We start from the raw sequence: 72,089 nt of genomic DNA on the forward strand, positions 1-72,089 counted from the left end.
TGTTCTCACAGCAACCACTGCATCCTTCACTGTGGATCCCCTGCTAATTAGTGTGCCTCTCTGCTGGCTTCCCTAGATGGAAGGCTGCTCTGACCCCGCATCTCTTTCTGAGGGATATTAGCCACAGCAACCGTCTCTGTCTACACTTACATCCAGCTGAACCTACAGTTTAACACACAGTAGACTTCTCCCATTATTCGTTAGGTTAACACTAGCAAACAGGAAAAGATGAGTGTTGTGGAACTCATAATTGATTTGCCATTGTGCTGTCGAAATGTTACAATATGCATTATGTTACAATATCCATGTTTTACGGAAACAACTGTTCTCACAGTTCCAACAAACACACTCCAGTAATTTGCATAAAACAATCTATGTCAGATGTTTACAGTTATAATGAGGCTACCAGTATCTGAAGAACAGCAGAGTTCAATACAAGCCTGTTTCCTAATGATCCAAGGATCCCTCATAATAATCCTTTAGTTGGGTTTGAGGTGACGGAGGGTGGGAGAATGTCTGTTGTGGCACAAGGCTCATAGAGGTATCGTTAGTACAGTAGTCTATAGTGTATCTCGTTAGTGTCTCTTTAAGGGCTGAGTGGAGGACCCAGGGCAGATGGCGGCTGGCTGCAGGTTCAGAACTATGCCCCGGGTTAACCGGGTGGCATGTCAGCACTGTGTGCCTGCCTGCAGTACAGTACAACACACACAGCAGTGAGGTGGTGGTCGTGGGCCAATCATGTTTCTTTGTTATGTCTACAGTATAGAGAGAGCCATCTCTTATGATGGAGGGTGACAGTATGGGCCATGATGACTTCTGTGAATGATATGTGTGGCAAAACAACGTTTGTAGTCATGGATGATATGGTTAATGTGAATACAGTGCATTCGGAAAGTATTCAGACCCCTTCCCTTTTTCCACATTTTGCTACGTTACAGCCTTAATGTAAAATTGATTAAACAAAAAATGTTCCTCATCAATCTACACACAATACCCCATAATGACAAAGTGAAAACAGGTTTTTAGAAATGTTTGCTAATAATTAAAAAAATTAAGACGGAAATACCTTATTTATATAAATATTCAGACTCTTTGCTATGAGAATGTAAAATTGAGCTCAGGTGCATCCTGTTTCCAATGATCATCCTTGAGATGTTTCCACAACTTGATTGGAGTCAAGTTAAATTGAATGGACATGATTTGGAAAAGGGACACACCTGTTTATATACAGTGCCTTGCGAAAGTATTCGGCCCCCTTGAACTTTGCGACCTTTTACCACATTTCAGGCTTCAAACATAAAGATATAAAACTGTATTTTTTTGTGAAGAATCAACAACAAGTGGGACACAATCATGAAGTGGAACGACATTTATTGGATATTTCAAACTTTTTTAACAAATCAAAAACTGAAAAATTGGGCGTGCAAAATTATTCAGCCCCCTTAAGTTAATACTTTGTAGCGCCACCTTTTGCTGCGATTACAGCTGTAAGTCGCTTGGGGTATGTCTCTATCAGTTTTGCACATCGAGAGACTGACATTTTTTCCCATTCCTCCTTGCAAAACAGCTCGAGCTCAGTGAGGTTGGATGGAGAGCATTTGTGAACAGCAGTTTTCAGTTCTTTCCACAGATTCTCGATTGGATTCAGGTCTGGACTTTGACTTGGCCATTCTAACACCTGGATATGTTTATTTTTGAACCATTCCATTGTAGATTTTGCTTTATGTTTTGGATCATTGTCTTGTTGGAAGACAAATCTCCGTCCCAGTCTCAGGTCTTTTGCAGACTCCAGGCCCAAACCATGATGCAGCCACCACCATGTTTGACAGTGGGGATGGTGTGTTCAGCTGTGTTGCTTTTACGGCAAACATAACGTTTTGCATTGTTGCCAAAAAGTTCAATTTTGGTTTCATCTGACCAGAGCACCTTCTTCCACATGTTTGGTGTGTCTCCCAGGTGGCTTGTGGCAAACTTTAAACAACACTTTTTATGGATATCTTCAAGAAATGGCTTTCTTCTTGCCACTCTTCCATAAAGGCCAGATTTGTGCAATATACGACTGATTGTTGTCCTATGGACAGAGTCTCCCACCTCAGCTGTAGATCTCTGCAGTTCATCCAGAGTGATCATGGGCCTCTTGGCTGCATCTCTGATCAGTCTTCTCCTTGTATGAGCTGAAAGTTTAGAGGGACGGCCAGGTCTTGGTAGATTTGCAGTGGTCTGATACTCCTTCCATTTCAATATTATCGCTTGCACAGTGCTCCTTGGGATGTTTAAAGCTTGGGAAATCTTTTTGTATCCAAATCCGGCTTTAAACTTCTTCACAACAGTATCTCGGACCTGCCTGGTGTGTTCCTTGTTCTTCATGATGCTCTCTGCGCTTTTAACGAACCTCTGAGACTATCACAGTGCAGGTGCATTTATACGGAGACTTGATTACACACATGTGGATTGTATTTATCATCATTAGTCATTTAGGTCAACATTGGATCATTCAGAGATCCTCACTGAACTTCTGGAGAGAGTTTGCTGCACTGAAAGTAAAGGGCTGAATAATTTTGCACGCCCAATTTTTCAGTTTTTGATTTGTTAAAGAAGTTTGAAATATCCAATAAATGTCGTTCCACTTCATGATTGTGTCCCACTTGTTGTTGATTCTTCACAAAAAAATACAGTTTTATATCTTTATCTTTGAAGCCTGAAATGTGGCAAAAGGTCGCAAAGTTCAAGGGGGCCGAATACTTTCGCAAGGCACTGTAAGATCCCACAGTTGACAGTGTATGTCAGAGCAAAAACCAAGTCATGAGGTCGAAGGAATTCTCCGGAATTGTGTCGAGGCACAGATCTGGGGGAAGGGTACCAAAAAATGTCTGCAGCATTGAGAGTCTCCAAGAACACAATGACCTCCATTATCCTTAAATGGAATACGTTTGGAACCACCAAGACTCTTCCTAGAGCTGCTCTGGTCACCCAGAGCAAACAGGGGAGAAGGGCCTTGGTCTGGGAGGTGACCAAGAACCCGATGACAGAGCTCCAGAGTTCCTTTGTGGAGATGGGAGAACCTTCCAGAAGGACAACCATCTCTGCAGCACTCCACCAATCAGGCCTTTATGATAAAGTGGCCAGATGGAAGCCACGCCTCAGTAAAAGGCACATGACAGCCTGATTGGAGTTTAGCAAAAGGCACCTAAAGGACTCAGACAATGAGAAATAAGATTCTCTGGTCTGATGAAACTCTTTGACCTGAATGCCAAGTCTGGTGGAAACCTGGCACTATCCGTACGGTGAAGCATGGTGGAGGCAGCAATATACTGTGAGATGTTTTTCAGCGGCAGGGACTGGGAGACTTGGGGAGTCAGGACTGGGAGAGTCAGGATAGAGGAAAATATGAACGGAGCAAAGTACAGAGAGATCCTTGATGAAAACCTGCTCCAGAGCGCTAAGGACCTCAGACTGGGGCGAAGTTTCACCTTCCAACAGGACAACAACCCTAAGCACATAGCCAAGACAACGCAGGAGTGGCTTTGGGACAAGTCTCTGAATGTCCTTGAGTGGCCCAGCCAGATCCCGGACACTTCTGGAGAGACCTAAAAATAGCTGTGCAGCGACGCTCCTCATCCAACCTGACAGAACTTGAGAAGATCTGCAGAGAAAAATGGGAGAAACTCCCCACATACAGGTGTGCCAGGCTTGTAGCGTCATACCCAAGAAAACTCTAGGCTGTAATCGCTGCCAAAGGTGCTTCAACAAAGTACTGAGTAAATGGTCTGAATACTTATGTAAATGTGATATTTCAGTTATTTATTTTAAATAGATTTACAAACATTTCTAAAAACATGTTTTTGCTTTGTCATTATGCGGAATTCTGTGTAGATTGATGAGGGAACAAAAACGATTTAATCAATTTTAGAATAAGGCAGTAATGCAACAAAATGTGGAAAAAGTCAAGGGGTCTGAATACTTTCCGAATGCACTGTATGTTTAACAAAGAATTACAGCAAATGAGTGACTGTCTCAACATTTTTTTTAAATAGTTAAAGCTATTGAAAATGGAAGCTGGTTAGGTCATTGTAAATTCCCAGGCCATTTGCAGTTAAACATTTTATTTGTCACCAATGCTCATTATATAAACAATAGATTGATTTCAGGGAGATCTATATTTGAATTAATGTAGGAAGTGAAACTTGGAATGTTGTTTAGCCAGGAGTGTCCTCACCCTCCCACACTGCAGGATGCTAGCCTGTTCCCCGTGGAGACAGAGGCAGCAGTGTCTATAGATAAACCCACTCCAGGCAGTAGAGAGGATGAGTGAGTGGTGGAGCACAACAAAAGCTAAAGGGGGCTGTGTAGGCAGGTGCTCCTGAGGGGGTTGGAAAGGATCAACACCTTTTTGGATCCCAAAATTTGAAAGTGGGTTTTATTTAAACTTTTGCTGTGTGCTGTAAGCTATTTTTCTATTAAGGAGCTGAAGAGAGGTTGGTTGGTTGGGATATGCCATAGATGGATATAGAGACATACTGTATGAGGTTGGTTCTTGCAAAGATGTCTTAAAAGGATGAATGATGAGTCAAAGCTGAACTAATTTCTCAAAAAATGTGGTAGGGTTGAAGCAATTATTCACTGAGAAAGAGGTTTCCAGCCTTAGCCTAGGTGTGCTATAACATTTTTAGCCTATAAAACTGAGTGTTGTAAACAAGTTCCTCTATCATATATTATTATTATCACTTTATGAAAACAGTACAAGCTGACCTAGATATTATAGAAAAGGGAAGTGCATCTCAGTTGCTAACAGTGGTGAGAAAATAAACTGCCTTGTCCCTATGGAAACTGGAAGGACTCAACATAACCACACTCTGCTGGCACCTAATTGTCATCCAAACACATTTACTGTCCAGGAGAAGCTTCAAATAAATAATCTCAATTAAGGTTGCTGCAGTAGTTTGAATGAGACATGACAGCCTGTTGATTGATGTTGATAAGGTGTAGACAGACAGGAAAGTGGCATATTTCCAGAAAGGGAACCGGCTCTTATCTGAACTGTTAATGAGGAAAATAAAAGGTTATCAGAAAGCTGAAAGGAACAGGGAAATGATTTCCTAATTTGCAGACCTATTTGTAGCAGCACCTTCCATGTTAATCCTGTCAGCGTGGCTGTGAATATATCATCTCCAGAGTAGATGTACCATCTAATGGAGACAGTATCAGACCAACTGTACGTTCTGAGCAGACGTAGCAGACATCTTTCATCTACTCAAACATGAAATTATTTTAGGATCTGGCTGATTGTGATCGGTGTAAATGAGAAAAAAAGAGTCTGCCTTTTTCCACCTGAGTTAAGATATAAAAACCATACTACAATAGGTATATGCATGCTGAACACTAGAGAGGGAGTTTGCCAACTTATTAAGAGGACAGAAATAAAAAATATCAGATGATGGGTTGCCATTGGCAACAAGTCTCCGGCCACATCTCCATATTTTCTGCATTGCATTGATGCTATAACGTGCTCACATCCGAAGGTTATGCTACATGTGAACAAGAAAGGGAAGGTAACCTCCCTAAATGACTACCACCCCATAGCACTCATGTCGGTAGCCATGAAGTGCTTTGAAAGGCTGGTCATGGCTCACATCAACACCATCATGCCGTAAACCCTAGACCCACTCCAATTCGCATATCGCCCCAACAGATCCACAAATGGCACATGCTCAATCGCACTCCACGCTGCCCTTTCCCACCTGGACAAAAGGAACACCTATGTGAGAATGCTGTTCATTGATTACAGCTCAGCGTTCAACACCATAGTGCCCACAAAGCTCATCACTAAGCTAAGGACCCTGGGACTGAACATCTCCCTCTGCAACTGGATCCTGGACTTCCTAACGGGCTGCCGCCATGTTGTAAGGGTAGGCACAACACATCTGCCACGCTGATCCTCAACACCGGGGCCCCTAAGGGGTGCGTGCTTAGTCCCCTCCTGTACTTCCTGTTCACCATCATGAAGTTTGTTGACGACACAACAATGGTTAGCTTGGTCACCGACAACGATGAAACAGCCTATAGGGAGGAGGTCAAAGATCTGGCAGTCTGGTTTCAGGACAACAACCTCTCCCTCAACTTGAGCAAGACATAGGAGCTGATCGTGGACTACAGGAAAAGGATGGCCGAACAGGCCCCCATTCACATCGATGGGGCTGTAGTAGAGTGGGTTGAGAGTTAAGTTCCTTGATGTCCACATTCCCATCAAACTATCATGGTCAAAACACACCAAGACAGTCATGAAGAGGGCACAACAACACATTTTCCCCCTCAAGAGACTGAAAATATTTGGCATGGGTCCCCAGATCCTCTAAAAGTTCTACAGCTGCACAATCGAGAGTATCCTGACAAGTTGCATCACCGCCTGGTATGGCAACTGCTCGGCGCTACAGATGGTAGTACATACGGCCCAGTACATCACTGGGGCCAAGCTTCCTGACAGGACCTATATACTAGGCTGTGTCAGAGGAAGGACCTAAAACATTGTCAAAGTCTCCAGTCACCCAAGTCATAGACTGTTCTCTCTGCTACCGCACGGCAGTCAGTACCGGAGCTCCAAGTCTAGGTCCAAAAGGCTCCTTAACAGCTTCTACCCCCAAGCCATAAGACTGCTGAACAATTAATCAAATGGCCACCCATACTATTTACATTGACCCCCCCCCCCCCCCCACTCGCTGTTTATTATCTATGCATAGTCACTTTACCCCTGTACAAATGATCTCGACTAACCTGTACCCCTGCACATTAACTTGGTACCGGTACCCCTTTCGTTCCAGTTCTCTGCTGCCTGTGACTGGAACGAATTGCAAAAATTGCTGAAGTTGGAGAATTTTATCTCCCTCACCAACTTCAAACATCTGCTATCTGAGCAGCTAACCGATCGCTGCAGCTGTACATAGTCTATTGGTAAATAGCCCACCCATTTTCACCTACCTCATCCCCATACTGTTTTTATTTATTTATTTTTCTGCTCTTTTGCACACCAATATCTCTACCTGTACATAACCATCTGATCATTTATCACTCCAGTGTTAATCTGCATAATTGTAATTATTCACCTACCTCCTCATGCCTTTTGCACACAATGTATATAGACTCCCCTTTTTTCTACTGTGTTATTGACTTGTTAATTGTTTACTCCATTTGTAACTCTGTGTTGTCTGTTCACACTGCTATGCCTTATCTTGGCCAGGTTGCAGTTGCAAATGAGAACTTGTTCTCAACTAGCCTACCTGGTTAAATAAAGGTGAAATAAAAAATAAAATAAAAACCCCTGTATATAGCCTCGTCATTATTATTTTATTGTGCTGCTTTTTATTCTGTTTCTTAAAACTGCATTGTTGGTTAAGGGCTTGTAAGTAAGAATTGTACGTATTGTATTCGGCGCATGTGACAAATAAAATTGTATTTGATATAACACAATGTTGAAGAGTGTATGAAAAATATGGCTTGGTTGTAGAGTCGAAGGACCATTAAAATAGAGGATAAGTTAGGTGCTGGTATCAGGCCGGTAGTAACCACTACATGTCTGTCCACAGCAATGAGGAGTCACAATGTCCAGCAATGACAGCAATGATCCACACAAACACACATACAGACACAAACACACATACAGACACACGGCTGACATCAATGAATAACTTTAGACAGTGGTTCTACGAGGATAGAAGAGAAAGGGCATATTATACAGTAGTACACAATAATATGTAAAAGAGGTAAGGCTATACACAGACACACCTTGACTTGTCTTAACTGAATGATAATGCAGCATATAAGAATATGATTGACAATAGCAGGATAAAGCTGCAGTATTTACTGCTACATAATACAGATACAACATGCTCACATAGACTGTAAATACAATGTGGCCCGAGAGTACACGTGACCCTCGCATGGTGAGAAAAGTCTGTCCACTTGTCTTCACCGCAACTCACTGGCTGGAGGTGGGACTGTGAAAAACACAAGAGTGATTGACTGAGGAGCTGTCGGGATTCTAACTAATGGGACAAACCAGGGGTGCGTAGAGACATACCATAACTGACAGTGTGCCGTTTTGTTTTATAGTGTGAATGTTACAGAGAGATGAAGACACTGGTTGTAAAGACATCCAGATGTGTGAAAGCTCCCACAGAGACCCTGTGATGCTGTGGTCTCTCTCTGAATGGCTGGGGAATGGATTCTTAAGGATGTCTCTGAATCGCTAACTGGTTATTGTATATCTTCCTGTTTTATTATGCACAAAGACTGGCCAACAAATCAATTGTATCACTTGCTGACCAACTACAAAGGGAAATTCTTGTGTCGTTTTCCAATCGATAGTGATCAGTCAACATCAATAGTAGCTACCTACTGGGGTCTGTTTAGGGAGACATGTTTAAATGGGAAAAATACACTGGTCGTGACAATGGTAGTTGATCTGATCACAAGCGAAGCGAAGGCCCACAATGACTCATGTTCAACCATAAACAGCCAGACCACAGACAGATGCTGATGGAGCAGCCAGTGCAGTAACTGTTTCTGGTGGAGCCATGCCAAACAGCCTGTCACGATAAGCCCTAACCAGAGTTCATCTGGGGACCTTAAAGTTGTATAATACCTTTCCAATCCAGGATGACAGCAGGGCCAATTGCCACTGCAATGTAAACGCACGCGCACACGCACACACACACGCAAACACGCACGCACGCACACATGCACGCACACACACACACACACACACACGCACGCACGCACGCACGCACGCACACACGCACGCACGCACGCACGCACGCACGCATGCACGCACACACACAGTTGTACCTGGGGTTCATCTTCCTGTTTGAATATCCCAAAAGTACACACCCATGGTTTTATTGATGTTCAGCATCCAATGCAGCGATGAACTTGATGTGACACCTATCCTTTTCTTTGTACTACAACATGTGTGGTTGACTGTGAAACAGTTCCCTTTTCATATCCTCCTTTCCTGTGAACACACCAAGATGACCTGATCCCTGCTAAGCCGCTGTGACCATTCCGTTCCCCACCTCAGCAAAGAATAGGACATACAGTGGGGCAAAAAAGTATTTAGTCAGCCACCAATTGTGCAAGTTCTCCCACTTGTAATTTTCATCATAGGTACACTTCAACTATGACAGACAAAATGAGGAAAAAAAATCCAGAAAGGATTTTTAATGAATTTATTTGCAAATTATGGTGGAAAATAAGTATTTGGTCAATAACAAAAGTTTATCTCAATACTTTCTGTAAGTCTTCACAAGGTTTTCACACACTGTTGCTGGTATTTTGGCCCATTCCTCCATGCAGATCTCCTCTAGAGCAGTGATGTTTTGGGGCTGTTGCTGGGCACCACGGACTTTCAACTCCCTCCAAAGATTTTCTATGGGGTTGAGATCTGGAGACTGGCTAGGCCACTCCAGGACCTAGAAATGCTTCTTACGAAGCCACTCCTTCGTTGCCCGGGCGGTGTGTTTGGGATCATTGTCATGCTGAAAGACCCAGCCACGTTTCATCTTCAATGCCCTTGCTGATGGAGGGAGGTTTTCACTCAAAATCTCACGATACATGGCCCCATTCATTCTTTCCTTTACATGGATCAGTCGTCCTGGTCTCTTTGCAGAAAAACAGCCCCAAAGCATGATGTTTCCACCCCCATGCTTCACAGTAGGTATGGTGTTCTTTGGATGCAACTCAGCATTCTTTGTCCTCCAAACACGACGAGTTGAGTTTTTACCAAAAAGTTATATTTTGGTTTCATCTGACCATATGACATTCTCCCAATCTTCTTCTGGATCATCCAAATGCTCTCTAGCAAACTTCAGATGGGCTTAAGCAGGGGGACATGTCTGGCACTGCAGTATTTGAGTCCCTGGCGGCGTAGGGTGTTACTGATGGTAGGCTTTGTTACTTTGGTCCCAACTCTCTGCAGGTCATTCACTAGGTCCCCCCATGTGGTTCTGGGATTTTTGCTCACCGTTCTTGTGGTCATTTTGACCCCACGGGGTGAGATCTTGCATGGAGCCCCAGATCGAGGGAGATTATCAGTGGTCTTGCATGTCTTCCATTTCCTAATAATTGCTCCCACAGTTGATTTCTTCAAACCAAGCTGCTTACCTATTGCAGATTCAGTCTTCCCAGCCTGGTGCAGGTAAACAATTTTGTTTGTAGGTGACCAAATACTTATTTTCCACCATCATTTGCAAATAAATAAATTAAAAATCCTAGAATGTGATTTTCTGGATTTTTTTTCTCATTTTGTCTGTCATAGTTGAAGTGTACCTATGATGAAAATTACAGGCCTCTTTCATCTTTTTAAGTGGGAGAACTTGCGCAATTGGTGGCTGACTAAATACTTTTTTTGCCCCACTGTAGCTCCCAATTATCTACCATAACTTCATTTCTTCTCATTTAGGGAGTATTTAATTTTGATCTTCTGACACAAACATGTTTAAAAAATGCAGTAGCCCAAAGTGAATGTTACTTCCTTTCTGTTCTGTGTACATAGCCCATTCCCACAATAATAACATCTCTGTTGAGCTTCCTCAGCCTCTCTTCCTGTTTTCTGTTTCCTTCACATCAACAGAGGACTGTATTATACATAATGGGAGGAGAGGAACATAGGGCAATTACACATTAGTGGGGAGGGCCTGGCAGGCTGAAGGGCAGGAGGGCACATCAGGATACAGCCAAGTTGTTTGTAGCAGGGACACAGAGTGAGGCCGCTCAAACAGCAAATGTCAAACACTATATTAGCTCCCCGATAAGCTGTCAGATGCCCTAACGAGCCACGATATTGCTGGTCTCCTTCTCGCAGCCCTGCACACACACCACAACCTGGCCACATCGCACCTCACCCAGATCACAGGCAGGAGCAAGGAGGCTTGCTGCTCAATCATTCCAGTTGCTGAATAATACAAAGCAAACAGTGACCTACTTTTTCAAGCAGGGAACATGAGAGAGAGAAAACACGAAGTGGACTCTGGGGAAAGGAGCTGGATTGAGGAAGTGGAGAGAGGACCTAGAGTGCATTGACAAGGGAGAGGGCGGGTTTGCTGTGTTGGCGCTGACAGGCTGGTACAGTAGAGGGTGTGAAAGGCTTAGTATACACCCTCTGTCTAAATGGAGCTCACCAGGCGGGGTCTACACCAGGAGCTCCCATGAGAAGTGGGACTCCAGTCCAGAAGGCTGTTGTCTACCAGCCACAGCTTGTTGGCTTCTGTAATGTGATTAAACACACAGGCACAAGAATACCACAACTAGCCCCTATCCTGAAGGCCTCCAGGCACAAGGAATGCATTTCATAGAAAGAGGGCCTCACACATGTGTCACATCATCAATCTGGGCAATGTAGGCCAACGCCTTCTGATCCTACTCTTTCGCAGAATGTTCTATCCATTTTCTCTTTTGTTTTTGTTTAATTTGACCCTTGTTTTGTGGTCTCAGTTGTCTCCTATTGTCTACTTGTTGCCAGGGTGTACCCTGTGAAGTGAAATGACAAGCAGATGTATGTCAAAATGTTCCAACAAAGATATATGGTAACTATAACCACACAGACACACACAGACACACACACACACACACACACACACCTCAAAACCAAATATGGCATGGTTATGGTTAAAATACAAACAGATTTGAGGAAGGACATAACAAGCAAATCAAGAGCTCATGACTGGAGCTATTTACAAATCTTTAGTATTTATTGCCAAGTGGTTAGGTATGAAGTTTTACTTATACATCACTGTAAAGATGTATTTTACCGCAGTCGATCTTCGTTTTATGCACTCTCCCACTCAGTTTGACTTAGGAGGCTTGTGCAAACTAGACAGAGCAGAAGGGAAAATGAAAAATGCACATCCGTAAGCAGAACTAAATGTAGGGCAGGCCATGTCACTGCTGTTGTGATCCCTGTTCTGAGGTCTCACTCTGTATAAAGAGAGTGAATGTACAGACTGAATGTGGAGTGGGTGAACTGTGATAGGCCACTGTGTCATCGGTCTGTCACTGTCAAAGCCCCCTGCTACTGTCCTCATAGTAAAGGGAAACCCTAGCGGGCCTATCCCTAACCTCCTCAAATGTAATACTATATCAGGGCCAGGAGTTTTTCCTGCTCAAGACTCATGTCATATTTGAGAGACACTGTACCTGCTAGAGATACTGTACCTGATAGAGATACTGTACCTGCTAGAGACACTGTACCTGGTAGAGATACTGTACCTGCTAGAGATACTGTAACTGGTAGAGATACTGTACCTGCTAGAGATACTGTACCTGCTAGAGATACTGTACCTGGTAGAGATACTGTACCTGCTAGAGATACTGTACCTGGTAGAGATACTGTACCTGCTAGAGATACTGTACCTGCTAGAGATACTGTACCTGCTAGAGATACTGTACCTGGTAGAGATACTGTACCTGCTAGAGATACTGTACCTGCTAGAGATACTGTACCTGCTAGAGATACTGTACCTGCTAGAGATACTGTACCTGGTAGAGATACTGTACCTGCTAGAGATACTGTACCTGCTAGAGATACTGTACCTGGTAGAGATACTGTACCTGGTAGAGATACTGTACCTGCTAGAGATACTGTACCTGGTAGAGATACTGTACCTGCTAGAGATACTGTACCTGCTAGAGATACTGTACCTGGTAGAGATACTGTACCTGGTAGAGATACTGTACCTGCTAGATATACTCTACCTGGTAGAGATACTGTACCTGCTAGATATACTGTACCTGCTAGAGATACTGTACCTGCTAGAGATACTGTAACTGGTAGAGATACTGTACCTGCTAGAGATACTGTACCTGCTAGAGATACTGTACCTGGTAGAGATACTGTACCTGCTAGAGATACTGTACCTGGTAGAGATACTGTACCTGCTAGAGATACTGTACCTGCTAGAGATACTGTACCTGGTAGATATACTGTACCTGCTAGAGATACTGTACCTGCTAGAGATACTGTACCTGCTAGAGATACTGTAACTGGTAGGGTAAGTAGGCTATTCTTCACAAATCATTTGATCACAAAATGGTACATCCTGTTCTGACCTGACGAAGAACAATCCTCAGACATCTTCCCAGGTGGTATTATAAATGTTATAGTGTGCCAGCTTTGTTGTCTTCTTCAAATCCTTTTCTCTATTCACAAAGATGTAAGACACCTCAGACTATAGACTGGAGATGATCGTCTGAACTCACTAACCAAGGGACCAGCTGCTGAATAAGATGACCACCAGACTAGGTCTGAACCATGGAGGAATAGGGCCTAGTGTGTCACTGAGGAAAATACAAGTCAAGGACAAGTTTCATTAGTCACATACACCGAATACAACAGGTGTAGCCCTTACCGTGAAATGCTTACTTACAAACCCTAAACCAACAATGCAGTTCAAGAAATAGAGTTAAACAAATATTTACTATATAAACTAAAGTTAAAAAATCCAATCAATCAAAAGGTAACACAAATAATGTACATACTGTACATACTGTAACAATAACGAGGCTATATACGGGAGGTACCGGTACCGAGTCAATGTTCGGGGGTACAGGTTAGTCAAGGTCATTTGTGACTACGCATAGATAAATAAACTGCGAGTAGAAGCAGTGGAAAAACAAAGGGTCAATGTAAATAGTCCGGGTGGCCATTTAAAAACTGATTCAGAACACTGCCCTGTGTGTGGTGGGAGCTCAAGGGCTCTCTAGGGCAGACTGTGAATATCATTAAAATACACTGCTACCCAATGACGAAAGGGGGGCATGAGTGAAAAGGTTTGGGAACCACTGACCTAATGCACTGTAACGTTAATGAACATAATTGCAAAGATGGAAGCAAAGTGCATGGTACAAAGCACAGGTTCTAAGAAGTCCACTCAACACTGTTCACACCAGCTGTTCAGTGCTGTTCATTCACATCCCAGGTTGCAAACATATTGATCCTGATACTTTGCCACATTTTATAATCTACCCACCGTGACTATTGCAAGGTTTTCTGATAAGGCAGAGGGTAACATTATAGAATGGCACCTAGTTGTTTACAGTCAGGCACAGCCAGGTGTGGTCTAAACTCTCCTGCTATAAAAGGTACAGTGATATGATATGGCTTTACTGAGATAAGGACGGGTAGCCCTGGAGACATGATGGCACAAACTCAGGTCCATGCGGCCATGTAACCCTGTGGTAAACACGTCAACTGAGGAATAATAGGACGTTTTCTGTGTGGGAAAAGCCTCTACCTTCTCCATGCAGTGTTCTGAATCATTTCATGGAGGGCATTGATTCTACACTGAATAACATTATAAATTCAACATGCAAGTTACAGATCATGTTAGGAAATCAGTCAACTGAAATACATTCATTAGGCGCTAATCTATGGATTTCACATGACTGGGAATACAGATATGCATCTATTGGTCACAGATTCCTTTAAAAAAAAGGCAGGGGTGTGAATCAGAAAACCAGTCAGTTATCTGGTGTGACCACCATTTGCCTTATGCAGTCCGACACATCTCCTTCACATTAAGTGGATCAGGCTGTTGATTGTGGCCTGTGAAATGTTGTCCCACTCCTCGCCAATGGCTGTGCGAAGTTGCTGGGGGGATTGGAACATGCTGTCATACGAGTCAATCCAGAGCATCCCAAACATGCTCAATGGGTGACATGTCTGGTAAGTATGCAGGCTATGGAAGAACTGGGATACTTTCAGCTTCCAGTAATTGTGTACAGACCATTGCAACATGGGGCCATGCATTATCACGCTGAAACATGAGGTGATGGCGGCGGATGAATGGCACAACAATGGGCCTCAAGATCTCATCACGGTATCTCTGTGCTTTTAAATTGCTATTGATAAAATGCAATTGTGTTCGTTGTCCGTAGCTTATGCCTGCCCATACCATAACCCCACCACCACCATGGGGCACTCTCTTCACAATGTTGACATCAGCAAACCACTCGCCCACACGACACCATATACACTGTCTGCCATCTGCCCCGTGTAGTTGAAACTGGGATTCATCCATGAAGAGCACACTTATTCAGCGTGTCAGTGGACATCGAAGGTGAGCATTTGCCCACTGAAGTCGGTTACGACGCCAAACTGCAAGACCCTGGTGAAGACGGCGAGCATGCAGATGAGCCTCCCTGAGACGGTTTCTGACAGTTTATGCAGACATTGTGTAAACCAATAGTTACATCAGCTGTTCGGGTGGCTGGTCTCAGACGAAGTCAGATGTGGAGGTCCTGGGCTGGCGTGGTTACACGTGGTCTGCATTTGTGAGGCCGGTTGGACAAACGACCACATTTTCTAAAATGACATTGGAGGCGGTTTATGGTAGAGAAATTAGCATTCAATTATCTGGCAACAGGTCTGGTGGACAATCTTGCAGTCCGCATGCCAATTGCCCGCTCCCTCAAAACTTGAGATATCTGTGGACAAAACTGCACATTTTATAGTGACATTTTATTGTCCCCAGCACAAGGTGCATGCTGTTTAATCAGCTTCTTGATATGCCACACCTGTCAGGTGGATGGATTATCTTGGCAAAGGAGAAATGCTCACTAACAGGGATGTAAACAAATTTGTGCACAAAATTTGAGAGAAATAAGCTTTTTGTGCACATGGAACATTTCTGGCATCTTTTATTTCAGCTCATGAAACAGGGGATCAGCACTTTACATGTTGCATTTATATTTTTCTTCAGTATATCTATCTGGCAGATTGTTATCAAGATCATTCACCAACCATTGTTTTTCAAATTCCACCTCATCTACAGTGTGAAACATGGGAGACTAAGAGTGCTACCTTGGCGTTAGCTCCAAGAGGCTGTTGCAGTGTAAAATAGGTCTTACTGTTTCCTTGGGAACAGTAGACAGGCTTTCCATCTGTAAGGCCTGTCAGAAGCAGAGTGGTGGGGGAATAAAACTGATGACCAATTACAACACTGAAGGACGGGTGGCTTTGTGCCTCTCAGACGCCCTGCACAAATGACCCAGCATATAGCCTTTTCAATCACTTTTCAATCACTACTGAAGAATGCAATTCAAACGCATGCAGAGAATTAGACACAAAATATTAACCATTGGAGCTTTTGATGGCTTTTATCATGCACAAGCATATCCAAATATTTCAGTACCACTTTTTCTGAACCACCTGTGCATAATGAATGCTCTATTTTATTCTATCACCTCATGCACACTTGCCATAATAATTCACTGCAACTTATGGCTCCTTGAACCAGCCCATATGAAGGGGATGCAACAACTGCAGTACATTTACCCACAGGTTGAGTTGAACATTACAAAATTCGCTATGAGCGTACGCAACAGTTTATAATGGCATCACACAAAGGTCGCTCATAAAATAGCTACCAATATTTCTCTAGTCTACAGAGGCACAATTTGTCCAGGTAAAACAATAATAAAAAGTACAATGATGACATATTTTGAAAATATTCTAATGAGAGTAGCTACTATACTTGAAAGGTAGCCCAACTAACAACACAAAGACAGTTGTGAAAGCATCCTCCAGTAATTAACCCAGCAGGAAACAGCTCTCACAACAGGAGAGGAGGCAAAATCAGCAATATCTCCCACTGCTCTTTTTAGGTTGTGTGGCTTTATGTAATTCGAACCAGAAGAAATTACAGCTAATGAGATCTGTCATCCCCTACCACCAAACAGTCTTTCATTGTCATTAGAAAAAGCATCCACAAATATCCAACTAAACAGGTATTTTGGTCAGGTTCTTGATTTGAAGTGAAGTACATTCGATCGATCAGGATGCAGGGGCAAGATCTGCAACACTGCTGCCAATCCAAAAAATGACTAGCGGGAACCTCTTGTTAACTTTCTCATAATGTGTCTCTACCTGCATGGTGAGACATTGCTGTCCTCAGTACACCAACACAAGCTTTCACCCACAGCACCTTGCACCTGCAGCACCTGTCAGGAGTCATTTACTCTCAGTCAAAACACCACTTCCTAACCTTGGTATGCACTGTAATGTTCTTATGGTACAGATTCCAGCCTGTTCTTGTGCATGGGCAAACACACTGAGTGTACAAAACATGAAGGACACCTGCTCTTTCCATGACATAGACTGACCAGGTGAATCCAGGTGAAAGCTATGATCTCTTGTTGATGTCACTTGTTAAATCTACTTCAATCAGTGTAGATGAAGTTTAAAGAAGGATTTTTAAGCCTTGAGACAATTGAGACATGCATTGTGTATATGTGCCATTCAGAGGGTGAATGGGCCAGACAAACATTTTAAGTGCCTTTTGAACAGGGTATGGTAGTAGGTGCCAGGCGTACTGGTTTGTGTCAATAACTGCAACTCTGCAACTCAATATTAGGAAAGTGTTCATGTTTTGTACTCAGTGTATTTGTGAATGGGCCAAGACATGGGGTGCTGCTGGTTAGTGGTCAGTGTTGATGTTATGAAAGGGATGTTTCTGGCCACAGGGGACTATGTGTCCCCTCCCTCCGACAGTCCTCTCTGGCTGTTGCCTGTAGTTCTCATGCCGTGGCTAGAGGAGTGGACACAGCCCCTATACTTCTGCCCGACCCAGAGATGAAAGCTCCAGGCCTTTCTGCTGCACACACTCACTGAGGGCTAGGTGTGTGTGTGTGTTGGGGGGGGGGGGGGGGGGGGGGGGGAGTAGTGAGAAAATAAATGGTGGGGAATAGCCATGATTTGGGCATTCTAAACCACTTCTTCACCCATGACACGGTCCTCTTTCTCTCTAAAAGATAACTCATATCTTACAAGGGTTTTGTGTGACATTGGAGTTATTTGAATTATTGCCCTAACAAACGGAGTAGTGATACTTTGAATTGACATGGTTATGGTTCACAAAAGTAAATAAAAACAGGATGTTTTATTGTCACATGTTGTTTTACAGGGTCAAGTATAGTAGTACGGCACCCCTGGAGCAAAGTAGGGGACACTGGGAAACCTTCCACAAAGTAATTATACTGAACAAAAATATAAACGCAGTGTTGGTACCATGTTTCATGAGCTGAAATAAAATATCCCAGAAATGTTCCATATGCACAAAAAGCTTATTTCTCTCAAATGTTATGCACAAATTAGTTTACATCCCTGTTAGTGAGTATTTCTCCTTTGCCAAGGTAATCCATCCCCCTGAGAGATGCGGGATTTCAAGAAGCTGATTAGACAGCACAATTCCTGGAAGGCATCACCTCATGTCACCTCATGTTTCAGCATGTAAATGCACAGCCCATGTCACAATGATCTTTACACAATTCCTGGAAGCTGAAAATGTCCCAGTTCTTCCATGGCCTGAATACTCACCAGACATGTCACCCATTGAGCATGTTTGGGATGCTCTGGATCAATGTGTATGACAGTGTGTTCCAGTTCCTGCCCAAATCCAGATACTGACTGGTTTTCTGATCCACACCCCTACCTTTTTTTAAATGCTATCTGTGACCAACATATGTAAATCTGTATTCCCAGTCATGTGAAATCTATAGGTTAGGGCCTAATGAATTTATTTCAATTGACTGATTTCCTTATATGAACTGTAACTTAGTAACATATTCCAAAAATATTGCAAGAGGTTGTTCTGTGTTTTACACAGTGGTACCTTTACATTTTCAGAGTATTCGTGGTTCCTCACTGTTGTTACTCTGATAGTCACGGACCCAATGCATTCTGGAGCATTACAAAAGCGCTATGACGCATCACAATCAAAACGTTATAAGAGCCTGACTAACGCGGTCTAACATGAAGGCCCATGTGATGCTCATGTGATGTTTTCAGACCGTGATGACCCAGAAGCACTGCTTGACCAACAGCCTTCTAGTAGAGTGCAGGATGCTGCAGAGCGCATGTCAGAACCCAGTCAACCATGCTCTCCATTACCGAGAGAGGACCAGAATGACTCAGCCAGTAAAGCACTACAATGTGGACTCAAGTCAAAACATGGTAACAAACCTCCTCATACTTCACATTTCTAGTTTAAAGGGCTCCACTATAACATGGCTGGTCTAATACTAAGTATACACTCAATACATTACTCAAGGCCCTTAGGCTCATTGAGGGATGGTCATTGAGTTCTCTTAGTGTCCATCTCTGGGTGTTGTGAGGGCGTATTTAAGCTCAGAGATGTACGCAATCCTGCATCTAGGGCTTTAGGATTCTGTCCAGGTCAGTTGGAGAGCCGCCTTTTTACCCAGGGCCCGTAAGACAAGATCAGCGAGAGCCATCTACTCTAATCTCCAAACCGGTTTCTGGCAGGGTGCTTCAGAGGGCTTGATGACCAAGCACACCCACACAAACTCCCCATCTCTCCACAGCATCTCTACCCACTCACCGATCTCTCTCTCTTTCTCATGGGTGAAAAACATGTATCGAGGATCTAAATACAATTTTGAGATTAGGCTGAGATACATGTTCTTGGCACTTTCACTGTGGGTGATGTGTTCTAAGCACGGTCTATATGCTGTCATTCGGGTGTATGTGAGTGTGTGTGCACGGGTTTGAGAAAGACAGAGTGCACACAGCATAATAGATATTGTGAATCTCTGCACATGGATGTAGGTCAGATAGGCGTTTGTGTACCTTGCTCTGCACTGCCACCATGTGGTACAAGGAGGAACTGCAGGCCGATAGACCCTGTGCTGTGAGGTTGCCCTCAAATCAGAGAAAGTTGACTTTCTCTAATGACAAGACCAAACAAAAAAATTAATTGCCAGGTGCCAAAACCAGTTAGCATGAACTTATCCTCATAATAGCTTAAATCATATATGTAATGTAATCTCAACAACATCCATTTGAACTACCAACCAGTCTTGACCAGTTGGTTCTCTGATCTTGGAGCTCTCTGAATGCCGTCTCTCGCTGTGAATTCCAGAGAATTACATGGCGCTCACAAAAGGGATTATTGTTCTGCATTTGTTACTTCACAACAAGAACCCCAAGTGAATAATTGTATTGTATTTTAAAATAGCAGGATCACAATGAAAACTCCATGAAGCTGATAGATGTGTTTGGAATGGTAGAAGCACTAACAGTACATCGTTAGTCTGAACACGGGATGTGATTATTTGTTTAATTAATCCTATCACACTTTGTTCATAACCATTGTGCATAACATGAAATTGACTAGAAATCCACAGAGCTGTTTATTATGGAGCAGGATGAGAAGGTATCAGAGGATTGGAACCTTAACATAGTTACATTCTTAGAGAAAATGGCAGACACAAGAGAACCATTTACATGTTTCTTTTCCTGGTCAAAGCCATGTGTCAGTCAGGCTTAAAATGGTTGTTGGTCCCAGTGATCTTTGCCATTTACTGGCTAACTTGTTCTGAAATAAATGCTCACATGTATGTTGGCTTTTTCAGGAAATGTTTGCTCTCTTTTTGGGCAGACACACGAAAATATGTTAATAATATCCATATAAATAAATCTGACTTCCAGGATCTATTTTTCAGACGAATTCCCTCCATCAATCAAATCCCATATCCATCCTCCAACTAAAATGACAGTGGATCACAGGTTCAACAAAGCAGTTGCTCCAAGCTCCTGGTTTCTATGGAAACGCCACCTACACAGCCAGCTGAAGCAACAGAGATGTGTTCATTAAGCTGTAACTCTGTTGCTTTGAATGCCCTTGGTTCCCACCTGTCTCTGCACTGACTGTGTTTACCAACACCACCAACCTATAATGCTAATTAAAAAAGGAGCACTATACAGTAGATGATTATCACCATGGGCAATAATATACAGACTATTACACCTGATTGGATTTCAGTTGAATTACTGGGGCAGCTCTGTGTCAAAGACATTCATAACTGCACTCCCCCTTTTGCATATTTCTGAATTCTCTCTTTCCTTAGGAGGCAGAACCAGAGGGTGTGATCTCTGGTCTGGTGCTCATGCTCATTAAACAACCTAGCAAAACTAGGATAGGCCTATGGTATAACATTTGTTCTGACATAAAATGATCAAGTAACTTTGTGTCAATCCTTTCTTGAAAAGAGATACTACTCTTCTTAAAAATATATATTTTATGGAGTTATCAAAATGTTAATTTATTGGTTTATTCAGATCCCAATCATCTTTTGCCAAAGCAGCAGCTATTCGTCCTGGGGTCCACACCTAGTTACTTAGAGCTTAGGGGTATCAGGCCTATTCTGTCAGGCCTATTCTGTCAGGCCTATTCTGGCTTCTGGCAGGCCTATTCTGGCTTCTGGCAGGCCTATTCTGGCTTCTGGCAGGCCTTGTTTGCATTACCTGAAATGAAACCACTGACGTACAACTGGACATCAAGAAATGCAACTCCCAACACAACAGACATTACCCTTCTAAAATAATTGGGTCACATTTGATAAGACACAACATTCCAGGTTTGTGAAATGCAGATTATCCTCTTTTTCATTGAATTATCAGTGACCTTTAAGGTTATGAGTCCCAAAAAGACCAAACCGACTTGTTTTGTTCTGAGCTCTCAGTAGACTGTTTACAAAAGAGAAGTTTTGCATCACAAGGACATATCATTTCATTAGTTCGTAAACAGCATCTGTTAACACTGCCTACTAAATTACAAGTGTTACAGGTGAGGAAACACTGCAGTCCCAGCAGCCTAAACGATCACAGTCACATTCTTGTTACAGCAACAAGCAATCTTTTTTTACAGCAATGAGTGCTTTTACCAGTTGGTAGTAAGAACATGAAGCCCATATCTTCATGTTGTTTTTGACCACTGCTTCTTCAAGACAAACAATTTTTTTTGAGAGCTAATCATTTGAGATTAGTAGTGCTATTTGTGGGAAAACGTGAGTAGCTAATAGAGGTTCACTCACATCGTTGAACCAATTATTCCTTTCAGTGTGTTTCACCATAAATAAGTTCAGTAGTGTTAGCCTGAGTGCCCGTCGGTTTGTGCTCTTACCAACTACATTGCTGACATTGTAAAGCCAAAGTTTGGCATGACAATTATTGACGAGTTGGCATGATAGCACAAAAAGACTGGCATTCAGGCTATAGTAGTGTAATGTAAACAGCAACAGTCTTCTAGAATCCCTGTGGTGTTCTATGTAGAATCATCCATAGATTCATCTCCATTTGTCTCTGTTTTATCATGCAAATCAGTCTTAGCATGAGGTCACTAATAAGAGTGTTGCAAAGATGGCTGTCCTTCTGGAAGGTTCTCCCATCTCCACAGACGAACTCTGGAGCTCTGTCAGTGACCATCGAGTGACCAAGGCCCTCCTCCCGATTGCTCAGTTTAACCAGGCGGCCGGCTCTGGGAAGAGTGTTGGTGGTTCAAAACGTCTTCCATTTAAGAATGATGGAGGCCAATGTGTTCTTGAACACCTTCAATGCTGCAGAAATGTTTTGGTACCCTTCCCCAGATCTGTACCTGGACACAATCCTGTCTCGAGCCTCTACGGACAATTCCTTCAACCTCATGGCTTGGTTTTTGCTCTGACATGCACTGTCAACTGTGGGACCTTACATAGACAGGTGTGTGTCTTTCCAATTCATGTCCTATCAATTGAATTTACTGCAGGTGGACTCAAGTCAAGTTGTAGAAACATCAACGACTATCAAAAAACAGTATCCACCTGAGCTCAATTTTGATTGCCATGACAAAAGGTCTGAATACTTAAGTAAATAAGGGGTCGTTTTTGGCTTTGTCATTATGGGGTAGTGTGTGTAGATTGATGAGGGGGATTTATTTTTTATTTTTTTAAATAGCTTTGCTATTAGGATGAAAGACAAGCATTGAGTTTCATTTAGCATGCGTGTCATGACTGCATTAATTGTTGCTTGTGAAGTCATACAAATCTGACACGAGCATTCTAGGGGTATGCCCAATCAGAAAGAAAGTAAAGCTAAACTGAATCTCACACACACGCAATACCAAGCAGGAATTCTAACAAACCCTGGCTATGACAATGCAACAATGTCATGCCAAATAGAGTATGACAGAATCATACTAATGAGTGAAGCATTTTAGTCCAGCATGCAAATGCTGCTTGTTTTACATGTCACAGGTGATGATATACACAGTGTACATATCATTAGGAACATCTGCTCCTTCCACTACAGACTGACCAGGGGAATCCAGATGAAAGCTACAATTCATTAATTGATGTCACTTGTCATCTACTTCAAATCAGTGTAGATGAGGGGGGGGGGGGGGGGGGGGGGGGTTTACAGGTTAAATAAGATTTTTTAAGCCTGGAGTCAATTGTGACAGATTGTGTATGTGTGCCATTGAGGGTGAATGGGCAAGACAAAATAATTAGTGCCTTAGAACAGGTTATGGTAGTAAGTGCAAGGTGCACCGGTTTGTCAAGAACTGCAACGTTGCTGGGTTTTTTTATGCTCAATATCCCATGTGTATCAAGAATAGTCCACCACCAAAAGGACATCCAGCTAACTTGGCAACTGTGGGAAGCATTGGAGTCAACATGGGCCAAATCAAATCAAATTGTATTGGTCACATACACATTTAGCAGATGTTATTGCGGGTGTAGCGAAATGCTTGTGGAATCCCTGTGCAATGCGTTCGACACCTTGTAGAGTCCACCCCGGACGAATTGAGCCTGTTCTGAGAGCAAAGTCCTGAGTGGGGAGGGTTCCGCAACTCAATATTAGGAAGGTGATCTTGTTTTGTGCACAGTGTATGTGATGTGAAGGCAGGTTTGCCTTACCATGCCAATTACTTCCCCGCTGTGGTCAATCGGGGCACTGTCAAAATCCTAATTCACAGAAAGATTAAAGGCTAAAAGGAATGGGTGGCTGTGGTCCGTTAGCAATCACCTGCTGGTTGTTGTTGAACGGCAGCTATTCAACATGTATAATTGAAGGAGGATAATCTGGCCAGAGGCAATAGAATGGTCACACGCTGCTTCTAGGTGCAGTCTGCCATCAGCTGCTCTAGCATGTGGTCTCTGAAACATCTGTGAATTAAATGCGTACTGAGAGCAGAAGATCTGATCACTGTTGTGGTGAAACCATTGGACAAGTAAAATAGAGAGTGAAAGGTTTTAAATTAATTTATATAAAATAAAAAAAATCATTTATCCACTGAAGTGGAACAAATATCCATCACTTGTATCTTCTTTAGTTTGGAACATATACAATCTGAAGACAGACTCGTCAGGTTGTCGGAACAGAATGAAATAATCAAGCAAAGGGTCTGTCCACACCGAAGTCACCACAGCCAAGGATAACGAGAGAAACAAAAAACATTTTACCAAGTGCAGAATTGGTCTGGTTTTAAACAGCTCTTTTCTTCTGTTAAATGTACAGTTAAAGCTAGAATCCTTAGTTGCTACACCCATTTGACTTAAAATGAATGATATATACCCCTCGATTCTTGAATAATAACTTATAAAACGCCTAATGAGCTTAGTTCAACTCTCGTACCCCATCAGAATATAAACTTGTTCTACGCCAATGTTTGTAAACAATGGAAATGTAAAGCACGGTATAGTCTCAAAACATGGTTAAAACCACAATTGTGATATCATGGATAGTCAGTCCTGGCATCCATAGCCCTGTCTGTCAATCTGAGAGTGGTTCCATTTCTCCAGGCCCATCCCTCAGCTTTTGACCAAAAACAGGTGGAGTGACCCCTTTGGTATAGTTTCAACTAAGGATTCAAGCGTTAACGGCTCGGGTACTTTTCTGTAGTCTGTTACATGAAAGTTCGATGAGGAGGCATCTGATCAACTACACATGGAATTAATATGTTTATATCTTACTGGTTATCTGTGCAAGTATGAAAATATGTAAGTGTAGCAAAGCAAATTGATTTGGATATGACAGAACGTGGATGTGACAGGGGGGAAAAACACTCCATTGATAGAATTGTAAAAAGAAACGACACTGAACAGAAAAAAAGTCCACATACAAAGTAACAGCGAGAATGTTGAAGTTCAGGTGGAGTGATTGAAATGTTAGACCCCACTGCTGTAATGCTTTCTTTATTTCAATTATTAGCACTTTTTTTTACCTATATAAATGAAAATACATCCAAAAACAGATCCTATGGTCCACATATGAACAACAAAATACTGCATTTCTACTTACAGCAGCAATAAGGCTAGGTCAGTATATGAAAGGCTAGCTGCCAAAGGTCCAGGAATTGGCTCCGACTGTTTTGATCCCCTTTTCTGAATGCACTCATTGATATTTCATGTCTGCGTCAAATGCTTGTCATGCTGCTAGTTGGTCACCTCATCCAGTCATCCCATGGGTCCGTTGAGTGGTGCCCTTGACTGTGGCCCCCAATCTGCACTGAGGTAGTTGAGACAGAGGTACCGTGCGACCGCCGGGCTAACATGGGCCTCAGTCAAACTGCTCGCTGCAGGTGGTCAAAGTTCAGCTCATCATGTTAAAGGTTAATTGTTGTTAAGGCTTCCTGTGGTCTTGGAGTAGTCGTCATCCTCCTCCTCCGTGGCGATGTCTCACAGGGGTACCTTCAAATTAGAGTTCTTCTTTGTCCTAGTTGTCCTTTTTTCAAATCTCAACTAAATGTTCTCTTCAGTCTTTTTTTAAGGGGTGGTCATATTTTCCAATCCTCTACAATGGTTAAACCAACTGAAAATCTTCTCCTTTTGGCACCTTGGGAGTCAATGGAAGAAGGGGGAAATAAATGGTAGGAAAGGAGAGGGAAAAAAAACAAGACGGTGGTGATGATGCAGAAGACTAGTTGTGGTGGCTGGCTTGGTCATTGGCTGCCGACGAGTCCGTATCTGCTGCGCGGGTGGCGCTGTCCCCTTCCTCTGTTTTGATGCGCTTAGCGTTGGGCTGATCGCTGGCCGCCTGGGCTCCGTTCTGTCGTTTGGTCGGGAGGGAGGCTGAAGCGGAGGCGTGAGTGGCCAGCAAGTGGAGAGGACTCGCAACAGCTGTGGCTGAACATGGGGAGGAAGATGAGGAAAAAAATAGAAATATTTCAGTGCCGGAATTGATGGAATACTCTGCTAAGTAATCTAATGTCTTAGAACATATGCCAATAAAAAGTGTACTTTTCCAAACAGTGTCGGAAACTCCAGCCAGACAGGGATTCATATGGCCCTTCGAGATACACAAACACACTGCAGAGCAGCCCTGACAAGTACGCTGCATGAACTCTAGTTAATTAAACAAACAGGGACTACTCACAACAGTGGTAGACTACAGATGGTCAGAGCAGTGGTAGGCTACAGATGGGGCCAGAGCAGTGGCAGGCTACGGATGGGGCCAGAGCAGTGGCAGGCTACGGATGGGGCCAGAGCAGTGGCAGGCTACGGATGGGGCCAGAGCAGTGGCAGGCTACGGATGGGGCCAGAGCAGTGGCAGGCTACGGATGGGGCCAGAGCAGTGGCAGGCTACGGATGGGGCCAGAGCAGTGGCAGGCTACGGATGGGGCCAGAGCAGAGGCAGGCTACGGATGGGGCCAGAGCAGTGGCAGGCTACGGATGGGGCCAGAGCAGTGGCAGGCTACGGATGGGGCCAGAGCAGTGGCAGGCTACGGATGGGGCCAGAGCAGTGGCAGGCTACGGATGGGGCCAGAGCAGTGGCAGGCTACGGATGGGGCCAGAGCAGTGGCAGGCTACGGATGGGGCCAGAGCAGTGGGGCCAGAGCAGTGGCAGGCTAGGATGGGGCTACGGATGGGGCCAGAGCAGTGGCAGAGCAGTTGTAGACTACGGATGGGGTCAGAGCAGTTGTAGACTACGGATGGGGTCAGAGCAGTTGTAGACTACGGATGGGGTCAGAGCAGTTGTAGACTACGGGTGGGGTCAGAGCAGTTGTAGACTACGGATGGGGTCAGAGCAGTTGTAAACTACGGATGGGGTCAAAGCAGTTGTAAACTACGGATGGGGTCAGAGCAGTGGTAGACTACGGATGGGGTCAGAGCAGTGGTAGACTACGGATGGGGTCAGAGCAGTGGTAGACTACGGATGGGGTCAGAGCAGTGGTAGACTACGGATGGGGTCAGAGCAGTGGTAGACTACAGATGGGGTCAGAGCAGTGGTAGACTACAGATGGGGTCAGAGCAGTTGTAGACTACAGATGGGGTCAGAGCAGTTGTAGACTACAGATGGGGTCAGAGCAGTTGTAGACTACAGATGGGGTCAGAGCAGTGGTAGGCTACGGATGGGGCCAGAGCAGTGGCAGGCTACGGATGGGGCCAGAGCAGTGGCAGGCTACGGATGGGGCCAGAGCAGTGGCAGGCTACGGATGGGGCCAGAGCAGTGGCAGGCTACGGATGGGGCCAGAGCAGTGGCAGGCTACGGATGGGGCCAGAGCAGTTGTAGACTACGGATGGGGTCAGAGCAGTTGTAGACTACGGATGGGGTCAGAGCAGTGGCAGGCTACGGATGGGGCCAGAGCAGTTGCAGGCTACGGATGGGGTCAGAGCAGTTGTAGACTACGGATGGGGCCAGAGCAGTTGTAGACTACGGATGGGGTCAGAGCAGTTGTAGACTACGGATGGGGTCAGAGCAGTTGTAGACTACGGATGGGGTCAGAGCAGTGGTAGACTACGGATGGGGTCAGAGCAGTGGTAGACTACGGATGGGGTCAGAGCAGTGGTAGACTACAGATGGGGTCAGAGCAGTGGTAGACTACAGATGGGGTCAGAGCAGTTGTAGACTACAGATGGGGTCAGAGCAGTTGTAGACTACAGATGGGGTCAGAGCAGTTGTAGACTACAGATGGGGTCAGAGCAGTTGTAGACTACAGATGGGGTCAGAGCAGTGGTAGACTACAGATGGGGTCAGAGCAGTGGTAGACTACAGATGGGGTCAGAGCAGTTGTAGACTACAGATGGGGTCAGAGCAGTTGTAGACTACAGATGGGGTCAGAGCAGTGGTAGACTACAGATGGGGTCAGAGCAGTGGTAGACTACAGATGCGGATAAAGAGCTTTGACAGGATCCATTCTAAGTCAGTGTCTCACCTGCAGCAGCCTGCATTGGCATCAGGTGGGTGCCGTTCTGTGTGATAGTCTTTATGGGGAGCTGGTGCTGGCCCAGGGGCTGCTGCACTAAGGTTAGCGTCTGTAAGGGCGTGGCCGACTGGGTCGTCTGGATGATGCGACTGCCACCGCCTATAGAGGCGTGGGAGATGGTTGGAACAGATTCTACTTTTACTATAGTCAAACATAGAAAAAAAGAAGAGAGATGTCAATGACTTCTAATAACATAACACCAAACGAGCACTACAATAACTGATCAACATGAGATACATTTACTAAGACAACACATATACACAGACACAGATGCTTTGGTCAAGGGTAAAACAGACCTACGTATACCTGGCTGAAACCACACACACTACACCATTCTCCTTCCCTGCCCTCACCTTTGGCCTCTGAGTAGTCTCCGTTCTCCTGGGGCTCAGCCTGGAGGGTGACCATGGTGGGGGTGGCCACTGTGTAGGTGTTGGCGGTGCTGAGCCCGGACACGCTGGTGACAGACATGGCAGGGATCTGGTGGACGACGTGCACCGTCTGCATGACGGGCTGCTGGTTCTGGTTGGTGCTGGTAGTCACAGGTGTGGCCATGGCATAGGTCACCGGCTTTAGGGTCTGAGGTAACTGACGCTGAACCGTGATGAGCACCGGCTGGCTGTTGAGAGGGGAGCCTGGAAAAACAATAGCTTTCTTTAACGGAGGATCCACATGTGACGACTGCACATTTGTACATAGGATTGGAGAAGAGTCTGAATGTTTTATGTCAGTTCCCACTGATAACCTGAATGACCCTAGAAAGTTTTGGAAGGCTATTAAGTCTATGTCTGGTAACAGTAATGTTAATGAATTAACGTCATGTGTTTTGAAGGACTCTGTTGCTGTATATGACAAAACTGAAATGCTGAATTGTGTCAATGAGCACTTTGTATCATCTGGTAGGCTGTTTGATTCAGTGTACTCTGTCTCTGTACAACCCTGTGTGGATGAACCAGTGAGAGCTGATCAAACGTTTAGCTTTTTGCCATTCACAGTGCAGGAGACACATAAAGCCCTGAAATCCTTAGATCAGAGAAAGCCTGCAGGTCCTGATCTTTTGGATCCCTGCTTTTAAATCTGGCAGCTGATTTCATTGCTGAACCACTTACATATCTGTTCAATCTAACCCTGGAATGTAATGAAATTCCGAAAATCAGCATTTGTCCTACCACTTTTAAAAGGGGGGAGATACAACTCTTTTAAATAATTATAGGTCAATCTCAAGCGGTCACCACTGGTGAAAATACTTGAAACCCTTGTGCGTGAACAGCTAAGAGTTTATTATTTACTAACTCTATTTTATCAATGTACCAATCGGGCTTCAGGAAGAAGCATAGCACAATTACAGCAGCCATGAAGGTTTTAAATTATATTACTGAAGCCCTTGACAAAAAACAACATTGTGTTGATCTCTCTAAAGCTTTTGATACAGTTGATCATGCTATATTAAAAAGGCAGAGATTGTCAAGTGTAGGTCTTTCAGAGCATGCAGTTGCATGGTTTTCTAACTATCTGTCGGATAGAACTCAGTGCACTCAATTTGATGGGCTTATGTCTGTTAAATTGTCTGTCTTTAATGGTGTGCCCCAAGGCTCTGTACTTGGTCCTCTCTTATTCACTATTTATATAAATGATTTAGACAAAAATGCCCAAAATGCGCAACTTCATTTTTATGCTGATGATACTGTTATTTACTGTTGTACCTCGTCTCTTACAAAAGATTACCAGAACTTGCAAACTGATTTTTATACTGTTCAACTAACCTTGTGTCAATTGAAGCTTATCCTCAATACTGACAAAACTAAACTAATGGTGTTTTCTAAAGCAAGAAATAGACCTCTGAACCTTTCACCTATCAGGGCAAGGAGATTGAGGTTGTAACCTCTTAGAAATATCTTGGAATTTTAATTGATGACGGCCTCTTTTAAAATTGCATATTCAACAACTTACAAAAAAATTGAAGCTGAAATTGGGATTTTATTTTAGGAATAAGGCCTAGTTTTTCTTTTGAAGCCAGAAGGAGGCTAGTAATCAGCTACATTTATGCCGTTACTAGACTATGGGGATATTTTATATATGAAAGCTTCCGCTCAGCGTTTGAGATCAATTGACACCCTTTTCCATGGCACTTTGAGATTTATTTTAAACTGCAATACCCTTACGCAGCACTGCACTTTGTATACCAGAGTTGGCTGGCCTTCTCTAGTCAATGGTATACTTTTATTTACAAAGCCATTTTTGGTTTAGTACCTTCTTATTTGGGCATTTTTATTGTTCAGAAATGTGGTGGGTACTCTCTTTGTTCGCTGGACTTTATCCTACTAACTGTTACAAATGTCCCAACTGAATTTGGTAAAAGAGCTTTTATGTACTCTGCGCCATCGTCTTGGAATGCCTTACAAGAAGTTGTCCCGATTGGGATTTTTAAATCACTGATGAATGATCTTGAGACTGATTCCCTGACAAATGTTTTTAATTTCCAGTTTTTGATTTTGTTATACTCTTGTGAATTCTATGGTTTTTACTAAATTACTTGTAGCTTTTCATGTTGTGTGTCTGTAATTTTTGTAATGACTTGGTGCTGCCTATCTTGGCCAGGATGCTCTTGAAAAAGAGATTTGAAATCTCAATGAGCCCTTCCTGGTTAAATAAAGGTAAAAAATAAATAAAAAAGTGATTGGACAAAAATGGCGTCTCTCACCTGGTGTACTCTGTGCAAAGCGGGCCTCCTGGATGACAGCTAGTTTGGGCTGGACTGCTGTGGCAGGGGGCGGGGCCGGAGCGGGCTCTGGTTCCATGGGGACAGGGGAACCCTCTCGGGATAGGCTGTCAGGGGTCTGCACCCCACTCGAGTGGGCCGAGAGCACCCCAGAGTGATTAGGGGAGACTGGGGCACTCCTGTAAAAGGGAAAAACAGATTTTTTTTTAAATACCGTAGATTTACATATGCATTGAAATTTACCACCCTAGTCACACTACACCAGAGTCACACTTTCCCAATGGGAATATTATAGTGACCACATATGGCCACAAGGTGATGGCACAAACATGCCAATCTAACAGTAAAGCTGAGGTGTCCAACCTTTTATATCAAGAGAGCTACTTTAAATTATGAAACATATCACAAAATACATTTTTTTTCCCCGAGCTTCAAATACACAGTATTTTCCCAAATTCAGTACCGTTATATTTTTCCTGGTTTGGGATTTCTTATAGTTTTTCACTCAAAATTGCAACCATTCTTAGAGAAACAATGACATGTGATGTTATGAGTACACACCAATACTTAAAATCACATTTGAAGACCATTTTTGGGGGCTGGAAAAAAATACATTTTAATTTGCATGCAATAGCACTTTAATTGAGAATTTTGAGGACTGTGGACTGTGCTGGTCTAGCAATGTTTTTGCTGCTGCATGTCACGACAGAGTTTGCTAAATAAAATAAAAATTAAGAGCCCACCCGATTGATCAAACAATCATGGTTTGGTAAGCATGCTTTGCGGATAACATTTAATTGAGAAGGTTTTGGGGAAAGTATTTTTGTCTCTTAGAGTTGGGCGGTATCCATACTTTCATATTGTCATACCATCTTGATCGCATTCAGGGATATACAGTATTACCGGCTTAGTACACAAGGCCGCACCAAAAAAACAAAACAACTATTGGCCGTCTATTAAGAGAATGGTAACAAAATTTGCACAAGTAATGAAACATTTCCATGGAGGATGCCAACTAAATATGCTAAAGAGTGCAAACTAATATAAATTAATTGCAAAGACATACACAAATAACTTTATGAACTGGATTGCCTAGATAGGAGCTACTGAATGTCATTTTTGGCAAGTTTGGACATTTACAAGCAAATGTAAATGTGAGACATTGTGCAAATGAACAAAGTTTTGAAACATGCTTGTCTGAAGGACGAACACTAATGTGTTTTCTGTGAAGGAAAACTAGTTGCACATCCCTGATCCCTCTATTGAAGCAAAAAAAAACACTTGACTGTCAATACACAGCTGGAACCAACTGCTCACACTTTCTCCCATTGTGCTATTTACAAACAAACTTTTTATTTTACCTTTATTTAACTAGGCAAGTCAGTTAACCTCTCTGCACACGGAACCCGGTAGCGGGATGAAATTCGACAACATTCGGTGATCGCTACATATAGTCATATTAAACATTCATGAAAATACAAGTGTCTCACATGTTTCGAAAGCCTAGAATCTTGTTAATCCAACTGCATTGTCAGATTTTTAAAAGGATTTACTGCGAAAGAATACGATTATCTGAGGATAGAGCCCCATAAAAAACAACTATTTCAACCAGCACAGGCGTAACAAAATCACAAACTGCAATAAAATAAATTGTTTACCTTTGACGATCTTCCTCTGTTTGCAATCCCAATGCTCATTATTACACAATGAATGGTCTTTAGTTTGATAAAATCAATTTTTATAGCCTAACACGAAACATTTTGTGAACCGCTTTTTTGTGAATTCTGACACACTCGAGGTAAATACACACACAAAACGTGACTTTTCCAGTCATGTTTGGTTTCATTGCAATCAACTGGTTTGTTTGTAACACAACCAAACCTGATGGGTCATTTCGTGGGACGTATTGACATCATTTTGCACCAATGATTTGCCCACTGTTTCGTTGATTGACTGTATTTTAACCCAATGACCACTGATCGCCTTGAAATCTAGCTGGGTAGATAGCCATTGAGCTGAGGTAAACGGCAATATGTAATGTTTGTGTGTTGGAAGACCAACCCATGCAGTAAACTCCGGCGTAAAGAGGGTCATTCGCCATTGAAGTTTCATACCGGAAGGAGCAACGCATGTTGCGCACAGCATTGTTTTGGTAAAGCGCATATTCAGCTGTTTATATATCAATCAGTATGGCGACTAAGTCAGGGAAAGCTAAATCTAGAGTCTAGATATACAGATGTACACACAATTTTAGAAGAAATTGATCGAGGACGATTCATTTAGCGATTCCCAAATGGAGGAATATTTTTTGAACGGAGAGGACATCGTTTTGGACTGGTAAGTTCTTCTCATGCTAATGCCGTTGTTTGAAATTAATAATATAAAATATTATTTGTGAAATGAAATAGCCTATTTTAGGCTGTTGAGGGGAGGGCAGGCCCACAACAATGGCCAAAGTGAAATGGAGACAGTAGATACAGCTGGTCTGTCATAATATAAATGAGACAGTAGATCTAGCAGGTCTATAATAATATATCCAACCTTGTGTTCCCAGTACCCATTCATACACACACACACACACACACACACACACACACACACACACACACACATACATACATACATATATATATACACATACACACACACACAAAAAATTGTTTAGTCAGCCACCAATTGTGCAAGTTCTCCCACTTAAAAAGATGAGAGAGGCCTGTCATTTTCATCATAGGTACACTTCAACTATGACAGACAAAATGAGAGGTTAAGAACAAATTCTTATTTTCAATGACAGCCTAGGAACAGTGGGTTAACTGCCTTGTTCAGGAGCAGAACGACATATTTTTACCTTGTCAGCTCGGGGATTCAATCTAGCAACCTTTCGGTTACTGGCCCAACTCTAACCACCTACTTGCCGCCCCCCACGACTGGCTCAACTGTTCTGGGAACTATGCTTCATAATGTAAAATAATGTGACAGGTGAAATTAAGAACACGATGTGCTTCATCTCCTAACATATTACACAAGCTGACTGCAGGTATTTACTTAAAAAGTAACAAAACACTGAAAAAATATTGAAAAACTTAAGAATTTAAAAAACCCAAAACCACACCAGTAAAGCATGCAGCGAGCTCATCATGTGACTGAAACCTGAGAGAGTGAGTAGATCCATACCTGGAGGAGAGGGGTCCGAGGGGGGTCCTGAAGCAGGGCACACCCCGCGGCCTTCGTTTCCTGAAGGCCTGCTCCATGAGCTTGCCCTCTGAGGACGGGTCTATCCTCCAGAACGAGCCCTTGCCCGGTTCCTCCTGCGATCTGGCTACTTTAATAAAGTAGCGGTTCAGTGACAGATTGTGACGGATCGAGTTCTACAACAGAATACGCCGTCGTGTTAGTACGAACACACTGCAGCCAAGGCTGTTATTCACATCACAGTTCAATGGCACATGCTCAAAAACAACAAGGAAACAGATGGGATAAGCCATGTACCGCCCTTCAGTTTGAAGCCAAAGTGAATGTGTACTTTTACAAGGTTGCATATTAGTCAAAGCACATCTTAATACACAGTGCCCTCAGAAAGTATTCATACCCCTTTACTTATTCCACATTTTGTTGTGTTACAGCTTGAATTCAAAATGTATTTAAAAAGTCTCACTCATCTACACACAATATACCTGTTTTTAGAAATCTTTGCTAACTGATTGAAAATTAAATAGTAATCCAATTTACATAATTATTCACAAGCAAGTCAATACTTTGTAGAAACACCTTTGGCAGCAATGAGGAACGTGAGTCTAAGAGCTTTCCACACCTGGATTGTGCAACACTTGCCCATTATTCTTTTCAAAATTGGTTGTTGATCATTGCTAGACAACCATTTTCAGGTCTTGGCATAGATGTTCAAGCAGATTTAAGTCAAAACTGTAACTCCGCCACATTCACGGACTACTTGGTTAGCAACTCCAGTGAAGATTTGGCCTTGTGTTTTAGATTACTATCCTGCTGAAAGGTGAATTCATCTCCCAGTGTCGGAGAGAAACAGGTTTTCCTCTAGGACCCTCGACCTCAAAACCAGTTCCACTGTATTTTGTCCATTGTTCCTCTCTAATCAGGGACTAATTTAGACCTGGGACACCAGGTGTGTGCAATTCATTATCAGGTAGAACTGTAAACCAGCAGGCTCTGGACCTCATACAGTAAGAGTACCCCTGATCTAGGATTATGCCTGTGTTTAGCTCCATTCCATTTATTCCCCAGTTCTAACAATTACAAGCATACCCATAACATGATGCAGCCACCACTATGCTTGAAAATATGGAGTGTGGTACTCAGTAATGTGTTGTATTGGATTTGCCCCAAACACTTTTTATTCAGGACAAAAAGTGAATTGCTTTGCCAAGTATTACTTTAGTGCCGGGTTGCAAACAGGATGCATGTTTAGGTATATTTTTTATTCCGTACAGACTTATTTTCCCTCTGTCAATTAAGTTAGTATTGTGGATGTTGATCCATGTTGAAACAAGAAAATGTGGAGGAAAAAAAAAAATTGAGGGGCTATGCTCTGGTATTTCAAATAAAACCATGTGGTGGAATCCTAATGCTATTCAAAACAGGTTCTGATCTTTTAACTCACAGGCACCATTTTCACTGAAATTATTTGTATTGAAAGACACCATTTCTCACCTGCCAGCCTTTGTCTGCAGTCCTGTAGTAGGGGTAGTTTTTGGTGATGTGAGTATATATTCCGTTTAGTGTGAGCTGCTTGTCCTGTGCCATTGTAATGGCTTGGACTATCAGTTGTGCATATGAGTATGGCGGTTTGGAATCATCCTAAAGGGAAGAAGAAGAGGAAGGAAGAAAGGGTGTCATTTACATGGTAGCATAGCACATATTGTAAACAATGGCACTGGAGGGAATAGCAGCCGTTTCACGGGCTCCTGGCCAATTGAACTATTTTGTGTTTTTGGGTGTTGATCTTAACTTTTTTGGTACATAATGTTTACACCATCGTTTCCGATGCCCGAAAAGAGCTTCTGGAAACCAGAAAAGCCACCAACCTCGATTTGGATGAGGACTTTTACGGCAATGAGTCGAAGGACATATTGATTATCCCAGACCAGGCTCAAATCCCTGACACTAAGAAGTAGGTGGCGCTACTGGCTAACGTGTAATCACTGGACGAGCTCTGTTTGAGACTATCCCATCAACGTGATCTGAAGAACTGTAATACCCTGTTTCTCTGAGTCGTGGTGGAACAAGAAACATTAATCTAGCTGGTTTTTCTATACATCGGCATGACAGAACGACAGCATTGGGGAAGCTCAGGGGAGGGGGTGTGCGTCTCATCGAGGTTCTGCTCACGTTAGAATACCTTATGATAAGCTGTACAACATACTATTTACCATCATTATATTTTTCTACCACCAACCATCAAACAAGCAAAGCGTCAATACAGAACTAAGATCAAATCCTACTACGCCAGCTCTGACACACGTCGGATGTGGCAGGGCTTACAAACTATCACAGGTAACAAAGGGAAACCCAGCCATGAGCTGCCTAGTGATGAGCCTACCAGACAAGCTAAATGCCTTCTATGCTCGCTTTGAGGCAAGATACACTGAACCATGCGTGAGAGCACCAGCTGTTCCAAATGACTGTGATCACACTCTCCATAGCCAATGTGAGTATTAAAACAGGTAAACATTCACAAGGCCAGACAGATTACCAGCACATGTCCTCAGAGCATGAGCTGCCAAGCAGGAAAGGGTCTTCACTGATATTTTCAAACTCTCCCTGTAATACATACATGTTTCAAGCAGACCACAATTCTGCCCTTATAAGCAAAAAGGCAGTAACTGCTCATTTGGTAAAAAATGAGTTAGACATTTTTTGCTACATTAAATACATGCTTAATCATCCTGCCTCTATTGTATTGTGTTTTTGAGAAAATGGGGGTCATGTTAGCAGGAACTGCATAAAGTTACTGTGAAACCAACATAAATAAAAAACCATATTTCTCAGTTCCACGCTATGAGCAGATACTGCCTTTTTGCTTGGTAGGGCAGCATAGTCCCTGTGCCCACGAATACCAAGGTAACCTGGCTAAATGACAATCTCCCCGTAGAACTCACATCTGTAGCCATCAAATGCTTTGAAATGCGGGTCATGACTCACATCAACATCATCATCTCAGAAACCCTGGACACACTCCAATTCACAGGACAAGGACAACCGTTCCCTCAACGTTTAAGACAAATGAGTTGATCATGGACTAGAGGAAACGTAGGGGTGAGCACACCCCCATTCACATCGACAGGGCTGTGGTGGAGTGGATTGAGAGGTTCAAGTTCATCTGTATCCACATCACAAAGGATCTATCATGGTCCAAAAACACCAACAGTCGTGAAGAGGGCACGACAACACCTCTTCCCCCTCAGGAGGAGGAAAAGATTTGGCATGGGCCCTCAGATCCTCTAAAAGTTCTACAGCTGCACCATCGACAGCATCTTGACTCACGTGGGGCCTCTATACCCGGCGGTGTCAGAGGAAGGCCCAAAACATTGTTAAAGACAGCCACCCACCCAAGCCAGACTTGTTTGCCTTGCTACTGCACGGCAAGCAGTACCAATGCACCAAGTCTGAAATCAACAGGACCCTGAACAGCTTCTACCCCCAAGACACAAGACATCTAAACAAGACTGCTAAATAGCTAATCAAATAGCTACCAGGACTAGCTGCATTTACCCTTTTTTGCACTTAGTCAAACTTTTTTTTGCACATCTGCTGCTGCCCATGATCTATCCTGTTGCCAAGTCACTTTATCCCTATCGGTATGTACATTACATAGCTCCCTCAATTACCTCGTACCCTTGTACGACTCGGTACGGGTACTCCCTATATGTATAGCCATGCTATTTCTAATTCACTGGGTTTTTATTCTTCGTGTCTCTCAATTTTGTGTATTATTTTTCCTCTCATCTTTAACTCTGCATTGTTGGAAAATAATCCATAAGTAAGCATTTCACTGTTAGTCTACGAAGCAAGTGACAAATTACATTTGATGACAACCATGGGTTTGTTTTGTCACATGCATCAGTTAAAATGCCAAAACAGGCAGACACATGACTACCTTTCCTCTCCAATTAATTCAAGTGTGCACTTATTTAAAAAGGGCAATCTGCAGTTGCAGTACCCATTGATTCTTGAAGTATACAACTTATAAATGCCTCGAGCTTAGTACAAATGTCATACCCCATCCAAACTCGTTTTACTCCAATGTTTGTAAACAAAGTAGTGTTGAGCAAATAACCAAAACATCAGATGTTTTTTTTTTTTACCAATAGAGATAAATCAGATCACGTCCAAACTGTGTGATATAGTAGAGTTATAGTTTCCTACAGGCCAATATTCTACATAGATTAGCGCAGTAATTAACCAACATGACCATAAACAATTTCGCGCCTACTTGTCCAATCTGTGTGGGGCACACAGGGGGAGAGAAGAGACAGAAGACACATGAGTGAGAGGCATAGGGAGCAGTTGCTTTGGGCGGTATCTCTACCTGAAAATAGTTGATACTGAGCAGTTGTAAAAGTATGCCTTATTTACTCAAGAACGATTAAAACACTGATTTTGTCAGACAGCAGCTCTATAGAGATGAGATGACTTGGAATTAAATAATAAAAAGTCATCAAATAAAACAAAACGTAATATACCCAACAACTGAAATATACAAAAATATTTATAAAGTAAATAGTCATGTAAATAAATGATGGTTAATAAGTGCAGTAATGGGCAGTCACTACCATCATGGGACTTTTGTTAAAATGTTTTATTCTGTGTTGGTACATCATTCAATCCACATAATACAATTGTCATTAAATGCAGTATGCGTTATGACAATCACGATTCTTTTTTAATAATAGAACCAAAACGACCCCAAAAAGCACTAATCACCCAGCACTAGAGTTGCAAAGCGAAGGAAACTTTCCATGGGAAGATAAGCAAAATTCCCCAAATTCCTGGGCTTAAATTATTATTATGATTTTTTTTTAAGTTAGCTTATAACAGTGAACCTTTTTGAGGGATACACAAGGCAATTCTAGGTCTTGTGGCATATTTTGGTTAAACTATCCCCAAGTCAATGGAGTTGCAACCCTCTGCATGCACAGTGCATTCTTCCATCACATGTACAGCTGATTCTCAAGATCTTGCACACTTATGAGATGCTATTGAATATATTTTATATGACATACATGATTTTTTGTTAAATAGTAAATGGTAGCCTACAACAAAGTGTTTAAATCATTTCTAACTTGTTAACAATTTCTGCTAGTTAGTTTTTGCTACCATGTGTGTTTTAGCTTGCTTGTGCCTGCTAACTGAGGAGTGTTAATTCACCTGTTTCCATGTACGTTTCATTTTAAAACATTTATCTTACAAAGGAGTTGTTTAATCTAAGTATTTATCTGTACATGGAATTGTATGTTTTTTTATACTCATTTTTCCCCTGAATCTTTACAGGAAAATGCCACAGGCACTATCTGACGTGTGGAGACGTTTCACTGCAGCTAATGTAGAAGGAAAAGCTGTGTACATTTGCCAAATCGTATGTGAAGAATGCACCAAAGAAGCAGAATCATCTGGCCAAGTTCATAAAATGTCCTTAGCAATCACAAGCAACCTCTGACAAAAGTCCCGCTACTTCTATTCGAGATGAAAATTATGAATCAGACAACTTAACACAGGTACAGTCACCTGGTTTCTTCACGCATCGCGCCGACAGAAACAAACATCTCTCTGGTAAGAAGAAGGGCGGGGGTGTATGCCTTATGATTAACGAGACGTGGTGTGATCATAACAACATACAGGAACTCAAGTCCTTTTGTTCACCTGACCTAGAATTCCTTACAATCAAATGCCGACCACATTATCTACCAAGAGAGTTCTCTTCGATTATAATCACAGTGGTGTATATCCCCTCCCAAGCAGACACCTCGACTGCCCTGAAAGAACTTCATTGGACTCTATGTAAACTGGAAACCACATCACCGAGGCTGCATTCATTGCAGCTGGGGATTTTAACAAGGCTAATCTGAAAACAAGGTTCCCTAAATTTGATCAGTATATCGAATGTGCGACCCGGGCTGGCAAAATCCTGGATTATTGTTACTCTAAATTCCCGCGATGCATACAAAGCCTTCCCTTGCCCTCCTTTCGGCAAATCTGACCACAACTCAATTTTGTTGCACCCAGCCTATAGACAGAAACTAAAACAGGAAACGCCCATGCTCAGGTCTGTTAAACGCTGGTCCGATCAATCTGATTCCATGCTTCAAGATTGCTTCGATCACGTTGACTGGGATATGTTCCGGATAGCGTCGAACAACAACGATGTATACATTGATTCGGTGAGCGAGTTTATTAGCAAGTGCATCGGTGATGTTGTACCCACAGCGACAATTAAAACCTTCCACACCAGAAACCGTGGATGGATGGCAGCATTCGAGCAAAACTGAAAGCACAAACCACTGCTTTTAATCAGGGCAAGGTGACCGGAAACATGACCGAATACAAACAGTGTAGCTATTCCCTCCGCAAGGCAATCAAACAAGCTAAGCATCAGTATATAGACAAAGTAAAGTCACAATTCAACGGCTCAGACACAAGAAGTATGTGGCAAGTCAATCACGGACGACAAAAAGAAAACCAGCCCCGTCGTGGACCCAGATGTCTTGCTCCCAGACAAACTAAATAGCTTCTTTGCTCACTTTGAGGACAATACAGTGCCACCAACACGGCCCGCTACCAAAACATGCAGGCTCTCCTTCACCGCAGCCAACGTGAGTAAAACATTTAAACGTGTTAACCTTCGCAAGACACGCCCGTCCCAGACGGCATCCCTAGCCGCATGCTAAGAGCATGCGCACACCAGCTGGCTGGTGTGTTTACGGACATATTAAATCAATCCCTATCCCAGTCTGCTGTTCCCACATGCTTCAAGAGGGCCACCATTGTTCCTGTTCCCAAGAAAGTTAAGGTAACTGAGCTAAACGACTATCGCCCATAGCACTCACTTCCGTCATCATGAAGTGCTTTGAGAAACTAGTCAAGGATCATATCACCTCCCCCCTACCTGACACCCTAGACCCACTTAAATTTGCTTACCGCCCCAATAGGTCCACAGACGACGCAATCACACTGCACACTGACCTAACCCATCTGGACAACAGGAATACCTATGTAAGAATGCTGCTCATCGACTGGAGCTCAGCATTTAGCATGCTGAGCTCCAGTTGCATGCAGCTCAGGGGGACACCCCCAGGTGGTGAGGGTAGGAAACAACATCTCCACCCCCTCTGATCCTCAACACTGGGGCCCCACAAGGGTACGTTCTCAGCCCTCTCCTGTACTCCCTGTTCACCCATGACTGCGTGGCCATGCATGCATCCAATTCAATCATCAAGTTTGCAGACGACACTACAGTGGTAGGCTTGATTACCAACAACGACGAGACGGCCTACAGGGAGGAGGTGAGGGCCCTCGGAGTGTGGTGTCAGGAAAATAATCTCACACTCAAGTCACCAAAACAAAGGAGATCGTGGACTTCAGGAAACAGCAGAGGGAGCATCCCCCCCATCCACATCGACGGGACAGTAGTGGAGAAGGTGGAAGGTTTTAAGTTCCTCAGCGTACACATCACGGACAAACTGAAATCCACCCACACAGACAGCGTGGTGAAGAAGGAGCAACAGCGCCTCAGGAGGCTTTTGGCTTGTCACCAAAAACACTCACAAAATTTTACAGATGCACAATCGAGAGCATCCTGTCGCCCACAAATGTAAGGCTCTCCAGAGGGTAGTGAGGTCTGCTCAACGCATCACCCGGGACAAACTACCTGCCCTCCAGGACACCTACACCACCCGATGTCACAGGAAGGCCAAAAAGATCATCAAGGACAACAAACACCCCAGTCACTGCCTGTTCACCTCGCTATCATCCAGAAGGCGAGGTCAGTACAGGTGCATCAAAGTTGGGACCGAGGGCCTGAAAAACAGCTTCTATCTCAAACAGCCGTCACTAACATTGAGTGGCTGCTGCCAACATTCTGAGTCAAATCTCAAGCCACTTCATAATTAAAAATTGGATGTAATAAATGTATCACTAGTCACTTTAAACAATGCCACTTTATATAAAGTTTACATACCCTACATTACTCATCTCACATGTATATACTGTACTCTATACCATATACTGCATCTTGCCTATGCCGTTCAGCCATCGCTCATCCATATATTTATATGTACATATATGTATTCATTCCTTTACACTTGTGTAAATAAGGTAGTTGTTGTGAAATCGTTAGATTACTTGATTGATATTACTAATTAATTCCTCCTGGAGTCAGAAGTTGTTTTTACTCAATAGAGGAACGTAGTCAGAGAAATGCTGATTAATGTCTTGCTCGAGCTGTGTATGCAACTGGTGCTCATAGGCAATGTGCAATGGAAGAGATTTCTGAATGTTTTTCACCCAGCATACACCCCTCCAACCAGACATGCTTTATCTACTCAATTGCTGGATGCAGAGATCAGAGTTCAAGTGAAGGTCAAGCAAATCATAGAGAAAGCAGACTATTGCAATCTCTGATGGGTGGTCGAATGTTTGTGGGCAAGGAATTAACTACAGCTCCACCCCTCAACCAGTATTCTACAAGAGCACAGACACAAGGGACAACAGACACACCGGTCTCTACATTGCAGATGAGTTAAAGGCAGTCATCAATGACCTTGGACCACAGAAGGTATTTGCACTGGTGACAGACAATGCTGCAAACATGAAGGCTGCTTGGTCTAAAGTGGAGAGTCCTACCCTCACATCACACCCATTGGCTGTGCTGCTCATGCATTGAATCTGATCCTCAAGGACATCATAGCACTGAAAACAATGGATACACACTACAAGAGAGCCAAGGAAATGGTTAGGTATGTGAAGGGTCATCAGGTTATAGAAGCAATCTACCTCACCAAGCTAAGTGAGAAGAATAAGAGCACCACATTGAAGCTTCCTGGCAACATCTGTTGGGGTTTTGTTGTCATCGTGTTTGACATGTTTGTCTCCTGGAGGGGAAGGAGTCTCTCCAAGAATATATCACAGTCTGCTGACAGACAGCCCCTTTAAGAGGACCCTCCTGGGTAATGTAGTTTGGGAGAGAGTGGTAAAGCAGCCTGAAACCTAAAACAGTAGCCATTGCACGGATTGAGGGAGACATCCTGTCCGATGGTCAGACTCAGCTTGCAGATGTGAAGAAATCCGTACTGCCCTGCCCACTTCACTGTTGCTCCAAGCAGAGGAAACTGCACTTCTGAAATACAGTGCCTTGCGAAAGTATTCGGCCCCATTGAACTTTGCGACCTTTTGCCACATTTCAGGCTTCAAACATAAAGATATAAAACTGTATTTTTTTGTGAAGAATCAACAACAAGTGGGACACAATCATGAAGTGGAACGACATTTATTGGATATTTCAAACTTTTTTAACAAATCAAAAACTGAAAAATTGGGCGTGCAAAATTATTCAGCCCCTTTACTTTCAGAGCAGCAAACGCTCTCCAGAAGTTCAGTGAGGATCTCTGAATGATCCAATGTTGACCTAAATGACTAATGATGATAAAAACAATCCACCTGTGTGTAATCAAGTCTCCGTATAAATGCACCTGCACTGTGATAGTCTCAGAGGTCCGTTAAAAGCGCAGAGAGCATCATGAAGAACAAGGAACACACCAGGCAGGTCCGAGATACTGTTGTGAAGAAGTTTAAAGCCGGATTTGGATACAAAAAGATTTCCCAAGCTTTAAACATCCCAAGGAGCACTGTGCAAGCGATAATATTGAAATGGAAGGAGTATCAGACCACTGCAAATCTACCAAGACCTGGCCGTCCCTCTAAACTTTCAGCTCATACAAGGAGAAGACTGACCAGAGATGCAGCCAAGAGGCCCATGATCACTCTGGATGAACTGCAGAGATCTACAGCTGAGGTGGGAGACTCTGTCCATAGGACAACAATCAGTCGTATATTGCACAAATCTGGCCTTTATGGAAGAGTGGCAAGAAGAAAGCCATTTCTTAAAGATATCCATAAAAAGTGTTGTTTAAAGTTTGCCACAAGCCACCTGGGAGACACACCAAACATGTGGAAGAAGGTGCTCTGGTCAGATGAAACCAAAATTGAACTTTTTGGCAACAATGCAAGACGTTATGTTTGGCGTAAAAGCAACACAGCTCATCACCCTGAACACACCATCTCCACTGTCAAACATGGTGGTGGCAGCATCATGGTTTGGGCCTGCTTTTCTTCAGCAGGGAGAGGGAAGATGGTTAAAATTGATGGGAAGATGGATGGAGCCAAATACAGGACCATTCTGGAAGAAAACCTGATGGAGTCTGCAAAAGACCTGAGGCTGGGATGGAGATTTGTCTTCCAACAAGACAATGGTCCAAAACATACAGCAAAATCTACAATGGAATGGTTCAAAAATAAACATATCCAGGTGTTAGAATGGCCAAGTCAAAGTCCAGACCTGAATCCAATCGAGAATCTGTGGAAAGAACTGAAAACTGCTGTTCACAAATGCTCTCCATCCAACCTCACTGAGCTCGAGCTGTTTTGCAAGGTGGAATGGGAAAAAAATTCAGTCTCTCGATGTGCAAAACTGATAGAGACATACCCCAAGCAACTTACAGCTGTAATCGTAGCAAAAGGTGGCGCTACAAAGTATTAACTTGAGGGGGCTGAATAATTTTGCACGCCCAATTTTTCAGTTTTTGATTTGTTAAAAAAGTTTGAAATATCCAATAAATGTCGTTCCACTTCATGATTGTGTCCCACTTGTTGTTGATTCTTCACAAAAAAATACAGTTTTATATCTTTATGTTTGAAGCCTGAAATGTGGCAAAAGGTCGCAAAGTTCAAGGGGGCCGAATACTTTCGCAAGGCACTGTACATCAGAAAGCGTGAAGACTTCTGCCTGAAGCCCATACACACCACAGCATACGCTGGACCCCAAGTATGCTGGCAAGAGCATCCTGTCGGGGGCAGAGATCAACAAGGCCTATGGTGTCATCACTACAGTGTCTCGCCACCTTGGCCTTTATGAGGGCAAGGTTATTTGCAGTCTGGTGAAGTAAACTTCCAAGCAAGGGCTTTGGCATGGAGATGCAATATGGCAGTCATGCCAACATCTCATCAATCCCCTGGTGGAAAGGACTTTGTGGATATGAGGCTCTTTTCCCTGTTGCCTCCATCATCCTCCAAATTCCACCAACATCAGCCATCTTAGATCGCAACTGGTCTTTGTTTGAGAACACACATACACACCAAAGCATGCAACAGGCTGACCAATACAAGGGTTGAAAAAATTGGTGACCATCCAGGCAAATTTGAGGCTTTTTGAGCCTAACAACAAGCCATCCTCAACAGGGTTGGAAAGTGACAGTAAAGATGAGGCCTCAGAGTCTGATGTTCAAGAGGTGGACATGGAGGAGGTCCAGGGAGAAGACAGAAAAGCCTGAGAGGAAGACAACCAAAGCTTTAGTTTCTAGACTATAATTTTACAGATGTATGTTGAAAACGTTTTTGGGAGATGCGATGGATCATTGGGGATCATTCAATATTCCCTTGCTTTTGTTGCTCAGTGAAATCATCCCATGTGAAGAGTCAACTTATTTCATTCAAGTTCAATTCATAATTCTCTCTCTATTGGAAGGATTTAACCATTTGCAATTATGTCTACTTATGATAAGGTAAAGGGTTTGTTTCTGTCTCCATATGATATGGTAAATATATCAAAGGCAAAAAAAACAACATTTAAATGGTACTGATATTAATTTGCATAGATATCCATTAATTACCATATATTCCCATTAATTCCTACATAAGGTTTCCACCTCTGAATATTCCCCAAAATGTTAAACCCTACTCAGCACTAAAACTAAGTAAATGTAAACAAACACTGTACACCCTCATGACATTAAAAGCTATATTGATATCATGGTTGGTCAATTGTTGCATCCATAGCTCCATCTATGAATTTGAGAGCGGTTACATTTCTCCAGCCCCATCCCTCAGCTTTTTACCAAAACAGTGGCAGGGATAACATTTTATGGTTTCAACTGCTGATTGCCACTAAATGAAAAATGCACGTTTCACAGACACAGATGAATTTAAGCCTTAGACTAAAAGCATGTTCAATGGAGATTCTCTGTATGTGGTGCTCACCTTGGGGCTGTCCCCTCCTGAGGCCTCCTTGTCGTTCTCTGACTGGGAGTTGTCATTTATGAGCTGTAGCTCTGCAGAGCTGACGATGCGACCCATCCTGTAGCCGGACAAGCCCGCTCCCCTGGGACTGGAGGGGCACGAGTTGGCAGCACTGTGGGGAAGAAGAGGATCAGACCGTTAGTCACCAAGTCAGCATGATGACAAACACAGTACATATAAAATTATCTGACTAAGAATAATAACTTTTAGGCTACAAACAAAACTGCCTAATTGATCCACTGAAATCAAGCAATGGTTTACAATTAGCCAAGCTATTCTGAGGAATAGGGGGCCCCACAAAAATAAATATCTTGACTCAGCTTATCTGTACCCTTTCCTGCAGTAGCCTGCAGTCAGACTGGTACACACCACCTATGCAAATACTCACATTATCTAACTCATATTGAAAGGAGAGCAAAACCGTTTCATGAGGCATTAAGTTGAGTTAAAACAGCAGAGAAAGTTTAAGGATTTGTCATTAGCTGAAGCAAACAAATAATCTGGAGATAAACACTGATGATTGGCTAGAATCAAATGAAAACAATATTATTTTTTCCATTCTTCAATGTATCTGGAGCAGTTCCATCATCGGTGCAATGCGCCGTAGCTGATTGGCAGATGTGCTAGTAGGAATTCATGGGTGATTCGCACTAGAGGTCGACCGATTAATCGTAATGGCAAATTAATTAGGGCCGATTTCAAGTGTTCATAACAATCTTAACATAATCACTAGTTAACTACACATGGTTGATGATATTACTAGTTTAACTAGCTTGTCCTGCGTTGCATATAATCAATGCGGTGCCTGAAATTGTGTCACTTCTCTTGCGTTCAGTGTAAGCAGAGTCAGGGTATATGCAGCCGTTTGGGCCGCCTGGCTTGTTGCGAACTGTGTGAAGACCATTTCTTCCTAACAAAGACCGTAATTAATTTGCCAGAATTATACATAATTATGACATAACATTGAAGATTGTGCAATGTAACAGTAATATTTAGACTTAAGGTTGCCACATGTTTGATAAAATGCGGAACGGTTCCGTATTTCAGTGAAAGAATAAACGTTTTGTTTTCTGGATATGACCACATTAATGACCTACAGCTCATATTTCTGTGTGCTTATTATATTATAATTAAGTCTATGATTAGATATTTGATAGAGCAGTCTGAGCGGTGGTAGGCAGCAGCAGGCTCGTAAGCATTCATTCAAACCACACTTTTCTCCATTTGCCAGCAGCTTTTCGCAATGCTTGAAGCACAGCGCTGTTTATGACTTTAAGCCTATCAACTCCTGAGATTAGGCTGGCAATACTAAAGTGCCTAAAATAACATCCAATAGACAAAAGGTCTATGAAATACAAATGGTAAGGAGAGAAATAGTCCTATAATAACTACAACCTAAAACTTCTTAACAGGGAATATTGAAGACTCAATATTTCCAGTTAAGAAGTTTTAGGTTGTAGTTATTAGATGCTAAAAGGAACCACCAGCTTTCATATGTTCTAGAACGTTAGATTTTTTTTACATGGCACATATTGCACTTTTAATTTCTTCTCCAACACTGTTTTTGCATTATTTAAACCAAATTGAACATGTTTCATTATTTATTTGAGACTAAATTGATTTAATTGAAGTAATTGTCATTATTACAAATAAAATAAATAAATAAATAATAATAATAATAAAAAAAGTAAAAATTGGCCGATTAATCGGTATCGGCTTTTTTGGTCCTCCAATAATCGGTATCATAATCAGTCGACATCTAGTACAGGACTCATCTAGCACTCTGACTTCTGGCAGAAAGCCAATATAAGATATCTGATGGCTTCGTCACCTCATGTGCGGCGCCGCACAACAGACTCGCTGATCAATATAGAATGCTGTGGACTCACCACATGGCTTTCTCCAATTGTGCTACTTACAAACAAACACAAGACTGGCTCAACTGTTCTGGGGAACTACGGTAAGCTACATCACGTAAAATAATGTGACAGGTGAAATGAAGAATGCGATATGCTTTATCTCATAATGTATTGCACAAGTTGACTGCAGGTATTAACATAAAAAGTAGCTACAAATATTCAAATTCACTGAAACTTCAAAGAAATAGTTGACGGTTTTGAAAAATCCTACCGTGGCTTCTTCCAAATATCCCGTTATACAGTATACCACCCAAGCCTACAGGGCACTTGACTTGTAATTAACCTTTGCTATGGAAAAAAAAAGAAGCTATTTATTGAATATTAGTAGTACAGTAATACTCCTGTCATTTTTGTAAAGCTCAATTTCCCCCCTTTTCAAGGAATGTGCACATGATGGAAGTTAGAGGTAGCCTAAATATTCATAATTTAAATTATTATTATTTTTATTTATTTTTTTTTAAATCGGGAAAAAAAGCACTTACTATGTGACAAACGGCTGTGACTTAAACTAGATAAACTGCCCAGAGTTTTAGTCGACTAATAATAACTAACAAAGGATGAAATTACTCAAATGTGACTGAGAATAAAAGGTATTAAAACTTAAACAGCTGTCAAAATTAACATTGCTAGGAGCCATGTATTTTCAGTCAACACACACACAGCAGCTAAGTGAAGACTGCCAATGGCTACACACAGACTAGGCTTAACAAGTACACACAATAAAGCTGTGTTGGACAGATTGTGTAGGTTAGGAGGTGACCTAAGCTGCAACCTGAGCCTGGTTCACAACTTCCCCTAGAGTTCAATAAACAAAGCATTAGCCACCAGGCCAGTATGATAATAAGTCATCTCAAGGTTAACTGAGGCCCAGGCCTACTGTTACTGTACCTGATGGTGCCGGTGGGTGAGGGCAGGGGGCTCATGAGGTGGGCGATGTTGTCTGGAATGTTTATGGTGAGTGGAGAGATGTGGACTGGTTTTACCGGAGACTCAGGCGCCTCACGCTTCTCCCTTTTCCCAGTGGACAGGGCTGTGAATGTGATCTTGATGTTTGTGCTGGGAAACCTGAAAATGCACCTGCAGAGAAAAAGAGACAAAAGGTTCAAATTCACCTACCACACAATGTAATGCAACCTTCCAGTCTATGTGGCCTCTGAGCAGCCACACACTACGTTGTTAATGTTCTTAAAATGTATGTACACTGTAAAAAGTATTTTGTATGTAATGTATTTTTCATTATACGCTACAATATATGGACACCTGCTCATCGAACATCTTATTCCAAAATCATGGACATTAATATGGAGCTGGTTCCCCTTTTGCTGCTATAACAGCCTCCACTCTTCTAGGAAGGCTTTCCACTAGATGTTGGAACATTGTTGCGGGGACTTCTTCCATTCAGCCACAAGAGCATTTGTGAGGTTGGACACTGATGTTGGGTGATTAGGTCTGGCTCGCAGTCGGCGTTCCAATTCATCCCAAAGGTGTTTGATGGGGTTGAGGTCAAGGTTCTGTAAAGGCCAGTCAAGTTCTTCCACATCGATCAACAAATCATTTCTATATGGACCTTGCATTGTCATGCTGAAACAGGAAAGGTCCTTCCCCAAACTGTTGCCACAAAGATGGAAGCACAGAGGTCTAGAATGTCATTGTATGCTGTAACGTTAAGATCTCCCATCACTGGAACTAAGGGGCCTAGCCCGAACCATGAAAAACAGCCCAAGACCATTATTCCTCCACCAAAGTTTAAAGTTGGCACTATGCATTGGGGCAGGTAGTGTTCTCCTGGCATCAACCAAACCCAGATTTGTCCGTCGAACTGCCAGATGGTGAAGTGTGATTCATCACTCCAGAGAACGAGTTTCCACTGCTCCAGAGTACAATGGCGGCGAGCTTCACACCACTCCAGCTGATACTTGGCATTGCGCATGGGGATCTTAGGCTTGTGTAAGGCTGCTCGGTCATGGAAACACATTTTATGAAGCTCCTGACAAACGGTTCTTGTGCTGACGTTGCTTCCAGAGGCTCAGGCTAAATATAGGCTGTGGTAGCCTAATCAAACACACATTTTCATTGTGGGGTAACCAAAAAGCAGTGTGAATGCCTAGAATGGAGATGTCCTTATACAATCAGTGCAGGATCAGGCTCCATCACCTCACCCCAGATTGTTATGCCAGCCCGCTTTCTTTTGGTCCGGATGCCAGGTGCTGCAGCACTTGTTGCCAAGCCCCAACAGAGCTGGCATAGAGCACATTCAGAGAGAACAGTGTCCCTGACACCCAAGTCTCAAATTAGCATTGCTACTCAGAGGGTGAAAAACTGCTGGGAACCAGCCTGGTGAAGCCAGACACTTCAATTATGCATATGTACTCCAACACCCTTTCAGGACCAATGTAACACACCTGTCAACAAAGAGCATGGGAAACTAAATGACTTGATGAAATAGGGGGATGTTGATGACCTCATTATGCAGACCACACGTAGCTAGTGTCTAGTGGGAAAATATGTTTTTTCAAAACTAGTTACCAGCAAACTCAGGGATGCAAACTTGTGAGGGCCCAAAAAGGTGACCATTTTTTTTTGCACTGAAACATGCTAAACATCCTTGCTAGGGAGAAATGCAGGTTTTAACTAATTAAACAACAAAGAAAATGATCTGTCTCAGTGTAAAATAAAGTGGTTCATGTGAACCTAACTCCCAGCTTAAAAATGTAAAGAAAGAAATCCAATGTTATTTGTTGCCTAGACTTCACTGCAAATGACACTCAAGTTGAGAAAAAAAACAATACACTAATATTGCAGTTAGCCATGACAGCCTTTATAATAGAATGCTTGTGACCACACACACACACACACATACACACATAGCACATGGGAAAAAATGTATGTTAAAGTAGAAATAGAATGAAACCGGCATTCTGTCTTTGCTCTATTATATTATAGTGGTCACAATAGACATTGATCAAGTGCACAAGGCTACATGTGTGCAAAAATAACGTTCACCGAGTTAAATTATAATCCCCCTCACATGTGTTACTGTCAAGGTCAACACAACAAAAACAATATCTTTGGGCTGCACTGCACATTATTACATTGTACACGTTCTGCCTGTGGGACATCTGTTCTACAATGTGCCAGCAAAAGTGAGAAAGAGGGAAAGTGTGTGGTGTTCCTTTCACCTCTATAGTGGCATCCAGCTTAAGCCAGGCCCAGCTCCACACCCTGAATGTATTTGTTTAACAAGCAACGCCTAATTTTCATCCAATTCTCTCATTCTGAAAATTAACTATTGTTTTCCCTCTACAGTATGTGGTTAACAGATAGTGGTTAGTTCTTTAGCTAGTTAACATTTCACATAGATTGCCAGGGTCCAGTAAGCAACTAACGCGTTATATCTTGAGGAACGGCAAGGAGTAGTACACCAGTTAATACTATTGAGAATTGGTTAGGTTACTAACGTTAGCTCATTTGATATTGTAAAGTTAGCTGGCTACTTAATTAGCAAGCTAATTTTCACACCATAAACTCAATAATTTGATCAGATAAATTGGCTAATGTCGCTCAACATTTCTCTGGCTAGCTAACTGAGAATTCGATCCAGCTAGCAAGATACTTAACAATGCTAATACTTGTTCCACCACACTTTCTCCCTCAACACAAACTTTCCAAATGCCATTAGTTTTTCGGTTACAGCTCATGAAGTACGCTTCATCACCTTCTCACCCCCGTCTCCATGGTCAGGCTTCTCATCTAACGTTAACTCTTCGTTATCGTTCAGGCAAGCTGCCTTTCCAGAGCACTCGCTGATGCAAACACCAATTATCACCAATTATCCCGAGCTAGCCAGTTGAAGAGTTCCATCAGCCACTCCTGGGCGTTTTACTGCCGATGCGAAGCCCCACCGGGCCTTCATGTCTGGAATTCCGACATTATCTGCCCGAGGGAGTTATTCAACTGGCCCCTCCATCGCGACGTAACCTGAACGCCCATCTGCTAACTGCGGCCCGCTAATCGTAAGTTGTCTTGAACATATCGGCTGCTATCTTCTTGGGCCACTATAACTACAACTATAATGACAATTTGATTGGTCCCATCTAACACACGGAACCCACTAATCTACCAACGGAAACGCACGGGGTGGCTAAAAACTGACCATCTTCTGCTAGCTTGCTACCCATGGCTCGGCTAGCTGTCTGAATCACCGTGACCCCAACCAACCTCACTACTCACTGGACACTTATGATCACGCGGCAAAGCATGCCTCTCCTTAATGTCAATATGCCTTGTCCATTGCTGTTCTGGTTAGTATTTATTGGCTTATTTCACTGTAGAGCCTCTAGCCCTGCTCATTATACCTTATCCAACTCTTCAGGTCCACCACCCACACATGCGATGACATCACCTGGTTTCAATGATGTTTCTAGAGACAATATCTCTTTCATCATCACTCAATGCCTAGGTTTACCTCCACTGTATTCACATCCTACCATACCTTTGTCTGTACACTATACTTTGAATCCATTTTATCGCCCCCAGAAATCTGCTACTTTTACTCTCTGTTCCGGACGTCCTAGACGACCAATTCTCATGGTTTTTAGCCGTACCCGTATCCTACTCCTCCTCTGTTCCTCTGCCGATGTAGAGATGAATCAAGGCCATGCAGTGCCTAGCTCCACTCCTATTCCCCAGGCTCTCTCTTTTGATGACTGATGTAACAGTAAAAGCCTTGGTTTCATGCATGTTAACATTAGAAGCCTCCTCCCTAAGTTTGTTTTATTCACTGCTTTAGCACACTCTGCCAACCCCAATGTCTTAGCAGTGTCTGAATCCTGGCTTAGGAAGACCACCAATAACTCTGAAATCTCCATCCCTAACGACAACATTTTCAGACAAGATAGAACAGCCAAAGGGGGCGGTGTTGCAATCTACCGCAGAGATAGCCTGCAGAGTTCTGTCCTACTATCCAAGTCTGCACCCAAACAATTTGAACTTCTACTTTTAAAAATCCACTTCTCTAAAAACAATTCTCTCACCGTTGCCGCCTGCTATAGACCACCCTTTGCCCCCAGCTGTGCTCTGGACACCATATGTGAACTGATTTCCCCCCCCATCTATCTTCAGAGCTCGTGCTGCTAGGTGACCTAAACTGTGACATGCTTAACACCCCGGCCATCCTACAATCTAAGCTTGATGCCCTCAATCTCACACAAATTATAAATGAACCTACCAGGTACAACCCCAATGCCGTAAACACGGGCACCATCATAGTTATCATCCTAACCAACTTGCCCTCTAAATACACCTCTGCTGTTTTCAACCAAGATCTCAGCGATCACTGTCTCATTGCCTGCATCCGTAATGGGTCCGCGGTCAAACGACCTCCACTCATCACTATCAAACGCTCCCTGAAACACTTCAGCGAGCAGGCCTTTCTAATCGACCTGGCCCAGGTATCCTGGAAGGATATCGACCTCATCCCGTCAGTAGAGGATGCCTGGTTATTTAAAAAAAATCCCTTCCTCGCCATCTTAAATAAGCATGCCCCATTTAAGAAATTTAGAACCAGGAACAGATATAGCCATTGGTTCTCTCCAGACCGGATTGCCCTTAACCAACACAAAAACATCCTGTGGCGTTCTGCATTAGCATCGAACAGCCCCCATGAAATGAAACTTTTTAGGGAAGTTAGGAACCAATATACACAGGCAGTTAGAAAAGCCAAGGCTAGCTTTTTCAAGCAGAAATGTGCTTCCTGCAACAAACTCAAAAAAGTTCTGGGACATTGCAAAGTCCATGGAGAATAAGAACATCTCCTCCCAGCTGCCCACTGCACTGAGGATAGGAAACTCTGTCACCACCAATAAATCCACTATAATTGAGAATTTCAACAAGCATTTTTCTATGGCTGGCCATGCTTTCCAACTGGCCACCCCTATCCTGGTCAACAGCACTGCACCCCCCCCACAGCAACTACCCAAGCCTTCCCCATTTATCCTTCTCCCAAATCCAGTCAGCTGATGTTCTGAAAGAGCTGCAAAATCTGGACCCCCACATATCAGCCGGGCTAGACAATCTGGACTCTCTCTTTCTAAAATTATCTGCCGAAATTGTTGCAACCCCTATTACTAGCCTGTTCAACCTCTCTTTTGTGTCATCTGAGATTCGCAAAGATTGGAAAGCAGCTGCGGTCATCCCCCTCTTCAAAAGGGGGGAGACACTCTTGACCCAAACTGCTACAGACCTATATCGATCCTACCCTTCCTTTCTAAGGTCTTCGAAGGCCATGTCAACAAACAGATCACCGACCATTTCAAATCCCACTGTACCTTCTCCGCTATGCAATCTGGTTTCAGAGCTGGTCATGGGTGCACCTCAGCCACGCTCAAGGTTCTAAACGATATCTTAACCGCCATCGATAAGAAACAATACTGTGCAGCCGTATTCATTGACCTGGCCAAGGCTTTCGACTCTGTCAATCACCACATCCTCATCGGCAGACTCAACAGCCTTGGTTTCTCAAATGATTGTCTTGCCTGGTTCACCAACTACTTCTCCGACAGAGTTCAGTGTGTCAAATCGGAGGGCCTGTTGTCCGGGCCTCTGGCCGTCTCTATGGGGGTGCCACAGGGTTAAATTCTTGGGCCGACTCTTTTCTCTGAAAATATCAATGATGTCGCTCTTGCTGCTGGTGAGTCTCTATTCCACCTCTACGCAGACGACACCATTCTGTATACTTCTGGCCCTTCTTTGGACACAACCCTCCAGACGAGCTTCAATGCAATACAACTCTCCTTCCGTGGCCTCCAACTGCTCTTAAATATAAGTAAAACTAAATGCATGTCGAAATTCAACCGATCGCTGCCCGCACCTGTCCACCCGTACAGCATCACTACTCTGGACAGTTCTGACTTAGAATATGTGGACAACTACAAATACCTAGGTGTCTGGTTAGACTAAACTCTCCTTCCAGACTCGCATAAAACATCTACAATCCAAAATTAAATCTAGAATCGGCTTCCTATTTCGCAACAAAGCATCCTTCACTCATGCTGCCAAACATACCCTCGTAAAACTGACCATCTTACCGATCCTCAACTTTGGCGATGTAATTTACAAAATAGCCTCCAACACCCTACTCAACAAATTGGATGCAGTCTATCACAGTGCCATCCGTTTTGTTGCCAAAGCCCCATATACTACCCACCACTGTGACCTGTACGCTCTCATTGGCTGGCCCTCGCTTCACACTCGTCGCCAAACCCACTGGCTCCAGGTCATCTACAAGACCCTGCTAGGTAAAGTCCCGCCTTATCTCTGCTCGCTGGTCACCATAGCTGCACACACCCGTAGCACGCGTTCCAGCAGGTATATCTCACTTGTCACCCCCAAAGCCAATTCCTCCTTTGGCCGCCTCTCTTTCCAGTTCTCTGCTGCCAATGACTGGAACGAACTACAAAAATCTCTGAAACTGGAAACACTTATCTCCCTCACTAGCTTTATGCACCAGCTGTCAGAGCAGCTCACAGATCACTGCACATAGCCCATCTAGAAATAGCCCAAATAACTACCTCTTCCCCTACTGTATTTATTTATTTTGCACCCCCAGTATTTCTACTTTGCACACTCATCTGTCAAATCTACCATTCCAGTGTTTTAATTGCTATATTGTATTTGCTTCGCCACCATGGCCTATTTATTGCCTTTACCTCCCTTATCTCACCTCATTTGCTCACATTGTATATCGACTTATTTTTCTACTGTATTATTGACAGTATGTTTGTTTTACTCCATGTGTAACTCTGTTTTATATGTGTCAAACTGCTTTCCTTTATCTTGGCCTCAACTTGCCTACCTGGTTAAATAAAGTTGAAAAAAGAAACAGATAAGATTAGCATTCCTGCAACATTGAGCTAATCGATTGAACCCAACTGGCCATTTTAATTTAGAGGATTCATATAATATTCAATAAATATAGCACCTAAGATTTGATTCGGATCAAACTTTTTCTAACAATAAGTTAGACATGAGGAATCCAAAGAAATGGTGTAAAGCCACCAATTCCCCCCCCCCACTCACACACCATGCAGATCCCACTCAACAACGAGTATACAGTATTTGTTCTCCATGTAGTAAGGGGCTGAGGTCAGTGTATTGTTTCTTCATCCTATGCAATGTATCTTCAGTGAATTACATTATTTAAACCAAATTGAATACGTTTCATTATTTGTTTGAGACTAAATTGATTTGACGTATTATATTAAGTTAATGAAGTTCATTGTTCATTCAGTATTGTTGTTATTACACACATAAAAAATCGGCATCAGCTTTTTTTGGTCCTCCAATAATCGGTATCGGCGTTGAAAATTCATAATTGGTCGACCTCTAGTTCAGAGAAATTAGTTGTTTAAGTTGTTGGGTTTATGTGCCATCTTACATCCTGATATTACTTGGTTCTGACCACTGTTGGTGTTGTTCCTGCTATTGAGGGGGAAAAAAATATATCATATCACCTAATAGCAAGAACAGCACCATCAACATTGTGCTCTGCACAGCACACTCACATGGCAACCATCAGGGTGTCTTTGATACAGGAATGCTGAGCTCTGAGACATCACATTCCTCGCAGAGTGCTGTGTGTGACCAAAGGCAACACACATTGCTTTTACAACGTTGGGTGTGTGTGTGTGTGTGTTGGGGGCTCACTGATCCTCTATCAGTCAGGCACAGACACATACAAAACAACAAACAGAATTCCTTTTGCCACCAGACCCCCAATCTCTACTACCTGAGGTAAAGAATTCCACTAGACCACAAAACCTACCCCCTTACCAGACAGTTAATGTTATTATATAGTCTACTATCTGCTTCAATCATTTCATACTTAAATGTTTTCAACAACAAAAGAAGCTTGGTTAAGAGGATAAGCTTGCATGGAAATCCCAAGTCATTTTGCAAAGAGCTGAGTTTTCCCACAGCCTCAATGCTTTTTAACATTCAGGCTCCTTTGCCAATATCCCTCCTTGCTCAATGAGACCAAACATTTTGTAAAAGCAAATGCAGTTGCTATGTTATGCCAGGAGGTAGAACACAATGGACCCTCAAAAGATCAAAAAATATCCAAGCTCAGGGCAGCAGAGAGAATAATTATTCTCTATTACTTTCCCTTTTTTACCCCAAAAATAATCATCATCCCTGCAGATTATCCTAAAAACACACAACATCCCAATGAGACAAAACAATGAGCATCAAACTAATATAACCGCTTTACACAGATTCAGTTAGGATGTAAACAGTCATGGCAAGACTATGCCATGGAGTAATTATGTAGGCGTGTGAGAGCAACAACATGGAGGGCTGGGCAGCAGTGACTGCTTCATTCTGGCAATTTGTCATTCTGTTGGAATCTAGCGGACATAAAGAACCCCAGTCCAGAGCTCTCCAAGCCAAGACTGTCTGTCCACTTCCCTGATCATTCTTTGCCTTAGGTAGGGTGGGCTACTATAGTCATTATACACATACAGCCCAATTCCAAAATAAGGATATCACAAGGTTTTCTTGAAGCTGTAGATGTGAGCGTATAAAACACAACCCTGATTTAAAGCTCTTTAATCACGTCAACCTGATCGATAAGGGAATTTGAGCCCACTGTGCTTCTTAGTTAGGAATCAACATCTCTTCAGTCTAAAGTGCTGTGATACAGTGTATGAATGGGTAAGAAGACTGGGTGGTCAGTTAAAGGGGCAATGAGCAGTTGCTACATCCCTTTTTGAACGTATAAATTAATATGTACCCCACTGATTCTTTAATAATATAACTTGTCTCATGTCGTACCCCATCACAACCCAAAATATAAACATGTTTTACTCCAATGTTTGTCAAAGTAAATGCAAGCAAACACTATATAGGGTGCATTCGTAAATTCACTCTGGCTTTCTACGCCGATTTTAGAGCACTCTCATCTGAGTGTACCAGAGTGCAGAATAACTGAAGAATTTACAAACAGTGCAACACCAGTTGAATATGACCTGTCAGTAAACGTTGGCAAAAAAAAATATTACAATTGTTGCCAGCAGCGGTTACAGTCACCAACGCTCTAAATAACACAAACAGCCTAAACAGCTCTGCTAGGGCGATAGAAATGGTCAGAGTGATGTGTTCTCTCATTTGGGTCTGGAAGTAGCTAGCAAGTTAGCCAACTTTAGCCAGTTAGCTTGGGTGATTGACTGATGTTGTGAGGTTAGAACGCTTGGATCAACCCTACTCCTCGGGCAGAGCGTCCAGTGTGCGCTGACAACACTGAATTTGTGTGCACTCTGGCACTCCAGGGTGAATATACAAACACACCCATACCCTCAAAACATGTTTAAAACTATCATTTTGGATTGTCAGTCCTTGCATCCATAGCTCTATATATGAATTTGAGAGTGTTTAGATTTCTCCAGCCCCATCCCTTAGCTTTTTACCGAAACAGGGTTGCGGAGGCCGCTTTGTTATTGTTTCTACTGCTGCTTTAAGAATGCAGCTTTGTGTTTGTATGCAACTGACCAATGAATGAGCCCCAGCAGCCCACTAAATTTTGTTGCGAATTATGCATCAAACATTCAAAAGTGGATTATGGCACAATAATGACTTTTCCTAATTAAATACAGGGTTGTCTTCAGATTTAATGGTTGAGTTGGATTGGAGTGTATTTTACAAGTTTCTTGCAAGTTTCTTCAGAATAAAATGGGGTAAATCTGACAAAACAAACTATGCATACCGGGAATTTGGCATAGAAATATAATCTCATTTTAGTAGTATGGAATTCAAATTGGTCTAAGAGAATAGAGTAATGTTACCGTGATGGCAAGAGGAAAATAAAAGGAGACAATTTCTTATGTATTGTAACGTTAGTCTTTGTGACCTGCCATTATAATTGTGTGAATGGAGCAAACTAAACCAAAACATCTATCTTCCGAGTTGTATCTTCAGAAATGTTCAATTGAGTGATGGCCTAGTGATGCACATCACAAATGTTATAAAGATACAGGCCTACAAGCAACGTAGCCATCAACAAACTTAAATATAAACAAAACATCGATCATATGTACCTGACTAACAAAACACTTGCACAGAACTATATGACATTGTTTACCTGTATGACCAAGTACACCGCTAGCTAGTTACAATAATAACCCACTATGTGATAGCAATTCAACTGAAAGCTGGCCGACAGACAGTGTGCTGTAGAATCAAGTTCGAATATCGCTAGCTACATTTGGCTGTCTTAATTCAGAAGATATTTTATAACAATGGGAGGGCAGTTCATAACATGTAGCTACTAGTATCTGACAAACACTATCTAGCTGACGTTAATTAGCTAGCAAAGATGAACCTACATGGCAAACACCACCCCTTAGTCTTGCTGCAACAGCACGTGCTTTGTGGTAATTCAAAACAAAGATAGCTAGCTAGTTATTCTAAACACAGATACATGTTGAACTTACATTCGTGGTAGTTGTAGAGGAGGGGCACCCCGTCTGAGGAACACCCCATCCACGAACACCCCATTTTTGCCGAGGCATCGCAAGTAGAAGTCTCCACCACCAGTGCTATCGTCACTAACAGTGAATATTTCGAGATGTCTTCGAGAAATAAAACTGGAATGACCCATGCTCACATCCACCGAGCCCTGAGACGAGTTCCTACCGATAGTCGCCGAGCGCTTTTTCATCAAGTATTCGAATTCACGGCCCTCAAGCCGGGCAACCGGCCCAGACGACCCGCTTAACACCGCCATTTTACAGGATAAATGGTATATTTGACAAATGCTTATTAAAAAAAACACCGGTATGGAGATGCCCGTGTAGGTATTTTAAATGCCGTCGCAAACTGTCGAATCAAAAAAAGGGGGGCATCAAATTTAACACAAAAATTTAAGGGAACGTGCCAGACCAGGGACAGCGGCTCCAACCCAGCGCCGCGACACAGAGAGAAAGGGTAGGAGAAGGCTCCAACCAAACAACACAACATGTGGATATACCACGATTGACAATCCAATAACCCAATAAAAAATTAACAGGCACTTGACGCTACAAAGAGAAGACCAATCAGACACAAGAAACCGCTGATCATTGACTCAAGGTTGGTTGAACTGTAGTGTACGCGCATTGTATTGTCAATAATTACCACATATAGTCAAAATTGTCTATATGTTAAAAATTCATGAAAACTAAAATGTGATTTTTGGTCTTAATTTAATGTTACGGTTAGGCATACGGTTAACAATGTGGTTAACAATCACATTTGAAAAGGGGCGGGGCTTATGACATTGTGGCTGTGGCATGTAGTGACGACTTGTATTATGCGTGGCGAGATGTAAGTCCCCGCACTATCGTTTTTAAAAAAAAAATAAAACGATGCCATTGCCAAGATGACAACGATTTCATGCATTTTGAGTTTTATTTTTGTTACCATAGAATTGGATTATTCGTAAAATGTATGTTGATGATGACGTTGTGATTTTGCACTGCATGTTTACATATTCAAAGCAACATGTCCCATATAACCGAAAGTATAAACAAACTTGACATTTTGGATGAACAAATTGTCAATCGGAAGAATGGCTGGTATAGGACGAGAATAAACACTGAGACAATTTCCACAATAGTCACTATCCAACGCCTATACATTATGATCCACCACCAGGATTACTACGGATTCCATGCCTGGTATTGGATAGGACACCGTTTGCAGCAGCTTGCCGGTTTGTGTTATGGTACCCAGAATGCCCTGAGACCCCTCTCGTAAATTATAGAGGTCATAGTAGTCTGAAAGCTTTAACATCATTTTAGAAACATTCATTACGAAAATACAGTATATAATTTCGACCCAAACACCAGGTAAGGAGACTGGACCGAATGCTCGTTTATTTTACTGCAATAACCAACGTCTTTTGGGACTCGCTGTGGCCTTGCAGCATGAAAACATGTGCGTTTCATGATGACGTCACCAATTGGAATCAATGCCCCGCCCAGTCCAGGGTTGTTTGTAAACAGAGGATGGTGGTGGAGGGGAGGGTGAAGACATCAACACCTCTTTGCAAGAAGACCATGATCACACCTCTAGTGACAAGTACTGATAGTGGCATACATTTGAACAGGATATGCCAGTATGGCTTGTCAGATGGGACGGTAATTTATTCAGAGGAGCAGGATGAGGCCAGTTTGATAAGGACTCAACCCTCTCCTGTGCAAGGGACCGAAGACAGCCTTTTAACAAAGTGACTTTTTAACATGTTTTTCATGTCTTAAAAATGTTTTACCTTTGTTAGATCATTAGTACACATTTTAAATGGCTTTTACAGATTTGATGTCTACAAGGAAAGTACTGTTATTCATGGTTGTTTTTATTGATTTTAACAACATGTACTTTTTAACTAATTTAAATGTAACTTTCAAATGCTGTGTTTTATGCTTTATTGCCGTTTTTATGTGTATGAAATGATGTAAAAAATGTATGAGCTGTTTTTAAAGGAAATGTGTTAATAAAACTTTTCCAAAAGAAAAAACAAATCTACCTTGTCCTTCACCAGTCCAAATAAGAGACAAATATATGTTTCATGAAGAATCAGATTACATCAGAAATAATGTTTGATTTGTCAGACAACCCTACACACAATTTCTTGGCTCTTTGTAAAAATTGATGGAGGGTGATAATAATTTGTTTATATATTTAAAACAAAAACACTCCTGCACACTATAGAACATGTAAAACTAGATAGAAAGTATGTAGGAATTGTAATGGATTTATATCTTTTCAAATAGGCCTAACTGCCTTTTTTTCTGGCCCCCGAATTTCTTTTGACAAACAAATTGGGCCAAAAATAAATATGTTCGGCCCTCCGTTGAATTTTGACCTCCAATTGTGGCCCTGGAGCCTAAATTATTGCCCACCCCTGCTTTATACTGAATTATACCTTGTGTAACATATATCTTTCTTAACGGGCATTTTACATGATCACCTTGGAACACCATTCCTGGGGTCTATCGGAGTATCCTATAGTGGCTTTCCTTATCTCTCCTCTCCTTAATTGTTCATAACGGTGACAAACGGTTCCCACAAACTGTTTTCTTTTCAGCACCATGGAGTGAATCCTTACCACTGCTACACCTGGCCTTCAGCAGAGACTTGTAAAAGTTAATTCAGCCTCATTCACTGCCTTTTTTTAAAGACATAGCTGATATGGCTTACTTCCTTAAACAAATGTGGTTTCTACTGACAATTGAAATGTACAAACATAAAGGGACGACGAGTTGATAAGGGGCCATCCTTAATTCCGATTAAGACATAAATGAGCGAGCTAGGGCGGACGTAGTCAATATAACTATTTGTTCAGTACTTTTGAAATGTACAGGGTAGCCTAGTGGTTAGAGTGTTGGACTATTAACTGGAAGGTTTCAAGTTCAAATTCCTGAGCTGACAAGGTAGAAATCTGTCATTCTGCCCCTGAACAGACTGTCATTGAAAATAAGAATTTGTTCTTAACTGACTTGCCTAGTTAAATAAAGGTACAAATTTAAAAAACAGGAAGGTGGCGCTGTGGTTCTTGTGGGAAAATGTTGTCATCAAAGTCTGGCATTGTAGTGTTGGACTGTTTATTCTTAGTGTTTTCTCAGCACTATGCCAGGTGCTTGTAAGGGCACAGATGACATACCGGTAAGATTCCAGTTGAGGTCATTTAATGACACTGATTCACATAGAGCAGGAATGGCACAGCACAGTGTATGGCTTGACAATTGTGTTAACCAAAGTCAATGCCTTATTTCCATTGAGGTCCCTAAAGTGCATGGTGCAAAAACATTACAACCAGTAGATACAGACATTCTTGCATACAATAGGTACAGACATAAATACATAGGTACAGACATTAAGATAGTTCTATTGTTCAATCATCAGCTAGCTTTTGAGGTTCCTTTTTTTACCCCCTAATTTCATAGTATCCAATTGTCTTGTCTCATCGCTACAACTCCCGTACAGGCTTGGGAGAGACGAAGGTCAAGAGTGCCTAAGGTATGTGCCTAAGGTATGGGGCTAGGGGTTGTTTTTGGACCAGGCCTAAGCCTTATTCCTCACCTTTAGCAGAGAGGAAGAGGTAAATTATCTTTGCCTTTAGAGCATTGATCTTGAAGAACCACAGGGGAAAGCAAATCCCCTGGGTGGGTCTCTGCCATATTGCTTCCACTTATCCTATATTCTGAACCAGTGACGACCCGTCACTCAGGGCAGGTCACCTGTTTTGAGCCCCATCTGTTTAGCTAAAAATATATAGTTTTAAAAATTAAAACAATTTTTAAAAATGTAGTTAATAAAGCAACATTCAAACATGGTCTCTTTTTTGCTTTCTTGAGTAAGGCAGCTCCAAAATGCAGGTGTTTCAGCCTAGCTCAGTGCTTCTGGGGTGGTGGAACAGTCCGCGGAAAATACATGGCGTAGGGGTTGGTAATGTTCTTTAGTTGCGCCGTGATTGGCTCAGTCTTCTGTCACTCATGGGGACACTACGTAACCACAAAATCCACGGGGAGAGCTTGAAAATTCAAGCCCCTTGTGTGCTGCCATAGAGTTACATAATAAGTGCCCATCCAAGAAGGCTCAAGGTCATTGGCCACAGATACACAACCCAACCAAGCCACACTGCTTCTTAACACAGCACGCATCCAACCCAGAAGTCAGCCGCACCAATGTGTCAGAGGAAACACCGTGCACCTAGCGACCTGGTCAGCGTGCACTGCACCCGGCCCACCACAGGAGTCGCTAGTGCTCAATGAGACAAGGATATCCCTACCTGTCAAACCCTCCCTAATCCAGACAACGCTAGGTCAATTGTGCGTCGCCCCATGGACCTCCCGGTCACGGCCGGCTGCGACAAAGCCTGGGCTCGAACTCAGAGTCTCTGGTGGAACTGCTAACACTGCGATGCAGGCCACTGCGCCACCCAGGAGGCCTGAGGTTCTTTTTAAATTAAGTTATGGTCAGTATGGCTTTAAGTTGTTGTGGTAGTTTGTTCCACTCCACAGCTCCATATATAGAAAGGTATTCTTACGTATACACGCTTACGTTTTAAACAATCAATATCAGAGGCTCTGGGTTAAGAACAATTCTTACATGCTTGTTTTGGCTGGTCTGTAGCTTATTCTTTAGATGTTTCTGGATGATGGTGAACCATTATGTGCATGCATAATTAAGGTGACACTGTACCGGTGTACATGCCACAGTCACTATAAAGTCATTTTTAGGTCTGAGCTAGGAATGTACTTTTTTGGTTTATCTTTGTTAAAGCTTTCATGTCCATAGTATCACCAGTACCTATCCAATTCACACCCATGGTAGCAGACCACGAGTAGCCCCCTTTGACACTTAAACCAGGGAACCTTGAAATCTTTACTCTGGAACCAAATCCGATGGATTCTGTTTTTCCAAGATGCAGAGAAAGTCTCTTATTTTACAAATGCCTAAATTCTTTAAGAGCTACACAAGTGCCTAGGGGAAGGGGTGAGTGGTTGTTTCTGGACAGACCACCACAGAAACTATTCTTTCGAGATGCATGCACCAATAAACTATATGAATATCCAGCTACCACTGGAGGGAGGCATGCACCTTCCTTAACAATATTCACAAGATGGGAGAACCGCAGCAGAATGCTGGTAAACTGTACCAGAGGTTTACAGGAATAATGCATATCCTGGTATAATAACTGATTTGATAAATCATGTTCAGTCATTTCATAACATTATTTATGAACATGAAATGCTTTGAAGACTTATGTTACTGTTTTTGTAACATGAAAAACACGACAGCATTGCATCAGCTAGTGTTTAGCTAAAAACCAGTTTGTTTTAGCAGGCCATAGAATGTGACCTGCACTCTCCATTTTAACTGTTTGTGTTCGAGTCAGAAGCCATATGAACAATGTTGATCATTACAACACATGTTTATTTTTCCTATATGGATCTCTTACATGCTGGCAACATACAGTAAGCAGTGACCCTTTCAATAGATTTGGCAATCATACCATCGAAATGATTTGATATTTCATGGTACAAGAGCAAATATTTGTGAAAGGATTATTCTGTTTTGTTATGGTTCGTATGTAAAAGCTTGTACTTATTTGTATACAAACTGCTTGTATACCAAAGAGTGATACGCAGGTGTATTAAAAGACTGCCTCACCTGTGTGAGAATATGCTAGAGTATGTATTTGTGGTAGGTTGATGGACAAGCCCATAATTGTAAACAATTGTAAACAATGTGTAAAACAGGCACCATAACTCTTGCCTCACCTCTCCAACATGTCAAGGCCTTATAATATTCTGCCACTGGAGTGTGAAGTGATAATGTGCTACTGATGTTTATGACTCACGCCACCATGACAACCTGAAACCGAGCATTAACAGGAAACCCAGGGTCCCGCGAGGCTCTGAGCAGCGTGGATTCCATACCACTGCTCCTGGGGAGAAGCTGCTCTAATGCCTCTCCTCCATTTCCTCTGGCCGGGGCCACAGCCAAATGGACTCATTAATAACACTCTCCATGAGGGCGTCAGAGGGAGCTAATGCTGCCCAGAGTGCTGATTAGGGCAAGGGGAATCCCAGGGGGCGAGAAGCAGAGGATAGGCATAATGAAAACTTCCTCTCCTTAGTCAAACTTCAACTCAGAGTGAGTAAAGGGAACACATATTGTATACACACATACAAGAACTAACACAGGCACACATGTAATTGTTACTTGTTTGAGTTTGACTGAATCAATATTCTGAATGTTTGTATACCGTCTATTGCGTAATATTCTGTACTTACAATAGATGCTACTATACTGAACAAAAATATAAACGCAACGTGTACCTTATATGTTTCATGAGCTGAAATAAAAGATCCCAGAAATGTTCCATGCACACAAAAAGCTTATTTCTCTCAAATGTTGTGCACAAATTTGTTTATATCCCTATTAGTGAGCATTCCTCCTTTGCCAAGATAATCCATCCACCTGACAGGTGTGAAGCTGATTAAACAGCATGATCATTAGGCCAAAGATGTATAAAGTTTTGAGGGAGCGTGCAATTGGCATGCTGACTGCAAGAATGTCCACCAGAGCTATTCCCAGATAATTAAATGTTCAATTCTCTACCATAAGCCGCCTACAAAGTCGTTTTGAGAATTTGGCAGGACGTCCAAACGGCCTCACAACCACATGTAACCACTCCAGCTCAGGACCTCCATTCCAGCTTCTTCACCTGTGGGATTGTCTGAGACCAGCCACCCGGACAGTTGATGAAACTGAGGAGTATTTCTGTCTGTAATAAAACTCATTCTGATTGGCTTGGCCTGGCTCCCCAGTGAGTGGACCTAGCTCCCCAGTGGGTGGGCCTATGCCCTCCCAGGCCCACCCATGACTGAAGCCCTGCCCAGTCAATTGAAATTCATAGATTAGGGCCTAATGAATGTATTTCAATTGACTGATTTCCTTATATGAACTGTGACTCAGTAAAATCGTTGAAATGTTCCATGTTGTGTTTATATATATTTTTTCAATATAATTTTGAGGTAATAAGTTTGACTATAACACTATTTTGTGGTCTCTGTCATGTCACACAAATATACTTTTATGTCACTAAAAACAGTGCACACTAGGGTTGATAGGTCAGTCGATTCTGTAGTCTCCCTGCTTTCTAGACTTGTCTCTGTCGCCTTCCTTTTAGAAATCCTTAGTCATTGCTGGAGAATGATGTTTACTCTTTTTGTTTGTCTCTTGGTTGGGTGGATCTACTGTCACATCCTAAAGCAGAACCTACATTGCTAGTTAGACTAGTTTCAGACAGCCTCACTACTAATACTCTCCCGTATGTATTTACTTAGACAACTTTTAATTTGATTCTATACTCCAACATTTTGGATTAGAGATAACATGTTTTATATGAGGTGACAGAAAATGTCACCTTTTATTTGAGGGTATCTTCATACATATCTGTTTTACCGATTAGACAAAAGAAAGAGGATATGTCTAGTCCCCCCATTATGAGTTGTCATTAGTACTTGGACAAATTAATGTGTAGCAGGGGTCGGCAACAGGCCCACAAGTGATTTATTTTGCCCCCCCCCCCCAAGTAAAAAATAAATAAAAACGTGTTTAAAGTAGAAATCTGTTTCCAATGATCTGTTTCCAATTATTATCTGTTTCCAATTATTACCCTAAAAAGAGAGACATATGTGATCGTGTCTCAATATAACCAAGGTATGAAATGATTGTATTTGAAAATACAATCTCTTTTTGGGCTTCCTTGTAATCAATTTTAATTTTACAAATTATTATATTTATGTTTCAGCCCCCCCGACCGACAAAATTTGTCCCGCGGCTGAATCTAGTTGTCTACCCCTGACTTATAGTGTTTTACATTTAGTCAAAACTTTAGTATTTGGTCCCATATTCCTAGCACACAATGACTACATTAAGCTTGTGACTCTGCAAACTTGTTGGATTTAAATGCAGATTGTTTTGGATGTGTTTCAGATAATGTTGTGCCAAATAGAAATGAATGGTAAGTAATGTACTGTATTGTGTCATTTTGGAGTCACTTTTATTGTAAATAAGAATCTAATATGTTTTTTAAACACTTTTACATTAATGTGGATTTGTCCAAATAGTTATGAAACCTTCAAATGGGGTAACTAGATACATAAAGTTCCTTCATTTATTAAATGGTCAAACAGATATGCATGAAAATATCCTCAAATAAAAGATGACATCCTATACTGTCGCCTCATATAAAACATTTGATCCAAAAAGCTGTAGTATAAAGCCAAACTAAAAGTTTTAACTACAATGAATAAATATGTAGGAGGGTGTACATTTAGCACTCATCTTCTTCAAATAAATCAAAATCAAATCAAATGTTATTGGTCACATGCACATGTTAATGTGAGTGTAGTGAAATGCTTGTGCTAGTTCCGACAGTGCAGCAATATCTAACAAGTAATCTAACAATTCCCCAACAACTACCTAATACACACAAATCTAAAGGGGTGAATGAGAATATGTACATGTAAGTATATGAATGAGCGATGTCCGAGCAGCATAGGCGAGGTGCAATAGATGGTATAAAATACAGTATATACATGTGATATGAGTAATATAAGATATGTAAAAATTATTAAAGTGGCATTATTTAGAGTGCATTGTATAAAGTGACTAGTGATCAATTTATTAAAGTGGCCAGTGAGTGAGTCTCAATGTAGGCAGCAGCCTCTCTGAGTTAATGATTGCTGTTTAGTAGTCTGGCGGCCTTGAGATAGAAGCTGTTTTTCAGTCTCTCGGTCCCAGCTTTGATGCACTTGTACTGACCTCGCCTTCTGGATGGTAGCAGTGTGAACAGGCAGTGGCTCGAGTGGTTGTTGTCCTTGATGATCTTTTTGGCCTTCCTGTGCCATTGGGTGCTGTAGGTGTCATGGAGGGCAGGTAGTTTACCCCCGGTGATACATTGTGCAGACCACACCACCCTCTGGAGAGCCTTGCGGTTGATGGCGGTGCAGTTGCCGTACCAGGCTGTGATACAGCCCAACAAGATGCTCTCGATTGTGCATCTGTAAAAGTTTGTCAGGATTTTGGTGACAAACCAAATTTCTTCAGCCTCCTGAGGTTGAAGAAGCACTGTTGCGCCTTCTTCACCACACTGTCTGTGTAAGTGGACCATTTCAGTTTGTCTGTGATGTGTATGACGAGGAACTTAAAACGTTCTACCTTCTCCGCTGCTGTCCCTTCGATGTGGATAGGGGGCTGCTCCCTCTGCTGTTTCCTGAAGAGGTTGTTTTCCTGACACCACACTCCGAGTGCCCTCACCTCCTCCCTGTAGGCTGTCTCGTTGTTGTTGGTATCAAGCCCACTACTGTTGTGTCATCTGCAAACTTGATGATTGAGTTGGAGGCGTGCATGGCCACGCAGTCGTGGGTGAACAGGAAGTACAGGAGGGGGTTGAGCACGCACCCTTGTGGGGCCCCAGTGTTGAGGGTCAGCAAAGTGGAGATGTTGTTTCCTACCTTCACCACCTGGGGGCAGCCGTCAGAAAGTTCAGGACCCAATTGCACAGGGCGGGGTTGAGACCCAGGGCCTCCAGCTTGATGATAAGCTTGGAGGGTACTATGGTGTTGAATGCTGAGCTGTAGTCAATGAACAGTATTCTTACATAGGTATTCCTTTTGTCCAGATGGGATAGGGCATTGTGCAGTGTTATGATGATTGCGTCGTCTGTGGACATGTTGGGGCGGTATGCAAACTGAAGTGGGTCTAGGGTGGCTAGTAAGGGGGAGGTGATATGATCCTTGACTAGTCTCTCAAAGCACTTCATGAATCAATGAGTCATTCACAATGTTGAGTCTGTCACATTTTGAAGCCTCTCGTTCTGATATTATTTTTGAGGATAAAACATTAAAAAAATAAACATTTATTTAAACAAATATTTATTATTTTACACATACTATAAAATGAGTTATATGTGCTGATGCAGTCTTTAAGGATGGACACAAGTGCTTTAGAGTTCATGTCCCACTTCAACCCAGCACAGATGAAATCCTGGCTGTCTGTACATGACATCTTGTCATTCTTCATCATAGGGGTAGAATATGATATGCCATTCTTCACTTCCAACTGGAGTTGTTCCAGGGTCCAACAGGTTCCTGGACAGAGGAAAGTATGTCTATTTTTTGAAACAACAGCCATGTCTTCATCATTATTCATCATCATTAGAAACAAACACACACCGCTTGAACTAAAGCTCAAACCTTCTTTAAAGAAAACAAGGGCCTCCGGTTCACAGTCCAATGAGAAACATGGTCAAACACCCAGAATCCAGAATTCTGTCAACTCCTTAAAGTTGTGAGGGTCAAGCTGTCAGTCCAGGGGACCAGCCATTGGTCAGGTGGGTCACCTTTGACCATGTTTGGGTGTCACTTTGGCAAGATGAGCTCTTCGTAAGGCACTGTGAGACTCCCCAGGTACCAGAATATCCAGAAGACCAGGCTGAGGAAGATGAGCAGGGGCCCCGACAGCACAAAGAAGTCCCAGAAACTCAGAGGAGCAAAGATCCCCAGGAAAAATAGGATCAGACCGACAACATCAAAGACCAAAGCCAGGATGAGAAAGAAAACACAGCGACCCATAGAAGAGGTATCCATAGCAGGAACATGGACGCAGTCTGGGTTCCTGCCAGCTGAGGACTTTACAAGAATGAGGAGAGGCCTTTCCAGCCACAACCTTTTTAAAACGCAAGTCGCATTCTTCTGATTTTCAGCACGCCTTCAAATTCTTCCATTGTAGGAAACAGCAGCAGAACTGGTATCCAACCACAACAGGTTGTACTACTCTGAATGATCCATTAAAACTTAAAGGCCAAATGGTCCAACCTCATTCCTTAGCAATCCCTGACTTGCAGCAATGTAATGACAGTGCTTGAAATGGATGATTTCATTAGATAACTATTTTTATTTTGTATGCTTATCAAGATCATTGGATGTATATTTAAAATAAATAAACATCTAATGCACCATGCCTCTGTGTATAAAATAATAATGCATTTCATATGAATATTATGACATCAGCATATATGTATAACATCTAACATTATGAACAGTGTGGGAAAAGATACTGTATGTTGGGAAGATATATTTCAGTGATTCTATCAGCAGTTTATATTTAGCCTTCAGTAGGCCTACTGGACGCATTCCACAATTATTTACTATTTCATGCTTCCTACATCATGACAGAAAGAGGAACTGCAGTGAAAAACCTCTCGCTTTAAGTACCTGGTTCGACCAGTCAGACAGTCGCGGGAGTTTGCAGAGTCAACAGGCCAGGATTAGGTAATAATTAGCATACAGACAAGCAACGCCCTGAGTACAATGACTTGATATGCACACGCTCATTATCAGTCATGTTAGACAAAAGCTATATGTTGGTAAGGCAACTGAAATCTAAAGAATATTAAGAAATAAAATATCATATAAATCACAACATTAAAAAAAATGCAGTCTGGTGGAATATACATTTTAGAAGTTTGCGCACATGGATAAAAACAAAATCAGCCTACTCAATGAACAGTTAAAAGAGTATAGCCCAAATGTCCATGTAATGTCAACATGCAGGTGAAACCAAGCTCAGTGCCCCAGGCCACACAACGTTTTGTTGAGGGTTTACAGCCTGCTTTGGCAATGCAATTGTTGTGGCACAGGCAAACCTGCCTGACTACTGTTTTTATGTAAAACAATTGTAAATGCAGGTGATTGCATTTCTGGGTCTGGCTTGGGGAGAGTCTGTGTTCAATTACCTGCCGTTCAGACAGGGGCCTCTAGGATTTCCATCTGAGACTATTCTAGAAAATGGCTACGATGAACCTTAACATGTCGATATGTTTATATGACAAAATATAGCCTTTCCACATAATATTGATCCTCGAACATAAAAAGTTCACATAACATCACATGGAGATTATATTAATAATTGATATATAAATAAAAAACGAAAACAATGTAACATGCATTTAGAGCAATATCTACAGTAGGCCTATATCCCTAGGACTCTGGGTCATTTCACCCCATAATGATGAGTCTTTGTTGTCAAGAACTAACGTCCAGACCAGTACTGATTAATGTCCTGAATTGTCTGTAGTCCCATTCCGTGAAGCGTACAGTGCTGAAGGTAGTCTGGGGATCAGAAAGGGCTACGGAGAACCTTGAAATTCAAATGAGAAAATACCGAATCAATAGACTGAAAATGTTTCATCCGGAAAACAGGTGTATACATATTCCAGATGATCATTTTACTTTACATTTTACAATTAGGCAATACAGTCCCCTAATTCAGGGTCCTGTCCTAATATGAGTTACCTGTAGTAAAGCTAATGTTGTTACCTAGGCCTACCGGTTTTATGATGTTTTTTTGTGCAAAATAGCTGAATGAGGTTAATGTGTTTATCAGAGAGGACTTTCTTTTCATTATTGAAAATGAAATATAGTTTATTTTCCTGAAATTATGCACAATTTATTAGAAGCCTACACCTTATCCCAAAACTTACAATCAGAACAG

At 42.4% G+C, this 72,089-nt stretch overlaps 1 protein-coding gene across 1 annotated transcript; it reads right to left on the bottom strand.

The window, feature by feature from the left end:
• Positions 1 to 24,066: 24,066 nt before the first annotated feature.
• Positions 24,067 to 59,965, bottom strand: LOC139364962 (forkhead box protein K2-like). Its single transcript, XM_071102239.1, has 9 exons — positions 59,471 to 59,965; positions 48,873 to 49,061; positions 46,027 to 46,177; positions 35,431 to 35,577; positions 33,922 to 34,115; positions 30,730 to 30,926; positions 28,382 to 28,663; positions 27,978 to 28,169; positions 24,067 to 25,947 (listed from the first exon to the last, which is right to left on the bottom strand). The coding sequence occupies exons 1-9, from the start codon at positions 59,761 to 59,763 to the stop codon at positions 25,742 to 25,744; spliced, it is 1,851 nt and encodes a 616-aa protein (XP_070958340.1). The 5' UTR covers positions 59,764 to 59,965; the 3' UTR covers positions 24,067 to 25,741.
• Positions 59,966 to 72,089: the final 12,124 nt, after the last annotated feature.

This window comes from Oncorhynchus clarkii, chromosome 13 (genome assembly GCF_045791955.1).
Source record: "Oncorhynchus clarkii lewisi isolate Uvic-CL-2024 chromosome 13, UVic_Ocla_1.0, whole genome shotgun sequence".
NCBI classification, from domain to species: Eukaryota; Metazoa; Chordata; class Actinopteri; order Salmoniformes; family Salmonidae; genus Oncorhynchus; species Oncorhynchus clarkii.

Bases quoted from the DNA above. Each gene is read 5' to 3' on its own strand.
- LOC139364962 (XM_071102239.1), bottom strand. From the start codon at position 59,763: ATGGCGGTGTTAAGCGGGTCGTCTGGGCCGGTTGCCCGGCTTGAGGGC. The intron at 30,927-33,921 runs GTATGGATCTAC...TCCCTTTTACAG, and splicing joins CTCGGACCCCTCTCCTCCAG to GAGTGCCCCAGTCTCCCCTA. The intron at 25,948-27,977 runs GTGAGACACTGA...CCCCATGTTCAG, and splicing joins GCCAATGCAGGCTGCTGCAG to CCACAGCTGTTGCGAGTCCT.